This window comes from Emys orbicularis, chromosome 1 (assembly GCF_028017835.1).
Source record: "Emys orbicularis isolate rEmyOrb1 chromosome 1, rEmyOrb1.hap1, whole genome shotgun sequence".
NCBI lineage: Eukaryota > Metazoa > Chordata > Testudines > Emydidae > Emys > Emys orbicularis.
Window position 1 is genome coordinate 351,839,486 of NC_088683.1, and position 72,089 is coordinate 351,911,574.

The window sequence follows — 72,089 nt, forward strand, 5'->3', positions numbered from 1 at the left end:
TGATTCCTGTTACAGACCCAAATTTACTAATTTCCCACCCAAACCTGCTTTCTTTCATCTTCCTTTTATTAATGGAATATTTTAACCTCTGAAACTGTGAGAAGATAGTCAATGGTAAGAAAATTAATCTCACTACACTTTTTAAGCTTCCTTCGCTTCCCCCCCACCCCCACCTAGTACTCCCAGTTTCAGATCTTTTTCCCACATTTTAGTGTCAGGAGACTGAAGTACATTCACAGCTGATTACCTTCTGCACATAAAATGAGAAAGTGAATGGACAACTCGTGTTCTGTGACATGTTATAGGGCCTCAAGCTCCTTTAGACTCAATATTCTGTCATTCGACCTATTAAGATTTTGTCGTATTTTCTTATTCTTAATTTTCATTCACTGTAAACACTATGATGACTCCTTTTAACATGGAGACATTTGAGTGGTGATCAACATTTTGTGTTGCATGCATCCTGAATGCTGAAGCTAAGTAAGTTTGTAATGATGTCAGCAAAACTGATTACAATTTTCTCTTATTCTTTCTTATTCAAAATTAATTCATAATTTTAGTGTCAATTTGTGATTGGTTACATAAATCACATGATACTTTCTCTGTTCCTGATTGAATGATAGTAACTCTTAACACTTTTCTGGTGTGAATACTCACAGGAAGCTGATTTGAAATTAATTGAGTGAGCTTAAAACGCACTTTCCACAAGCAGTTGCACTAATGAAGCTCAGTTGCACAAATGTCCATGGACACCGAATATAAAATGAAGTGAATTCATTTAAAACTCTGAATGAATGTTTGTGGAAACCTCTTTGCAGTATTTGCCTAACTCGTGTGAAAATATTAGTTTCTGCACAGTAAAAATTCGTAATGGCAAATATGCTGTAAAATATCCCCCCAAAATCAGTTCTCATATGATGTAGATCCCAATGCAAACCTTAGCATCTTGGATCTATATACCTAGGTATCCACCCACATATTCACCTCCCAAAGGTACTCAGATAACAAGGTCTCATGATGCTAAAAGTGAGAGTGTGAGTGGTATTTTACTGACATCACATTTTTCACAAAACAATCTCTCTATAACATTAAAATCAGTGTAACAGGGATTGGAATTTGTACATTGCAAGGCACTGTAACAATATGGGATATTCATCATACTTGAAAATAATTGGAGTTTCACAATCTGAATTCAGTACAGACCAAATCCTGTGCCCTTTCAAGTCAATGAAACTTTTGCCAGTGACTTCAGTGGAATCATACTATGGCTCTGTACATAGATTCCAGCATATTTTAATTTCACAAATAATTAGTTTGTATCTAGTCACCTCCACATTTTATTCCAAAATATACTGCCTGTACAAGGGTTAACCGGGGCTCGACCCTCCCTGGGGCGGCGGGGAGCCACACCGCCTCACTACACTGCCTTAAAAACATATACACACATAAATCTTAAAAAGCAGCTTAAATATCTTGGGCATAATCCTGTTTTCACTTGCACCTGTTTTAAACCAGGATAATTGAAGAAAATAGGACTAATCATATGCTACATACTGAAAGTATCTTGCTAAATAAGGGCCTTACCATGGTATATGTGAGAGAAGAATCAGGCACAACATATTTTGCTCTTATTTGTTTTAATCTAAACCTTATGCTGTCTACCACAGTTGAACCGTGAACAGACATTGGAGGTAGAGATTCAAAAGCCCTCCCACTCCAAAATCAGTGTTTTCTGTTGGAAATGATGAAAAGCCTTGACTATGAAACCTCTCACCGTAACCAGAGAGAGAAGTATGTGCCTTTAAAGGATTTTCTTGCAGGAAACTGAAGGCGGGGAGGAAGGGGGTCTGGATGAGTGAATGGTAAACAGGAACATTAGTAATGCTCGAATACGTTGTATGTTCTGTGAAAAACAGATTTTCCATACTAACCCTACAAATTCTATCTGATATGCTTTCCTACGCATTTGCAAATCACAGTCAAATATACAGTCTAGCAAGGTCATTTAAGAGTTATAGGCAGAACCTTTCCATTTTGTTAATCACTTACAGCTCTAATTTCACACTACATCAGTCCTTTTTACTTTGGCTCAGGCAACCCGCTACAATCCTCTTCTAAAAATCTCATATTGCTAAACATCTGTTCCCTGTATACTGGAAACAATGGGGGGGGGGAAGTTTGCAAAAAGTCAGTTGCTTTATAGCAATCTCTAGTGATTAGCGATGATACCTTAGATAGTTGAGTGATTAAATAAATAAATACCCAGGTCTTTAATTCAGTTTCAGCCCATGGTACTATTTGGAGAAGCCCCAGGGCTTCTCTGAATTGTGCCTGGCTGTCTATGAGCCCTAAATGGCCATTCTGACACTGAGGATCACTGGAGTACAAGGACATTCCAGTCATGTGGCTGAGATCCGCTACACTGGCTTTGCATCCCTAGGGGTTCTCCCTTTTGCAATACAAGTCTTGTCCATGACTCAATGGACCGAAGAAGGGCTGAGAATCTGTCCCATATATAATAAACATGAATTTTCAAATTGGACTGTTCTCTCCAGGAGAGGGGGGAGCAGCTGCCCTTAGTGGAAGAGTTCAAGTATATATGGGTCTTGTTCACGAGTGACGGTAAGTGGGATCTGAGGTGGTGAAGCGGGAGCTGAGTTCTCAGATGAAGCTCTCGGTTTACAGGTTGATCTATGTCCCCATCCTCACCTATTGTCACGAACGTTGGGTAATGACCAAACGGACGAGATTGCAAGTAAGTAAGAGTAGCAATACCATGATCCCTAAAATAACCTTGTGACCCCCCTGCAACTCTCTTTTGTGTCAGAACCCCGAATTTGAGAAACGCTGGTCTCCCCCCATGAAATATTTTCAGTACAGGGTAAAAGCACACAAAAGACCAGATTTCACAGTTCGTGATGGGTTTTTCATGGCTGTGAATTTGGTAGAGCCCTAGCTCTTACCAAACAAATGGGCATTTGATTGCTCCCTCATTTAGCCTGAATGAAAAGCAGATATCACACCCACCATTCTGCAGTGAGGTTTGTGACTGCCTCTAGTTTAAAGATATATTCGCTGGGAGCCACCCAATCTTCAGCATAACAATAGCATCAGACTGTCACAACAGTTTATAGAATAAAAGAGGGGAGAGGTGAAAAAGACTTATCATTAGGTTATTGAGTACATTTCCCAGCCAGTGTCTGATTCTTTTTTGGAGGAGGATATTTCTTAGGCTATGTCTACACTGGCAATTGAATGACAAAACTGTTGTCGTTCAGAGGTGTTAAAAAAACAACAACCCTGAAAGACAAAAGTTTTGCCGGGGTAAGTGCCAGTGTGAACAGCGCATTGTCAGCGGGAGCGCTCTTCTGCCGACAACGCAATCGTGGCTCGTTGTTGGGTGGAAGTATTTTGTCAGCAAAAAAGCCGACAAACAGGGGCTACGCGGCCCGACTTTTAGCGACACAGCTTTGTCGACACGACCGTGTCACCAGAAGCTGCGTAGTGTAGACATGGCCTATGTGTTTAATTTAGAACGGGTTAAAAGGTCTCAATTGATGGGGCTCCAATCACTGCCTTTTGGCCACCATTCCATTGCTCAATACTTCTCATTCTCAGGAATTTGTTCTTGTTTTTTTGTGCAGTTTTTCATTCTTGTTTTCATCCCATATTTCCCAGTTATATCACTGTGCAGCCTCCAAAACAATGTCTGCACAATCCCTGGTGCAACATGTAAACTCTTTAACATTTTGTAGATGGTTATATCTCCCCGTGCTAATGCATTTAAGCACCTGCTGAAGCCCATCCCTATTCACCAAGATAAAGTTAAGTATGTGTTTAAATGTATTGCTGATTTAGGGCCTTAGTCACCTTTTTACTGGGCCATATATAGTTAGCTCGTTATATCTTTCCTCGTTCTATCTTTCCTCCAATAGCACTCTGGCAATTTTTGTTTCTCTTATCTGAATTTCTTGCAATGGACCAATGTTTTTCTGGCAATGTGGTGCCCTTGAAATCAATGCAATATTCCAGATAGGAAGGATGCACCAGAATTTCCTGCTTAATTGTTAATTATTTCCTTTATTAAATTTTAGATATGCTTAAAAAATCTGTAATGATTTACACTTCTTTGTAACTAGATGCAGGAGTTAGAATATCTTTTATATTACACTGACGTTTTTCTTTAGGGAATGAGTAATATTTTACACCCACTGGTTTCCAATATGTATCAGCATCCCCTATGTTTCCTTGAGGGTCTTTCTGCCTAGACTTCTCATCATCATAGCCATTTCACCTTTATCATTGTGGCAACTATCACATTTGGTTGGTCAAGGAACATTGCATGATTTGCTTCCTTTCCTTCCATCTCTCTAAGTATCTGTATGATTTGTCTGATGGATTATTTCAAAATGACCTTGTTAAATGTGAACGTATAAAGCAAGACATATTTATTATGTGTGGCTTTGACCAGTCAGTCCTTTCATAGAATGGATAGTGTGTCAGAGAATGCACAGCACAAACTCAAACTGCCAAGGATTTTAATCCAGAAAAAATCTGAATTTAAAAGGAGTGAACAACTCTTGTCAATGACATTCATAGTACAAAATTTCACCCTCCCTGCTCCCGGTCCTGTTGCTGAGAATGGGTTGTTTGTTGATTTCCTTGGGCATTGGCTACAGTTCTTTGAGCCATTGCTAAAAGAAAGAGTTGGATAAAGAGAATGGGCTAAATCTTCATCCCTAATGCAAGTGCCCATTAAACTTGCAGCATTCAATCAGGGGTGAATTTGGCCCACGTATTTAGAGAAGCCTAAGGGCTACTCTGACATATGCCTGCAGAACAGATGCTCTTTATTTTGGCATCTGGGGATTGCCAGAGCATAAGGACAATGTAGCCACCACCTCTGTGCCAGTGAGTGAGAAAGGAACGTCTTCAGCGGTTCTATATCACCCAATGATTCTCCAGTGCGGAGGGGAATCTCTAAGGGTTGAACACCCACCGCTGGCCCTGGTCAGCTGACTTGAGCTTGCAAGGCTCGAGTTGCGGGGCTGTAGACATTGCTGGGTAGACATTCGGGCTCGCACAGGATCCTGAGCTGTGGGACCCTGCAAGGCGGGGAGGGTCCCAGAGCCTGGAATCCAGCCTGAGCCTAAATGATTACAAAGCAATTTTTAGCCCTGCAGCCTGAGCCCTGTGAGCCCAAGTCAGCCGACCAGGGCCAGCTGAGGCGATGCCCGGGTCCTTTATTGCAGTGTAGATGTACCCTAAAGGGGCAGCTAAGGCAGCCTTAGAACACTAGAGGAGACGAAGCTGCCAGAGATCTGGCTCCAACAGTGTATTATGTAGAGATGGCAACCAGTCACAAAATTAGCGTCCACATTTAGAACACTCAGAGTCGTGGAGGGCTTTGGTTTGACCCATTATGAAGATGGGAAACATATGTAAAATTTCAGATTCAGATGTGGATTCCCAAACTCAATCCCCAAAGCTTTGAAGGGATGGGAACATCATCTGGTCCATTTCTTGTATTTATTCTTAACGTGGTTCAATTTGCCGTAATAGCATCAGATGACAAAATATTGCTGCTTCATCCTTAGCCCCATTTTCCTTTTGTCTCCAACTCTGTTTTTCATTTTATTCTTGGCATGTCTGTTAATTTCCTTGAGTCCTCCTCAGTTTAAGGATTACTGAGCATTTCTGAAATCATTTTTTTAAAAGTGATTTTTTTTTCTCGTTATAAAACAAACAAAATTATTTTTCCCCCTCAAGCAGAAGATGGAGGGTTATAATAACAGAACTTGGAACATTAAGCAATAAGACAAGAACTCCAAAGCTGAGCAGAAAGGGAAGTTGTGAGAGGATTAACAGACACTTGAGACGGAAACAAACCAGAGCACTGAAAAGAAATTTACGCGCATTAATAATACAGAGGGTAGCAAGGTTAAGACACCAGTCTGAAGTGAAATTCTGAGTTTCAGACAAATTTATCCTAAAAATAATAAGAGTAAGACACCAAAAATAATTCACTGCCCTTTGTCAGACGTTCCATTATGCTTTCTTTAAAAAAAATATTATTGTTTCACGTCAGGGTCATAAAATTTCTGAAATGATGGATGCTTTGGCGTTATAATTACAGTGAGAGGGCTAGGGCAGTGGCACTCTACATGGAAAGCAAACTTGCATTTTTCTCTCATTTGTCTCCAATCCCTTGATCCAAAGGTTGGGTTTAAATCAAGTTAATACAGAAATTAAAATGAAGGGATTTGTTAGGATGGAGAAAACCTGGGCTCTTTAAGGGTGGTCTCACTAATGTCTTGTTGTCTGCAAGAATGCTCAAGAATGCTCTGATTTGGTAGACAATAAGACTGGTTGTACATATAGTTTTTGTACTGATTTAACTATTTCAAGGTGTGATTTTTCACTGAAGTAGTTAAATCATACAACCCCTCATGTGGACACAGTTATATTGGTATAGATATGTCTTACATCAGTATAACTATCCCTGTAAATTTAGCAGAATAAATTTTACCACTACAAGGCATCTTTCTACCAGAATAACTGCATCCATTCTAATGGTTATACTTTTTTAACTATACCAGCTTATATCTGGTATACTGCTGTATAAATATCGTGTTTAGACAAGTCCTAATTCATTTTAGCCAAGACAGCAAATGCATAAATGGGATATTCCTTTGCGCTCGCTCTCTCTCTCTCTCTCTCTCTCTCTCTCTCTCTCTCTCTCTCATTCTTTATGACTTTTTTGTTTTATAAAGGTTTTGGGGCAAATATTGTAAAAGAGAAAGTGATTAGTACACTTCTCTAGCATATCATTGAGGAGCCAGTCCTGCAATGACTTATGCACATGAGAAATTTCAGTTTTCTGAACAGTTCCATTGATCATGCATTTTAAATCAGCAGGTCCAGATATCTTGCATCCAAGAGTTTTAAAAGAGCTGGCTGAGAAGCTCACTGGCCCATTAATGTTGATTCTCAGTAAGTCTTGGAGCACTGGGGAAGTTTCAGAAGACTGGAAGAAAGCTAAAATTGTGCCAATTTTTAAAATGGGCAGATAGGATGACTGGGCTAATTATAGACCTGTCAGCCCAACATTGAGCCCAGGCAATGGAGCAGCTGATACGGACTCGATTAATAAAGAACTAAAGGAGGGTAATGTAATTAATGCAAATCAACATGAGTTATGGAAAATAGATCCTGTCAAACTAATGTATTATCTTTTTTGATGAGATTACAAGTTTGATTGATAAAGGTAATAGTGTTGGCTTATGTAAGGCATTTAAGTTGGTACCACATGACATTTTGATTAAAAAACTAGAACGATATAATATTAACATGGCACATATTAAATTGATTAAATACCTGACAAACTGATATGTTTCAAAATGTAACTGTACATGGGGAATTGCCATTGAGTGGGTATGTTTTCAGTGAGGTCCCACAGGGATTGATTCTTGGCCTTACACTATTTAACATTTTCATCAACGACCTGAAAAATAACATAAAATCCTCACTGATAAAATTTGAAGATGACACAAATATTGGGGGAGTGGTAAATAATGAAGAGGACAGGTCACTGATTCAGTGTGATCTGGATCACTTGGTAAAGTGGGCACAAGCAAACAATATGTGTTTTAATACGGTTAAATGTGAATGTATGCCTCTAGGAACAAAGAAATATGTCATACTTACAGGATGTGAGATTCTATCCTGGGAATCAGTGACTCTGAAAAAGATTTGGGAGTTGTGGTGGATAATCAGCTGAACATGTACTCCCAGTGTGATGCTGTTGCCAAAAGATCTAATGCGATCCTTGGATGCATAAATGAATGGATCTTGAGTGGTAGAGAGTCTATTTTACCTCTTATTTAGCACTTGTGTGACTGCTGCTGGAATACTGTGTCTGGTTCTGGTGTCCACAATTTGAGAAGGATATTAATAAATTTGAGAAGGTTCATAGAAGAGCCATGAGAATGATTAAAGGAATGGAAAATCTGTCTTAAAGTGATAGACTCAAAGAGCTCAATATATTTAGCTTAAGAAAGAGAAGGTTAAGGGGTAACTTAATTACAGGCTATAAGTACCTACATGGGGAGCAGCTCCCAGAGGCGAACTGCGGCCACTGGGAGCTGTGGGCAGGGCCAGCTTCAGGCACCAGCCGACCAAGCACGTGCTTGGGGCGGCACCTTAGAAGGGGCGGCAAGTGTTGGGGTGGCGGGGGGCGCTCGCGGTGTTTCTTTTTTGTTTGTTTGTTTTTGTTCGGCGGGGCGGCGCTCGAGGGTTTTTTTTTTTGTTTCGGCCGGGCAGCACGGGGAGTGTTTCTTCGGTGGGGCGGGGCGGCGCTGGGGGGGGGCGGGGGTTTGGGCGGCCTGGGCCGGCGCGGCGCTCAGGGGCGGGGGTTTGGCTGGCTCAGCCCGGGCCGGCGTGGCGCGGTGCTTCAGGGGCGGCCCGGCCCGGCCCGGCCCGGCCCAGCCTGGCGCGGCTCTCAGGGGAGGAGCGGGGGTTTGGCTGGCCCAGCCCGGTGCGGTGCTCCGGGGGTTTGGGCGGCCCGGCGCTCAGGGGGGCGGGGGCTTCGGCGGCCCGGCATGGTGCTCGGGGGCGGGGGCTTCGGCGGCACAGCGCACCGGGGGTTTGGGCGGCGCGGCACTCGTGGGGGGGGTTGGCCGGCCGGGCCCGGCGTGGCACTCCGGGTGTTTGGGCGGCCTGGCGCTCGGGGGGGGGGGGGTTTCGGCGGCCCGGCGCAGCGCTGGGGGGGAGGGGGTTCGGCGGCGCTGCGCTCGGGGGGGGGGGGCGGCACTCGGAGCGGGGGGTTCGGCGGCCCAGTGGGGCACTGGGGGGGGGGGTGTCGGCGGCGCAGCGCTCCGGGGGGAGGGGGTTGGGTGTTACAGCGGGGCGGCGCTCTTCTTTTTTGCCTGGGGCAGCAAAAAAATTAGAGCCGGCCCTGGCTGTGGGCGGCCGTGCCTACGGACAGTCAATGTAAACAAACTGTCTCGCGGCTCACCAGCAGATTACCCACCACTGAGCTAGAGGGTTCCTGGCAGCTGCAGTTCCCAGCAAGGCCTGAGGGAAGGAGATGGCAGGGTGTAGGAAACTCCATGCAAGCCTAGGACAAAGCATCAGGCTGATTCTCCCTCTGGGGGAGAGAGGGATGGTTGTCTGGGCAAGGCTGGGCTCTGAGGAGGAGAGGCGGTGGGTGTTTTGGGCTCTAGGGGGCCCACGGCTGGGCTCTGGCGGGAGGAGTTATGGGTAGCTGGGTTTGGGGGGGGGGCGTGAGTGGGCTTTAGGGAGGAGGGGGTTTGGATGTATTAGCTGGGGGGGCACAACTGGTCTCTGGGGGGTAGGGGTTGTGGGTGTCTGGCCCCAGGCTGGGCTCTAGGGGTGGTGAAAGGGAGCAGAGAAATAGGAACTGGGTTGTCATAGGGGTTTATTTAACTCTCTGCTCCTGGGGGCATTTTTGTGTGTGTGCTGCGGGAAGCGGCATGGGACAAGGGATGTGCTGGCCGCCGTTTCCTGCAGCCCCCATTGGCCTGGAACGATGAACCATGGCCAGTGGGAGCTGCGATCGGCCAAACCTGTGGACGCTGCAGGTAAATAAACCGTCTCGGCCTCCCAGTGGATTTCCCTGATGGGCCACGTGCCAAAGGTTGCCGATCCCTGGTGTATTGTTACAGACATACTTGCTGACAGATGTTTTGAAATAAATTACCAAAATAATTGAAACTGGTGTGATTATGTAGTGTTATTTGCAGAATTTTAAAATATTGTGTTCAGAATTTATTTATTTATTTATTTATTTATTTATTTATTTTGGTGCAGAATTGAAAGAGGCCAGTGTGGAGAAACTGAGTGAGGACCATAGCTGGTCTGGATTATAAATGCAGGCAGAAGGAGGGCAATAGGATTCATGAGTTAAGAGGAACAGGGTTGGACTTGACAGATGAAGAAAAAGTTTGATTTACTAATCTTAGTTTAATGTAGTCTGGATGGCAAGTGAGATCTTACAATGGCCCACAGAGCGCTGAGGGCAGTGCACCAGTAGGACCATGGTGGGCCACAAGAAGGGGCCCTGAGATGGCCGTCTGGTACATATAGATTGGTTATCCTATCAGTTATGTGTGAGTAACTTCAATGAGGGTTGTATGTGTGCAACTGACTGCAACAATCAGGCCCTATATGTTGAAAGAAGATCTTGAAATGTTGATTCCTAGTTTAATTAACTTATCACAGTGGGGGTGAAATTTGAAGATTTTTTTCCCCATCCTGCCCAATCATAAGCATTTTCTGTCAGGTTTAAAAGTTTGAGCTCCTGTGATGGGTTTTGCAATTTAAGTTCATGTTCTTCAACTCTCAATTCATTAGTGTTTAGTCAGTGTGGAATATTTATTGAGGTGGTGAATACAGTGTATATTATCAATCAAATGCAGGAGGTGGAGAGGAAAGATTATAATGTAAGGAAGAAACTACTAGATAGTTTAAAGACTAGCTAAAATGGATATGCACTCAGGCTCTTTCAGGCACATCTGCTTTCTCATGAGATATGAATGAATGTAATGTCTTGTTCTGAGATGTTGTACTGATATATGGATCTGTTTAAAAAGACAGTATTCCTCATGAAACACTTGTGTGCTACATTCTTGGAAACGTACCAATCCTGTCTGGGCACTGGTACATATCCTGTGGGTTTTCCTACCTCATAAGCAGATCTTGTGACACTACAGGGGATTCACCCCGACCAGTAAGGGGCTGTGTCGCTGCCTGCCTAGGGTTGCCAGGTGTCTGGTTTTTGGGGGAAACGCCTGGTCGAAAAGGGACCCTAGCAGCTCCGGTCAGCACTGCCGACCAGGCCATTAAAAGTCCAGTTGGCAGTGCTGCAGGGCTAAGGCAGGCTAGTCCCTACCTGTCCTGGCACCGTGCTGCTCCCCGGAAGTGGCCAGCAGGTCTGGGTCCTAGGCAGGGGATGGGGGGGCACGGGCTCCTCATGTTGTCCCCACCCCAAGCACCGACACCACACTACCATTGGCTGGGAACCGCGGCCAATGGGAGCTGCGGGGACGGTGCCTGGGGGTGAGAGCAGTGCGTGGAGCCTTCTGGCTCCCGCGCCTAGGAGCCGGACCTCCTGGCTTCTGGGGCGCAGCGTGGAGCCTGCCTTAGCCCCGCCGCACCTCTGACCGGGAGCCACCCGAGGTAAGTCCATGCTCCAACCCCAAGCCCCAACCCCCTGCCCCAGCCCTGAGTCCCCCCAAACCCGGAGCCCCTGCTGTACCCCAAACCCCTCATCCCCAGCCCCACCCAGAGCCTGCACCCCCAGCCCAGAGCCCGTACCCCCTCCTTCACCCCAACCCCCTTCCTCAACCCGCAGCCCCCCCCACATTCCGAATCCCTCGGCCCAACCCCCCAGCCTGGATCCCCTTCCTGCACCCCCAACCCCACATCCCGCACCCCCAGCCGGAGCCCTCACCCCCTCCAGCACCCCAACTCCCTGCCCCAGCCTGGAGCTCCCTCCTGCACCTTGAACACCTCATTTCTGGCCCCACCCCAGAGCCTGCACCCCCAGTTAGAGCCCTCACCCATTCCTGCACCCCAACCCCCTGCCCCAACCCAGTGAAAGTGAGTAAGGGTGGGGGAGAGTGAGCCACCAAGGGAGGTGGAATGTAGTGAGTGGGAGAAGGGCCTTGGGGAAGGGAGGGGGCAGGGCAGGGCCTCGTGGGGGAAGGGGTGGGGCTAGTGTGTTCAGTTTTGTGCAATTAGAAAGTTGGCAACCCTATGCCTGCCCTGTAGCCCTGGGTGCTTCTGTGCTGTGCAGCTTTGGCTCAGAGCTAGGGTGACCAGATGTCCTAATTTTATAGGGACAATCCTGATATTCAGAGCTTTGTCTTATCTAGGCACCTATTACCGCCCACCCCCATCCTGATTTTTCTCACTTGCTCTCTGGTCACCCTGCTCAGAGCCCTGCCACCAGCAGTCTGCTCACAGCGCAACAGCCTCACCCTGGCTCCCACCAGCCTGGTTACTCCTTGAAAAGTGACACCAACAGCCTCTCCAGTCCAAAGTCTCCCCCCAAACCATCTCACCTGCAGTGTCCAGTTCCTCTCACTGGACCCTCACAGAAGTTACCAAGTTCGCTGCCTCCAAAGAGCGAGAGAACACACACCAGCCTGCTAGCTTGGCTGGGGATTTTACCCTTCAGTTTAATACACAGCCCTGATATGCTTTTGGGCAGGCAGTGACACAACCCCTTATTGGTCTGGGTGAAACCCAAGGCAACACAGATAGACTCCAGGCATGTCTTGGACTCCACAGTCGCCTGGAAAGTGGCAAGGTCATCTGGCAGGTTGAACATGAGAGTGGGAGTGTGTTTATTCTAATTTGGACACTGAGTTTCTATGCCAACTTAGGCAGGTCACTAAGAATGGGAGTTTTTAAAAGTGGTCAGTGGAGGCCTAGTTCTGCTCCCAGTGAAATCAAAGGAAGCAAAATTAGGCCAATGCCGAGTGCATTTGAAAATGTCATCTGTGCTTTAATTTCCCATCCAGTAAGATTAGAGAGGTGGGATGATTTCCAGGTGGAGTTCTTCAAGCTCCCTCCTTTTGGAGGAAAGTGTGGGGGGAAAGAGACAGAAAATTTAACTCTTCCCTTTAGACAAAGGGAACAGGCAGTGTCAGGCCTTATCTAGAGCAAGAACAGCGTTTTCCAAGATCCTGTTGTACTTTGGGAGGCAAGGGAGTGTGAGAATGTATAATATTTCTTTAAAACAATAGCAAGAAACTAGGCAGGACAGGGGCAGGGAAGGTGTTAGGCAGAAACTGCATAGATGCTAGAGAAATCATGTGGTTTTCCTTATTTTAATAAAGCCTTTTGTTCAGAGTTAGAAGAAATCAGCTCCTGTAAGTGTTTATAATAATTACATGACGGGCATCACTGAGATATTTATTCTAGCCCCATTTATTGAGGGTGAAAAGGAGGACAGGAGTGAATATGAGCAAAATATGAGCACTTATTATCACTGACATCTCATATCTATGTAACATTGCCCCAGTTGTGAATGAACCAGGAAACTCTGGACTTTAAAACAAGCCTCTACAGATTGAACGTCCAATCTGTAGAGGGCAACAAAGAGCCATACTGTCTTTGTGTGATAATAGCAGCAAGTGTGGGGGCGGAGGAGGGACAAATAAGTATGTAAGTTGCCTGGCTCATAGTTGGCTAATAACTCCATTCCCACATCCATTGTATGATGACCACAATGAACCATGACACTGTATATATTTCAAGGCCGTATGTCAGTTTTTATTATTTGTTCAGAACCAAGTGTGTGCAGTGTGCTGAACAAATATACGGGCCTGATTCTGCATTGCATTGCACCTTGTGGAGTCTATGGCACCCATGCAAGTGGGTAAAAAATACTGCCATTCTGATTTGGGCATTTTACACCCACTTTGCACTGGCATAAATTACTGCATAAGGGTCAAACCTACTGGGATGTGCCCAATGCCATTCTCTATTATATTAAATCATACTAATAATTCCATATGACAAATTTATCAAATATCACTTCCTACCCAAAATTATAACGTAACACCTCTGGTGGTTAAAAGGGCTTCGTTTTTTGTTTTTTAAAACGGTTTGTCTAGTCCTGAATACATTTCTTATTAGCTGCAGTTAACAGCAACCTTAAAAACGGCTGGTGCTCATGAGTATTCGCCTGAAGTCTTTCAGCGTGTTCAGAAAAGAAAAGTAATTTCAATCAGCAGAATGGCCATTTTGATACCCTGAAAGATTTTAAATTATCTACAACAGAATTTTGCACTTTCAGGATCATCACTTTTGTCCATTATATGCACTGAAATTAATATTTGCTGAGAGCAAATAAGAGTAAAATTAAATATTTTCTAATACAAATTATAATTGAGCACTTGTCTGATAAGATGGTTTTGTTTAAACAAAGTGCACTCATCTTACACCACATTTCTGATTCTCCAGTTCTGTCATTTTAAGGCTGCATTTGTTTTCCAAGCCATCATAATTAACAGCAGGTATTCAGTTCAGGCTGCCAGAAGATGGCTTAGAGGTGTAATCATTAGATGTAAAAGACATACTGGCCACATACAGAGGGGAGTCTAAATGAATCCAAGGGAGCCAAAGCTGATAGAAATTTTACTGTTGTTCCTTTGTTGAGTGGAAGTGGATTTTAGGACTGTGTGGAAGGACTGGCCAAAACAGCACACCCCCTTTCAACTTGCAGTGCACCCAGCTAAGACACTAGCTAAATCATTTTGATAAAAGCAAGGTGACAGAGACCAGGGTTAGTCCCCCGTCACTGACACCAGGTACAGCCCCAGCCCATCAGAACTGTGGAGATTAGGTACCGCAGGAAGTGAAGCAGCCCAGGGTGACAGCACCCTGTAGTCCTCTGATTGGTGACCCTTGGTCACTGTTTAACCCTGGAGGGTGCCCTAGGATGTTGTCTGGGCAACCACACAGAGTTTGGGCCTGCTGTGACTCCCAACCTCCCCTCGCTTTTTGATCTCCAGTCCCCGAGCCCAGCCTGACTCTGATCTCGACTCTTGCCTCCTGATTCCAGCCTGGTACTACCTGTGATCTCCAACCCAGGCCTGACTCTGAACCTGACTCTTGCTTATCAATCTGGTTCTTGTCATGACTCCGATCCCTGCTCACTGACTACTGGTGTGTGGCCGTCCTTGACCTGTGGACACCAGTTCAGCCATGACAGCCGGATCAGATGCCTATGCTCTGGTCTCTTACAAAAAGGTTTGTCCTTAACTTGGGTTATCTCACCTATGTTAGCTAAATTAGGTTAAAATAGCAGTGAAAACACAGCAATTTGGCTTTTAATTTGGGTTAGCAGCTTGAGTTCAACTCCAGGGCCTCCTATAGACATTAACTCCAGGTGCTAACCTGAGTTAAAAGACAAGTTCCTATGTCATCACTGTTATTTTAACCCAATTTAGCTAACCTGAGTTAAGATCATACCATTGTTGCAGTGTAGACACATCCAAAGTGACACACTGTTCTTAACCCTGATCTCTCTCTCTCTCTCTTTCTTTTTATCACATTATTCCTTTCTCTTGCCGGTGTGCTAAACTTCTCACTGGGGGAATCCCTTACCTCAAAGTCACTGGCCTTTAGCTGCATGGAGCACATACTAAGCATAGATTAATACAGGCAGCCCTGGGTGTTAACCTTCATTTTGTCCAGCTGTTCTGCAACACGCAGGAACCTGCAACAGATTTCATTATACCCCCAATAGATATAGGTTCTTCTGCTTGTCCCATCCCAGCCAAAAGGAGGGTGCTTTATATGCACACACTTCTCACCTACATCAATGCAGAGTGAGTGCAAAGTAGGTGAGACACTACCAAATCAGAAGAGTAGTATTGTAGACTCACTCTGTGTGTGTGAGTGACGAGATGAGGTGCATGCACATGGAGAGCTGGCCCCCACTGTCCCTGTCCTGAAGATTTCATAATTTCAAGCCCTAGTCCTGCAAGCAGTTACTTTTGGGTAACTACTATCGATTGTCCCACAACTTCAGTAGGACTATTCACACTACCAGATATAGTGCTTGTTATCATAGTAGAGCCTTTTAGTAGTTGCTAATTTGTGAAGCTTCAAAACTGATCTGTCCAATTGGGTTGAAATACCCCTATTTGAGGAGGAATACTTTTATTCACACCACTAGTGACTTGGGTGACCAAATTCAAAGGTCAGATACCAACAGCCAACATCAGAGTCTTTGTAAATAATCTGTAGACTGTCATCCTCTCCTAGTAAGGAGGAGAGGATGGAAGATGATAAAATACGGGTAGGATCTGAGGAGAAACACTCAAATGAAAAAGAGTCCTATTCAGTTACATCATATAATGGCAGACAGCTTAAAAGTGACAAGTTTTTAAAGTGCCTATATACAAATGCTAGAAATCTAAATAATAAGATGGGCGAACTAGAGTGCCTCATATTAAATGGGGATATTGATATAATAGGCATCACAGAAACTTGGTGGAATGAGGATAATTAAAGGGACACAGTAATACCTGGGTACAAAATATATCGGAAGGAGAAAACAGGTCATGCTGGTGGGGAAGTGGCATTATATGTGAAAGGAAGCATAGAATCAAATGAAGTAAAAACCGTAAATGAACCGAACTGTACCATAGAATCTCTATGGATAGTAATTCCATGCTCGAACAACAAGAATATAGCAGTAGGGATATATTACAGACCACCTGACCAAGATGGTGATAGTGACTACTAAATGCTCAGGGAGATTAGAGAGCCTATAAAAATAAAAAACTCAATAATAATGGGAGATTTCAACTATCCTCATATTGACTGGGTACATGTCACCTCAGGATGGGATGCAGAGATAAAGTTTCTTGACACCTTAAATGACAGCTTCTTGGAGCAGCTAGTCCTGGAACCCACAAGAGGAGAGGCAAGTCTTGATTTGGTCTTAAGTGGAGCACAGGATATGGTCCAGGAGGTGAATATACTGGACCACTTGGCAATAGTGACCATAATATAATTAAATTTAATATTCCTGTGGTGGGGAAAACACCACAGCAGCCCAACACTGTAGCATTTAATTTCAGAAAAGGGAACTACACAAAAATGAGGAAATTAGTTAAACAGAAATAAAAAGATACAGTGCCAAAAGTGAAATCTCTGCAAGCTGCATGGAAACTTTTTAAAGACACCATAATAGAGGCTCAACTTAAATGTATACCCCAAATTAAAAAAACATAGTAAGAGAACAAAAAAAAGTGCCATCGTGGCTAAACAAAGTAAAAGAAGCACTGAGAGGGAAAAAAGACATCCTTTAAAAAGTGGAAGTTAAATCCTAGTGAGGAAAATAGAAAGGAGCATAAACTCTGGCAAGTGAAGTGTAAAAATATAATTAGGACGGCCAAACAAGAATTCGAAGAACAACTAGCCAACGACTCAAAAAGTAATAGCAAAAAAATTTTAAGTACATCAGAAGCAGGAAGCTGCTAAACAACCAGTGGGGCCACCCAGTGATCGAAATGCTAAAGGAGCACTCAAGGACAAGAAGGCCATTGCGGATAAACTAAATGAATTATTTGCATTGGTCTTCACGGCTGAGGATGAGAGGGAGATTCCCAAACATGAGCCATTCCTTTTAGGTGACAAATCTGAGGAACTGTTCCAGATTGAGGTGTCATTAGAGGAGGTGTTGGAACAAATTTATAAAGTAACAGTAATAAGTCACCAGGACCAGATGGTATTCACCCAAGAGTTCTGAAGTAATTCAGATGTGAAATTGCAGAACTACTAACTGTGGTTTGTAACCTATCATTTAAATCAGCTTCTGTACCAAATGGCTGGAGGATAGCTAAAGTGACACCAATTTTTAAAAAGGGCTCCAGAGGTGATCCCGGCAGTTACGGGCCAATAAGCCTGACCAGTACCTGGCAAATTGGTTGAAACTATAATAAAGAACAGAATTGTCAGACACATAGATGAATATAATTTGTTGAGGAAGAGTCAACATGGTTTTCATAAAGGGAAATCATGCCTCCCCAATCTACTAGAATTCTTTGAGGGGGTCAATAAGCATGTGGACAAGGGGGATCCAGTGGATATAGTGTACTTAGATTTTCAGAAAGACCTTTGAGAAGGTCCCTCACGAAAGATTTTTAAGCAAAGTAAGCAGTCATGGGATAAGAGGGAAGGTCCTCTCATGGATTGGTAACTGGTTAAAAGATAGGAAACAAAGGGTAGGAATCAATGGTCAGTTTTCAGAATGGAGAGAGGTAAATTGTGGTTTCCCCCAGGGGTCTGTACCGGGCCCAGTCCTATTCAACATATTCATAAATGATCTGGAAAAAGGGGTAAACAGTGAGGTGGCAAAATTTGCACATGATACAAAACTACTCAAGATAATCAAGTCCAATCAGACTGTGAAGAGCTACAAAGAGGTCTCACAAAATTGGGTGACTGGGCAACAAAATGGTAAGTGAAATTCAGTGTTGATAAATGCAAAGTAATGCACATTGGAAAACATAATCCCAACTATACATATCAAATAATGGGGTCTAAATTAGCTGTTACCACTCAAGAAAGAGATCTAGGAGTCATTGTGGATAGTTCTCTGAAAACATCCACTCAATGTGCAACGGCAGTGAAAAAAACTAACAGAATATTGGGAATCATTAAGAAAGGGATAAATAATAAGATAGAAAATATCATCTTACCTCTAAATAAATCCAAGGTACGCCTACATCTTGAATACTGCGTGCAGATGTGGTCGCCCCATCTCAAAAAAGATATTTTGGAATTGGAAAAGGTTCAGAAAAGGGCAACAAAAATTATTAGGGGTATGGAACCACTGCCGTACGAGGAGAGATTAATAAAATCGTGACTTTTTGGCTTGGAAAAGAGACGACTAAGAGGGGATGTGCTAGAGGTCTATAAAATCATGACTGGTGTGGAGAAAGTAAAAAAGGAAGTGTTATTTACTCCTTCTCATAACACAAGAACTAGGGGTCACCAAATCAAATTAATAGGCAGCAGGTTTAAAACAAACACAAGGAAATATTTCTTCACACAACGCACATTCAACCTCTGGGAAAGAGTTCCATAGTATGTTGTGAAGGCCAAGACTATAACAGGGGGGTTCAAAAAAGAACTAGATAATTTCATGGAGGATAGGCCCATCAATAGCTATTAGCCAGGATGGGCAGGGATGGTGTCCCTAGCCTCTGTTTGACAGAAGCTGGGAATGGGCAATGGGATGGGTCACTTGCCACTGTCAGAAGACAGGATTCTCCTGTAAATGGGCCTTTGGTCTGACCCAGTATGGCCATTCTTATGTTTTTATTTATTCACATGTGACATCTGTCAAATATTTTCAAATACTGAATACACATTCATGTAATAGGATTGGTTCTGGAAATCTTTGTGTAGCCCAGAAATGGCAACATTTGACAAATTTTGTATTCAGCCAAATCAAACAGCTCTAGTTGCAACATCCCTACACTGGCAAATAAATAAATAAAACATCATGAGATTTTTAATGAATGTTTACATCTCTCTGTTACATAAACATCATTTCTGCTTGGCTGAACATTTTCAGCTATTACAAGGACAGTGATGATTTTTCTTTTCTTGCTGTTGCAAATTTATATTTCTTACTGTGCATATTCGCTACATAACATGTAAAATGGCTACATGATAAGTCATTAATGGTGGTTTTATTCTTTTTAGGAACTGAAATTGACTTTTCATGTTTGTTTGCTATTTTTTTTCCATTTCTGCTGCTGTCCTGATCGCCTGCAGCAAATCAACTTCCAAGAGGGTTATAATTAAAGCCAAAATAATTCTGTTAAGTGGAGATTGATACAAGGGGAAAGAAAGCAAAACAAATGTCACAGATTCATAGAATTTAAGGAACTGTTATGATCATCTAGTTTGACCTCCTCCATAATCCAGGCCATACAATTTCACCCAGTGATTCCCTCTTGAAGAATTCCACAACTGATTCCTGTTTCAAGAAAGCACACTAATCACCATTTCCACTGTCAGTCCCACTCTCCATTATAGTCATAATAATCAGGAGCTTCACACGTCCTATAAGACTGTCTCATCGTTCCTAGTAATCGAGAATGGAAATTATAGTCCTTAAAAGACAATATCAAGACAAATCTCATGTTGTTATTGAGTGAAATGATCCAAACCAATTCATGATGGCTTCCTCCATGCTGTCCAGTTTCAGCCAATATCAAGGGCTAGGTTGTAATATTACATGGTGTCCTGCACCAGCCCAGAGAATGAATTTGATTCAGTCACGATTCCTCCACAACTTCCCCCTTGCTCTGGGAAGTGTTAGTTGTTGTCCCTTTCTTTTTTATGTGGAGTTGTTTTCTCCTCACTGCATGTCCAGCTGATGACTCTGGCTTGTAAATGACAGGGTGGACCCAGCACTCAATCAACTGCCCTCTTCTCTCTGCTCCTCCCCACTCACTTCTTCTCACTGGGGAATAGCAGCCTCCTCACCATGATCAGAGTGACAATGTGTGCTGGGGCAGCGGTGCAGTAAGAAGGGTGGGCGGAGGAAATACTCCTCCCTTACTCCCTTGTCTGACCAAGTAAGGACTGTGACAATCTAACCCTAAGGATCAGTCATTGAATTTAAGGGGGGGGAGGGATCTTTTGTCATATCTTCAGGTTCATCTAAATGTTACTCAAGAGCATGACATTATTTAGTTTCTTCTATTTTGTTCAATTCACTCGGTTAAGCTAAAACATGGTCATTTCCCTTTATCTTTGATTATAGATCATGGGTTATTTCCTTTGATACTTGCTCTGGTTTCCTTTCTTTTCTCTCCTATTTGATGCTCCACCATTATGCCTTATGCCTTCCTCTCTGATTTGTTTCTGCTAACAATAGTCTCTTTTCTTGCCTGCTTCATTGACTTTGTGCTGCACTGAATGGCAAGACTTCCTGAAGTGGAAGAGATGGATACGTATATGTACTTTGCCTGTCGTTTTCTTTTCCTCGCTAGCAAGAGGCACTGAGTCTAACTGAGGGTGTATCTGCACTGCAATAACACACCCGCAGCTGGCCTGCATCAGACTGACTAAGACTCGCCGTGCTCAGGCTGGGGGGTTCTAAACTTGCAGTGTAGATGTTCAGGCTTGGGCTGGAGACTGGCCTCTGGGACCCTGCGAGGGGGCAACTTCAGGGGAATGTATCAGCACTAAGGCAAGATAGGAGTAGATAGACCAAGTATTGCTACAGAGTTAGGGCTTACACACACAACGGTGGGTAAATAGTAGGGAGAAGAGTGAATCGGGGTAGAAAAATATAAGAACCTGTGACTGTAACCAGACCTGAACCTTAGCTGGACAGTTCTGAATGTGTTCAACTTTCATTTTGTCAAGCATCCATGCTTTCCAGTTCAGGCCAGGACCAAATTACTAAATCAGAATCTGGTGTCATGGCATTTCTGTTGTAAACAGAAGCAAGAAGAACTGGGGGAAATGTCATGAGAGCATGTCTTCTGTAATCTCTAGCCAAATTTTGCAAGTTGAAGATCCCATTATATTTTGCAGAATACTCTTCCAACCAGGATATAGACTTTTGAGGTGTCTATCAGCTTGAACTTTCTGAGGTTCATTGATCACAACAAAAGAGAATCACATGTTGGAATTTTGCCTTCCATAATAATCATACAACCCTCACAAATTAAATGAAGTCAGTGGGTTCATATTGGAAGAGGAAATTGAAACCAATGAGGTTATCTGGTGCAATCTAGGAGGTTTTAATGGGGCTGGGTGTAATGAAAGGCAGAACTTGGTTTACATTGTTTTTAATTATAATATGCCTTAGTCACATTGTGCAGTCCTTACACTGGTGAGCACTTACCAATTCGACATTGGTGAGGCCTCATCTGGAGTACTGTGTCCAGTTTTGGGCCCCACACTACAAGAAGGATGTGGAAAAATTGGAAAGAGTCCAGCGGAGGGCAACAAAAATTATTAGGGGGCTGGATCACATGACTTATGAGGAGAGGCTGAGGGAACTGGGATTGTTTAGTCTGCAGAAGAGAAGAATGAGGGGGGATTTGATAGCTGCTTTCAACTACCTGAAAGGGGGTTCCAAAGAGGATGGATCTAGACTGTTCTCAGTGGTACCTGATGACAGAACAAGGAGTAATGGTCTCAAGTTGCAGTTGGGGAGGTTTAGCTTGGATATTAGGAAAAACTTTTTCACTAGGAGGGTGGTAAAGCACTGGAATGGGTTACCTAGGGAGGTGGTGGAATCTCCTTCCTTAGAGGTTTTTAAGGTCAGGCTTGACAAAGCCCTGGCTGGGATGATTTAGTTGGGAATTGGTCCTGCTTTGAGCAGGGGGTTGGACTAGATGACCTCCTGAAGTCCCTTCCAAACCTGATATTCTATGATTCTATGAGTTGCCCCATACATTTCAAAAAGGCTTCTTGTTTGAATAACTGGTCTCCAACATGAATGAAAGTTGTATTACCTGGCCCTATATTTATACGCCTGCATTTTATAAAGGCCTTGCTTCTGTAGGGCTTATGAGGCCATTTGAATGGAAAAACTCTCTTGTTCTCTTCAAATTCCTATTAGTAAGTTGTCATGGTGTTTGTCCGGGGTAATTGCTGGATGCATATTTCAATACTTGGCAAATGAGGGCCAGTAAAAAGATTAAAGAAAAACATAGATGTGTAATAATTCTCTAAATTAAACTGATATTTGTACCATAGCAAAATAAATGTTGAATACAGGCAGGTTCAATCTGCAGTAGCTTGCTCAGGTTTTCTTCATGGCTCAAATGTTTGATTCATTATCAGTTCTGACTGCCATATATAAGCACATTTCATCAAACAAGGAAGTGAGCAAGCTGAGTTTTCAGTGCTATTTATTTCTTAACCAAGCCTCTGAACTAAGAACCTCCTGATTAGACCAGAGTGTGACTTTTCTGCCAAGACTTTTTTTGTCAAAAAAAAAAATGCACGTTAGGGTCATCAACTGAAACATTTTGCAAATTTGTGTTGAATTTGCCTAATATTTTGAGCCAGACAAAAGGAAAAAACTACTCCAAAAATGCCTAAACATTTCATTTTGACACTTTTAAAATGAAATGTTTTGATTTTTGAATTTGAAATGACTTTTCATTTCAAAGTTTACTTCAATTAGATAGATAGAAAAACCAAATGAAACACATTTTATTGGACCCAAAACAAAATTCTGTTGACTTTTTTGTTTCACCAATAAAGTAAAAATAATTCATTTTGGGTAAGCCCAAACCAATGTTTTAAATTATTACTTTTTTTTGTTTGGCTACCAAACTCAAAAATCAGACCTATTTCTGATGTATGATGTTATATTAAGAACTTGATAAGCATCTTTATTCTGGTGTTAAAAACCAAAGTGTGTGATTTTTCTGTTGTTCAAAACATTCTCCAGAATTCCTCAATACTGGACTTAGACTATGTATTTTCCTTTTATGAAAATGCTATCAGAAATTTTTCAGATGGTCTCCTTTTCAGACTTTCTGTAAGCAGGTGCAGCATTAAGGAGCAGTAAGCATTTGTATCTAACATTTACGATTCTGTTACTAAAACTTAGAGGGGCTCCTGAAAACTCACTATGATACGTAAGAAAATTGGTGAAGTGGGCTAGCTAAGAATAAAAGCTTATGGAGACATTTCATTCAGCAGAGCACTAAGTTACTGTACATCTGTCTTCAAACACCTAATATTTAAGTAGAGCAAGGATGGTCTAGTGGTTAAGACATTAGCACGGAACTCAGAAAAAACAGATTGAATTCCTGGCTTTGTCCTCAACTTCCTGTTGGACTTTAGGCAAGCTGTTTAGCCTCTCTGACCCAGATGCACAAAGTTAATTGATTTCAGTGGAAAGTAGGAGCCTAAATACCCTTGTGGATCTGTGCCTCAGTTTCCTTATCTATCCAAAATGGGGATAGTAGCACGTCCCTACCTCATAGGAGTGTCGTGAGAGTAAATATCTTAAACATTGTGAGATGCTCAGATATCACACTGATGTGGGCCATATAAGAATCTAAGACAGACACCTTCCATTTTCACACCTAAGAGCCTCGTCCCCCTTTCATCAATGTACTCCAGTGTGCTGCACGTTCATCAGAAACAAACATCCTGGACAAATCCTTTTCTCATGAGCCAACGCTGTTTTAAGGGTTTGGAAATAACAGTCCCTACCTCACACTGCTTACAGTGTACTGTGCAAACTTATTTGACCCTTTGTGTTAACACTTTAAGCTCTGACTAGGGATGGACAGTTATGATGAACTACAGAATATCCAGTCTGATCATCATCTACTTAAACTGAAGTAGAGTCATATCTTCCAACAACAACATCCACTCTTTGTCTTGTCTTGGATTATCCAGACCTCAGTTTTTCATACCGTTGTTAGTGGTCTTCAAATCTCTACAGTCAAATGGATTTATATTCTATTCCCAGTTTAACACTGGGGTTAACTGACAAATAAAGTATGTAAGCATCTTGCCTGTCAGCACAAAGCAAATCAGTAACAATAGCAGAAACCGAATACAGGGTTGAAATCTTGGCTCCATTGAAGTCAATGGCAAAGCTCCCATTGACTTCCATAGGCCTATGTTTTCACTGCAGGAGTCCTATTTACAGCCCCATGCTTTAACAGTTAAACCACATTCCCTCCAAAAACTGTCTACATCTGGTGATAATATAATGCATGAGGCCAAAGGCTGATGTTAAGGGTCAGAGCCACACAACAATTCCACAGAAATACACTACCTGGGGTGTTCTCTTGATATTTATTATAACATGCTTGTGATGTGTTTTATTGAACCCTGAGTATGCAATCACTGAGAGCCAATAAGAAATCTTAATTGAATTATATAAATTCCCTTAATCCTATTTAAAGGAAATCCAACAGACAAAATTAGTGTCAAGAACTAACATTGATTTTAAAAGTGAGTTTATTTGACTCATTTAGCAGATGGATAATAACCAATTTTGATTTTTGGTATATTTTTTATTTCAGCATTAAAAATAAAAACAGTAACCAAATACAGTACAGGGAACTACCCAATGTAAACCATGTTAGAACCAGTGGAGTCTTGAGTTCTTCCTGCCATGTGCTCAGTGTCCTTGACTCCCAGTGTAGTAAATAGAAGCTAACAGTGTTTCGCAGTTGGCAGAACTGGACCCTCTACTATAACGTTGATGGGTCTAGTTGAAAGACCTGTTGATCTGTGAAAATGTGGGTGCCTTATTTATATCCTGTGTCTTAATCCTGTGGAGTTAAATGGGTGTAAAGTAGTGCATGGGCCTCCCTTTTCAGAGGGATTAATCCCACACGAAGAAAATAAATGGTGAATCAGAAACTACAGTAGTTGCTTTTTTTTAAAGGAAGAAAATATATATTTCACTATTGTGGAAGAAACATGAGGTTTAATAAGCTGATGATGGCATCAGTTTCCTTTGAGGGTTTCTAACTGATTATCCATTACTTAGACCTTTGTCCTGAAAAGAAATTAGAAGTCAGATTTTGGTACTTGAAGCAATTCAGAGTAATTACAGCTCCTGCCGTAATGATTTGCCAGTGCTTTCATTCTAGCATGGCACTTACTCATTAGATTTTTCAGTAAATATCTTCTGTATCACTGCTCTTTCTAAATCCTTGACAGACACAGTATAATAATTAGCATTGCTCCCTCTTGTAGCCTTACATTATTTTTCCTCTTGCAAAACTGCAGCCAAAAACTGTGACACTTCCCAGGTGCACCCAGAGTTGTGAGGCACCTCGCTACCACCTGCTCTTAGCATCAGGAAGCCTTGTCTGTGCCTGCCAGGAGTCAGCTCTCTGTCTCAGCCAGCAACAGAAGCACTCCCTTTTCAGCCTACACAGGCTCACCTGTCTCTCTGCGGGCTAGCAAGAGGCACGATCCAACCCCTGAGCCCTCAGGGCATCTCTTGGGAGGGCACAGCCCTGGTTCCATACTCAAAAGTATTTTTAGATACGCTATTTCCAAAGGAAGAGTACACACCACCTTAGCAGTGATCCTGAGTTGAAACCATTCCATTCAACTCACAGCCCTTAGATATGTTTATAGTGAAAACAATTAAAAGGTTATTTAACAAAGTACAGAGATTCTAGAAGTAGCAAGAGGTAGAAATATTGGAAACAATTGGTTACATGTAAAATAAAATCCCAACACACCTTCCATAGCCTAGACTTAACTACCAAGCCATTTTCCTGTGTAATGAAGGTTAACTTACGCAAAGTCTTTCCCCTAGCATTTAACAACCAGGTTGGCTGTGACCCTCCATTCATAAGACAAGCATGCTGGCAGCAGTAAAGCATGCAGGGTGTTTCTCTCTACCTTCAGTTATCAGGCCAACATACCATTCCCTTTGTTCATAAACATGGCACCCCCTGCTGTAAAGAATCTCCCCTGTTTTGCAATCTCTTGATTAGCATTTTGCTCAGACTCTAACTGGGCAGCCATTGGGAAGCACACAATACTCAGTTGACATATAGCCGGACAGATAGATTAATGTCTCCTGCTTGTCAGCAACTTATTTATCACCTTCTGGAGACCAGCCTCAACTCACAGGCCTTAAGATCATATATTCTCTGTACATACATTTCTCAATGATTAACATGACCATTGCGACCCAGGCTTTCAGCAGAGATCTCACAGGCCACCCTTTGGTGAACTATTATGTAGATACCAGACCCATGGGATCCCAGTAGCCATTATGCACCCCTGTACCCTCTGCCAGTTGGCACCAAGTGGTCCTAGGATCGCAAAGACAATGGGAGTTTTGTGCTGTTTAGCAAAAAATCCCTCCTTGCTGTAGCCTGCATTGCTAACTTTCAGGAGCCTTCTGGGATACGACATGTTGACTCCCAGTGAGGAGCCGCTATAGCAAGAGCAGGTTATCTTTACTCCTTCCTGGAAGCAGCTGCAGTAAAATTGGGAGCCAGACATATCTCCTTATACTACATCATGTAAGGGTGGTAGCAACTTCTCTTCTCTTTTTAGCCAATTTATAGCACCCCTAGCTGGTGGGTGTTATATTTCAAGACAGGCAATAGAACCTTCTTGTAGCAAAAGGCATTATTACCTTCCAAGAAGTATCATGTAACATACAAAACAAAATTTACCCTCTTGGCTACTGAAATACTATCGATTTGACATAAAACCAGCACAGATTTGGGATGGCAATCAATGCAGATTGTAACCATGTTCCCTCCATTCTCCTCCAGAAGAATTCCTTTAATCCCTGTGCTAACAGCATTTTTGTGACATCAAATCTGAGATTATTTGTTACACGTTTATTGTAAATTCAATGAAGGGTAAATTTTATCTAAAGTGCATCTTTTATTATCAATGCTCAGTAATCCTACAGAGGGCCGAGCCACCCTTTACTGTGCAGTTTTGCATTAGGTACGGCAAACTGCTGTTCTGTCTTTATGGCTTCATCTGTGCTGCACACCACTGGCAATGGCGTGTAGGGTATTGTAGCTACACGCAGAAGTGAAAATAAGCTGTGTCCGTGCCTCCGTGTGCAGCTACACGCATCAATGAAAGGTGCTGGCAGGGGAGAGGAAGCAGGAAAAGGCTTCAGCAGCTTCCTGCAGCAGGGAGCTGACAGAGCCTTTCCCCACTGCTGGAGTCTTTTCCTGCAGAGGGGAAAGGCTCCAGCAACAGGGAGCTTTTGGAGCCTTTCCCCACTGCCTCCTCCCTGCCAGAGCCTTTCCCCGCTCCAGGAGTCTTTTCCTTGGAGGGGAAAGGCTCCAGCACAGGGGAGGCAGCGGGACACTACATTGCTAAAAATAGCAGTGTAGACAGGGGAAGCACTGCTTGGGTGTGTAGAGAACCCCATAGGGTATATACCAGGGGTCAGCAACCTCTGGCACGCGGCTCGCCAGGGTAAGCACCCTGGCGGGCCGGGCCAGTTTGTTTACCTGCCGCGTCCGCAGGTTTGGCCGATGGCATCTCCCACTGGCCGCGGTTCGCCGCTCCAGGCCAATGGGGGCTGCAGGAAGGGTGGCCAGCACATCCCTCGGCCCGCGCCGCTTCCCGCAGCCCCCATTGGCCTGGAGCGGCGAACCACGGCCAGTGGGAGCCGCGATCGGCCGAACCTGCAGACACGGCAGGTAAACAAACTGGCCCGGCCCGCCAGGGTGCTTACCCTGGTGACCTGCGTGCCAGAGGTTGCCAACCCCTGGTATATACCTTGGAGTTCAGATATAGTTTTACTCGCCTAAGCAGTGCCTGACCATCTACACTGCTATTTATACCATGCTAGGAGGGAGTGCAGTGTCTGTACCCTACATACCATCCTACAGAGTGTGCAGTGTAGATGTAACTTAATAAAACAGGTTCATTATTTTTCATACATGCATACCCAGATCTCCATACTGGCACTCTCTCAGCAAATTTTCTGTCATATTTGCTCTTGGAGTTTTTGCTTCCTACTGACCTTCTGAAATGCTTCATGTGAGGAGTGATGAATCAGTCCACAAATAATCATTAGTCTGGTCTCTTGAGTGACTAGTTGTAGGCTGTGTTGTATTCTATAAACATAATTAAACAAAGGGGTAGAACAGTCTAGGGGTTGATACACTAGCTTGGGCATCAGGAGACCTGGATTCTATTCTTGGCTCTGCCAGTGAGTTGTGTGTGGCCTTAGTAAGTTGCTTAACCTCTCTAATATTACTTCCTTACCTCAAAAGGTGTTCTGAATCTCAATTCACTGATGTTTGTAAATCCGTCAATAACTCTTGCATGCTCCCGGTCACCCAAGTATGCTCTAGGCGTTATCTGGGGGAAGTTCTGTGTTTACAGAAGGTCAGACTAGATAATCATGATGGTCCTTTCTGGACTTGGGATCTATGGACTCTCTGGAAACCCGCCTCTGTCATTATTAACTCCTCCCTGTCTCTCTTGTCCCATAGATCCAGGTGGTGTCTGAATCTTGTCACTTTTATCTCCACAACATGGCATTTCTTTATTTATTGTAACAAAATATGTGGATGTTTATACAATTATATCAGTTTGACTGTATCTCTCTCCCCACTCTTTGTGCATCACTTATCCTCTGAGAGCTATTCAGGGCAGGGACCATGTCTTCTATCTTTGTGTACATAGCACCTACCGCAATGAGACCCCAGTCGCGACTGAGATCTCTGGACATTACTGCAATATAAGTATTTGTAAAATAGTAATGATAAATATAATATAATGTGCCTGGTCTTTTTCCATTGGGTTTGGAAGAATAAAGGAAGGATGTATGCTAAGAGATGTTTTCTACTATGTAACGGAGGACATCTGAGTTAATATTAGGCCCAGATCATCTCCTTCTGTTCCAGCCATTTTGCAGTGCTCACTTGATGCCAAGTGGAAGAACATGGCCCTGCCTGGCTAGCTGAGAATTCACCTGATTGTAGGGAGTGTGACGTTACACTCCATATTCTTTATGAAAATATGCTTATGATATGGATATGATGTAACTGAGATATACTTGATGCAAGATGGCTCATGTAAGATATCATTGGAAAGGTTATGATTTACTGAATGTGATTATCCAATTTGTATGAATGTATAATTTCTGCATTTAAAGTTAGGAATATGGACTATGTAACAATTACATCTGGGAGTCTATTTGGAAGACACCCACCAGACAACAGGCCATCAGATTTGATGGGCCATTAGGAAGAAACAACAAGACTGTGAAGATACTAATCTCACTCTCCTTTCTGCAAGGCATCCTGGGACATAGCTGTGACACTATTAGGTCAGGTGGTCTTGTCACCTAATACTGAACATTATCTTGGACTTGTAACTTTCCACTAAAAGCAGAGGGAGGTCAAGTTTGGGAAACAAAAGATTCCCACCTTATGTAAATCTTATTTAAAGGTGGGGAGGAGGGCAAACGGGACTCTCCTCCATTGCCTACTGAAGAAGAAAGACTGCTGAAAGAACCTGAAGGGACAAAGGGACTAACCTGAAGGGAAAGGCAGGGATGAGTCCAGACTGAGACAGGGGTCCAGTCTGTAAGAAGAAATAACTGGAACTCTGAGCTACAGAAACTCTGCATCCTGCCTAATTCAACATTTAGGATGAGAAATTATATTTTGTAGCCTGTTTCTTTAGTGAATCAAGCTTAGTTTGCGTGTTTTGTTTTATTTACTTAGTAATCTGCTTTGTTCTGTTTGTTATCCCTTCAACCACTTAAAATCAACCTTTTATAGTTAATAAAATTTGTTTTGTTTATTATTAAACCCAGTTTCTGCAATTTCTAACTGGGGGGGCAAGAAGGGATGCATATCTCTCTTCACATTCAGGAAGAGGGCGAATTTCTATGAGCCTGCGCTGTGCAGATTTTTCTATACAGTGCAAGACAGTATTATTTTGGGTTTATCTCCCAAAAGGCTTGTTTGTGAGTGCTGGGCAAGTCTTTCACACAGAGCTGACTTCAGGCTGTGACTGCAGCTGGGTGTGGCCCTACCTGTGTGTGTGTGTGTGTGCTGCAAGAGGCCGGAGAGCATAATTCAGCAAAACAGGGAGAGGGAATCCAGGCTGGTAGAGCAGGAGAGGCTCAGTGAAGCCCCAGTATCATCAGGTGGCATCCCGGACGTGGGGGGTCCAAGCCGTCACAGGATGCTCTCAAATGATGTATAGAGTTTTAGATAGATTCTACTCCAGTTGACCATCACATGGTGTAGTTGGCATGTTAAAGGTGTTTTGGGGGGAGGATTGTTTACACCAGCGCCACACCAATTCATAATTGGTCTGTAGGCCCATAGAGACCATAGCCAGTTGGCATAAGTTATGGCAGGGCCCAAACTGCTCTAACTTACACCGATGGGTCAGGCCCAGTGCACATGCACCTTGAGAATCAGGGAGGATAACTTGAGTACCTTGGTGCAGAAGAGAATCTGGAGCATTAATTGTATTTGTTCTCCTAACATAGTCTTTAAATGGGTTTATTTTTTAATTTAGCCTAGTGAAATTTATGCTGCACTGGACTGACCACGATAGAGTTGCATATGCAACGCAGATGATGATATAGTGGTGATAGTCCCTCTCTATACAGCACCGGTGGCAGAGCACGTCTGGAATATTGTATTCATTTGTCAATACCTTATTACAGTACTGGTAAAAAGGCTGCATATTGGAAGTCATTCAGAGAAGAGTAACAGACTTATTAGCATAGTAAAGGGAGTGATTTATGAGGCAAAAATAATACAACTAAATAATACAACTAGTTTGCCTCACCAAACACACCTTCTAATCACCTAAAAATATCTGAACAGTGCAAATAACAAGGACCAAATTGTGCAAATTGCACATGGCCCAGAGTAAGCATGGTACAGTCTTCACTACAGTGAAGGAAGTCTGGGAGGTACTGTGTCTCAGATACCTTCTACCCTATCTTTTTCCTTCTAAATTTGTATCTTAGCTAATGTAATTGCAGATGATATGCTTATTATTCATTAAAGTAGCGTGTGTGTTTGTATGTGTGTGTGTATATATATATATATATGTGTGTGTGTGTATAAAAATTTCTGAGATCTTTGCCTCAATAATACCTTCTAGCAGTGAGTTCCAGAGATCAGTTATGTATTGTGGAAAAATATATTTATTTTTATGAGTTTGAAAGTGTTGCCTTTTAAGTTTTGTGTGTCCCCTTCATTCTTGTATTATGAGAGGGTAAACAGGAACAGTCACTTGACTTCTATGGGGGAGGGATAGCTCAGTGGTTTGAGCAGTGGCCTGCTAAACCCAGGGCTGTGAGTTCAATCTCTGAGGGGGCCATCTGGGGCAAAATCAGTACTTGGTCCTGTTAGTGAAGGCAGGGGGCTGGACTTGATGACCTTTCAGGGTCCCTTCCAGCTCTATGAGATAGGTATATCTCCATATATTATATTATGGCATTTCTTAGTTAATATGCTTCTGTGACATCACCTCTTATTAACTCCAGCCCTGCCATTGTCACAACCTCTACACCAAGGCTTGCACGAGGAGCTAGAAAGGGCTTACTCTATTCCCGTGCTGGGAGAATTCTCCCCAGTCCCTTAAATTACCATTATGGCCTCTGTACGCTGCAAGAGCAGTTCACAGGGGCTGATCTTCTGGTTCCTGACTCAGCCAACTCTTGACTCCCATCCTGTGACTGTGGACCTTGGCTCTGATCACTAGGTCTGTCTGTCCATGACCCCGGCTGTGACGGTTTTCATGGACCACTTAGGCCAGAGGTGTGGGCCCGGTGTCAGTGGAATGGACCTGGCTAACCCTTCAGGAGTACTGGACATACTCAAGTGGGCCGCCTGCCTTCAGATGGACAACCAAGTTCTGCAGGCTCGGGTCATCCAGCTGTCCTCAGAGAACCATCTATTGTAGGAGTAAGTCATGCAGTTACGTGCTGAAAATGCCACACTCCAGACACGGTTGGTGCAGCCCTGTTCCCTGATACCGCTGCCGGAATGGTTTGATAGCAATGGCCAGCGATTCCGTGGGTTTATAAACCAGTGCTGCCTCCTGTTCATGATGCATCCTCAAACCTATACCACTGATTGTGCAAAAGTGAGCCTGGTCATCAACCTGCTGTCTGGGAAAGCATTAGACTGGGTCTCCCCCTTCTTGGAGTGTGACAGCCTGGTACTTTCGAGCTTGTAGGTCTTCCTCCAGCCATGTCAGTGCTATTCGATGATCAACACCGAACTCAGATGGCAGAGGATGCCCTAAGGAAGATCTGACAGGGGCAGAGTAGCCTCTTGTGCCACACAATTCCACCACCTCATGGCCAATACAAACTGGAATGAGAAAGAACAGATGTACCAGTTCCGGTGGGGCCTGCAAGAAGAGGTTAAATAAGAGTTAGCCTGGGTAGGGATGCCTGTGAGTCTGGATGCCCTCATGGATCTCGCCATCCATATAGACAATTGGTTACTGGAATGAAGGTAGGAAAAAACAGGGGATTTGCAGCATTCCAACCCACATACCGTGACCTTTTCACCACTGCCTCCCACTGAGCCAGTGCAGGTGGATGTGGGTCGTTGACAGCTCATCCCCACAGAAAAGGAACAATGATGCCAGCACCATCTCCACTTCTACTGTGGTGAGTCAAGTTACTCAACCTCTGCCTGCCGCATACAAATTCCATGGTGTCAGGAAAGAGAGCTCTCCCACACTTCAGTACTGATTGGAACACACCTGGAAACCTGCCTAATGGCTTCCCACTTGCAGGGGCCAGTTCTGTTGCACATACCTACGGCACTCATGCAAAATCCTGTCCTAGCAGCCCTCATCAACTCAGGTGCAACTATTCACCTTTATCTTCTGGTCCAGTGATGGAGGAAACAACTCCCCTGGAGGCTGTGTTGCAGGAGCAGTGAGAAGTGTTACAATTTGGTGTGATCCATTCTCCACACTTTCCCCTGATCCTCAGTATCTCCTGGCTGGCCCTCCACAACCTGCTCATTTGGTGGCAAGCACAGGAAATCTGTTTTCCATCAGAGTTTTGTCAGCAGCACTGCTGGAGATCAGTAAATCCTGTCCCAGAATCCAAACCCTCAGAGACTCAGGTGGGAGTGACCATCCAGGCAGAGCCTTGCATTGCAGCTACAGCCAGAGCTCCCCTCTAAATACCAAGACTTCACTGATGTATTTGAAAAGAAGAATGTGAAAACCCCACCTCCACACAGGGACTATGATTACCCAGCCAAAATGCCATTTGGACAAATTTATGCCATGATGAAACCTGAGCTGACAGCACTTTGAGAACACCTCCAGGAGAATCTGGTCCGAGGCTTTCTCTGCAAGTCAACCTCATCAGCTAGTGCACCAGTCCTGTTTGTCAATAAAAAAGACAGCAGTCTCTAACTCTGCGCAGACTACCACTCTTTGAATCGGATAACTTTCAGGAATCGTTACCCGCTACGCCTGGTTTCTGAGCTGCTAGACCATATGGTGGCTGAGTGATAGTCACCAAGCTTGACTTATGGGAGATGTACCACCTCGTGCAAATCAGAGAAGGGAACCAGTAGAAGATGGCCACTACGAATATCTGGCAATGCCTTTTGGGTTGATCAATGTCAACATTTTATAAATGATGTTTTCTGAGACATATTGGACCAGTACATAATAGTCTACCTAGAGAGCGTATTGATCTTCGGTGACTACCCTGAAAAGCATACTGCTCACGTCCGAACTGTCCTGGAAGGCTTGTGGCAGCATGGCCTTTACGCCAAGCTCGAGAAGTATGCCTTCGTTCAGGCCTCCTTGGAGTTCTTGGGATTTATATTATTGCCAGAAGGAATCCAGATGGACGCATGTAAGGTCCGAGCCATCCAAGAGTCTGCACATGTCTTTTCTCTGCTTACCATCCCCAATCCAACAGCCAGACAGAAAGGGCCAACCAGTTTCTCAAGCAATATCTTCGATGCTACATCAGTCATCACCAGGACAATTGGTCCTCATTTCTCCCTTATGCTGAGTTTGCCTACAACAATGCAGACCATGTATCTACAGGTCAGAGCCCTTTTAAGATCCTGAAAGAGGTTAATCCAGTCACTTTTGAACTCCAACTACCCTGCTCTCTAAAGATTCACCCCATGTTTCAAGTATCACTTTTGAAACCATACACAGAAATCCCTTTTCCTCACAGGACCCAGCCACTTCTTCCACCGCTACAAGCACAGGGTCATGAGGAATATGTGGTTCATGAGTTCTTGGACTCCAAACATAAACATGGCAGGCCCTGGTATCTCGTCAAATGGGAGAGGTGTGGGCCCAAGGAACACACCTGGGTGGCTGCGAAAACTGTAAGTGCTCCCACACTTGTGCAAGCATTCCATAAGAACTGGCTGGAGACTCCATGGACAGAGAGTAATTATTTGTTATTGATAGAGTTGAAGCAGATCTGGTCACCCCATAACTAGGTGTCACCAAATTAAATTAATAGGGAGCAGGTTTAAAACAAATAAAAGTAAGTATTTCTTCACACAACGCACAGTGAACTCTTTGCCAGAGGATGTTGTGAAGGCCAAGACTATAACAGGGTTCAAAAAATAACTAGATAAACTCATGGTGGATAGGTCCATTGGTGGCAAAACCAAAACCAGTAGGAACTTGGCAAAATTAAATGAGAACCTGTGTCAGAAGTTTAGATCCTGATGCTAATTATCCTCAGGCACAAAGTGGGGTGGAAATTGGGTGAGTGTTCTGATTCAGGTTCATCTCTAGTTAAAATATGATGATAAAAATAAACTTAACACCAGAAACAGGTAATTTGTACATAATAAAGACCTACACAGTCAGACAATTACAGAGTGAGCATCCTTGCTTAGCAGCACTTGCTTGTTAAAAATGAACCACCACTTGAGGCATGTTAGAACATCATAAATGTACACCAGATTTTGTTCAGATCTACCCATGCAAATACAGAGTAAGTTCACTGAGTTTAAAAAAAAAAAAAAGGTCCCGTCCCCTGTAACACATGTAAGTGAAAATGCAGGCATCTCCGGGCATAGTGTTACATCTTCTGTATTTAACACCATATCAGTCACTAGTTTATAAATATATCACATGAGTTGGTCTCGGAGCCCGTTCGAGCACAACAGCTTGCTGAAGCAGTGATATTGTCACCCTCAGACAGGTAGAGCAGTGACTGAAGTCTGTATCTGATGTAATTTAGTGATGGACAAACTAGTTCAAAACCACTTCACCTCTTCCTTTGAATCTTTGTGCACCTCTTGAACTGAGCCAAGCCCAAAGCTTTGTTGAGGTTAGAGGAAACGTTGAGTCTCAACATTCTGGCGGCAGACACCAGGCCTGCTTTTGCTATCTGGAGCTTCCCTAGTTGAGGTGACCCAGGTGATAGAGTGCTGCTGTGAAGTCCTTAGCCTTAGGTGCTGAGAGGTTTTCCTAACCAGGAGCAAAGTTGCTGTGTAGGCTTCTGGGCTTGGGTTGCAGCATGGGCTCTAGGACCCGGAGGGGTGGGAAGAGGATCCCAGGGCTCGGGCTCCAGCCCAAGCCCAGAAATCTACATAGCGATGAAACAGCCCCAGAGCCTGAGCCTCTCACGCCCCAGTCAGCTGGCATTGGCCAGCCGCAGGTTTTTCTTTGCTGTGTAGACATACCAATAATGCACTCTCTGTTCAAAGGAAGTATGTATCCCACTGGTCAGTTGCTATGTGTGCCCCTCGGTGCCCAGTCCAGTGAGGATGTAGGTTTGCTAGAGTTCCCAGCTACAGAACCTGGCTCTTAGCTCCAGCTGTAGAGGCTCATGCCTTAGCTCTGGAGGTGCCTGGTGGCAGCTACCACACTGTTAGCAGCCGGGAAAGCACCAGAAACTTCCTGAGAAGACAACTCAACATGCAGCAGCAAAAGTCTCAAATGCAAGTAGGAAAGAGGAGGAACACTTGAGCCCAAATAATTTCATATCGTGCCCCTTCCCATACCCAACAGACACAGCTAAGAAGGAGCCAGGGCTGGCTCCAGCATTTCTGCCGCCCCAAGCAAAAAAAAAAAAAAAAAAAAAGCCGCGATCGGCGGCAGCAATTGGGGGAAAAAAAAAAAAAAAAAAAGCCGTGATCGGCGGTGGCAGTTCAGCGGCAGGTCCTTCACTCCTAGAGGGAGTGAGGGACCTGCCGCCCCCGAATTGCCGCAGGTGCCGCCCCTCTCCCTTGGCCGCCCCAAGCACCTGCTTGTTAAGCTGGTGCCTAGAGCCGGCCCTGGAAGGAGCACCCTTATCTCTAATTATATCGGGCAGCTAGGAAGGAAGAGAGAGAATTTCCCTCTGAAATAAATAGAGAGCTGGAAAGAACAGAGGAAGCACTGCTGTCTGGAGCATAGGGGGCAGGCACAAGGAGCACTGTGACAGGATCTTGAGGCTAGCTGTCAAATAGTAAAGTCAGCCCTGTAAAGGAGAATTCCCTCTTTCTACCCTTGCAAAAAGACTCCACATGGCTCACAGCTGTGTGAATCATTTCATAGATCACCTAGTCTGACCTCCTATATAACAAATGCCATAAAATTTCACCCTGACTAGAAATTACAGAAATGTATACAGTCTTGATTTGAAGGCATCAAAAGATGGAGAATCCACCACTTTCCTTGGTACCCTGTTACAATGTTTAATCACCCTCACTGTTATTTTTTTTTAATGCCTTATTTCTAAATTGAGTTTGTCTGGCTTTGACTACCAGCCACTGGTTCTTATTTTACTTTTCCCTGCTAGATGAAACAGTCCATTAGTGCTCAGTATTTTCTCTTTGTAAAGGAAACAAAAATTATTCTACAAAACTGTCCATGAACAAATTGCCAGAAATTCCCAAACGTATTCTATATCGTACCTGTTTGTAAATTTCTCTGGCAAATAATTCTTGGTCTGCACATCATTTGCACGCAATTGAATGAGACTATTGCAGATTTGAAATGAGTGCTGTGGTTGCTTATGATATGTTATGATTTGTGTATTTATGTTACCTGATTGATTTAGCCAACTGTAGCTCATATTTCAATTTCAGGTTCACAGTTTGAAACCTGTCGTGTCATTTGTTATGAATGTCAGCATTCACTTTCAGGGAACATTTTGAGTTTAAGATTTACTTTTCATGAGTATTCATGCTAGTAAATTGAGTTGCCAGGATATCCATGGCAAGTAAATATAAATTCGGCACCAGCACAACTGGAGAGAATGTATTTAAAAATTCAAACAAATATGTATGGAAGATGTTTTGCAGCACGTGTACAGCTCTAGTGACCAAAATCCTGTTCTGAAAGGGACTGCTCCTGAAGGTAGTTTAGTTTCTAACCTCACTGTATTATTAGACAAGATTTGGAAAATCATAAAAACAAACAAAAACTGCAGATGGAGAAAACTCTATCATTCCCATCCCCCCAGCCCTCATCGTATTCATTTGCTGAATTAGATTTTTCTAGTACTGTATCCAGTCTAATTTTAAAAGTCCCAGGTTTTCTAGTTTATAGTACTTTCTTTGGAAAATTATTTCACAGTCTAATAAATGTTACTATCAGGATTTTTTTTAAAATCATTTGAAAATGTCCTTTGCTTTCTACCAGCTACAGCAGGGAACTCCACAGTCTTGTGCTCTTTTTCCTGTTCTGCCATTGAACCACTGTGTGTCTCTGGGCAAGTCATTTGATCTTTGTGCCTCAGTTTCCCTTGGACATATCCTTCACATGCCTTTCTTGCTACTATCCTTGTTGCATATTCTTCCATCTCCTTTATCCACAGCTATCTCACATATATTCTCAAAACTGGGGCTTCTGAGGCCTGGTCCACACTAACCCCCCACTTCGGACTAAGGTACGCAAATTCAGCTACGTTAATAACGTAGCTGAATTCGAAGTACCTTAGTCCAAACTTATCGCGGGTCCAGATGTGGCAGGCAGGCTCCCCCGTCGATGCCGCGTACTCCTCTCGCCGAGCTGGAGTACCGGCGTCGACGGCGAGCACTTCCGGGATCGATCCAGGATCGATTTATCGCGTCTAGACAAGACACGATAAATCAATCCCAGAAGATCGATTGCCTGCCGCCGGACCAGGAAGTAAGTGTAGACGTACCATGACTGTCTCTTTCCTCCATCCAGTTTGGTTTCCCCGGTTTATTTTAACAAGTTCCAACTGCTGATCCAGCTACTCCATATCTTATCATCCAGATAGGAAACTAGCTTGCACATCATAGGAATATGCATCTTATGTATCTATCTTGGCTTTTGTGAGAGCAGCCCTCACTGCAGTTTCTAAGATCCTTGACTTCATTAAAAAACGGGAACATCAATCGGTAGCCTTACTTTCTCCAAGCAGCTAATATAGCTCCTTTATCAAGTTACACATTTATAAAGCCTCTAATCACTAAGTTAGTTCCCAAGGAAAATGGAATGGCAGTCTTGTGGTTAAAGCACTGGCCAAGGCACGCAGGAGTTCTAGATTAAATCACTGGCCTGCTCATAAACTCACTCTATGATCTCAGGAAAGTCATTTCTGTCTGTACCCTTGGCAGATTCTTATCTATCTGTATGGTAAGATCTTGGGGGCAGGGGTTGTATCTTACTAGATGTTGTATACAGGGTCAAAAACAATGGATACCCGTTCTTGGTGAGGGTCTCTAGACACTACTGGAATACAAATAATAATAATATGCACATTTGGGATCACAATCAAAGTTTCCAGAGAGGATTTGGTTTACTACTGCATTGGTAGCTGATGTTTACTTTGTCCCCTCTTCCCTGTCTCTTCTCAGCCTGTTAGAGACTTTAAGGAACAATCTTCACTTTTTGGAATATCTTAACGTCAGATTTCTCCTCTCACTGCTCAGAGGGCTTTCTCTGCCACAGCTCTTATACCTGCTTAAGCTCTTCCCCTCCATTGCCAGCAATTATTCGTAACCCACATGACTTCATAAGAAAATTGCACGGTTCTAGAAAACAGTCCTCAAACTGAAGAAGTGAATGGTAGGATTCCCCAGCTTTTAGGTTCATCTGTCACCAGTTGCTGATAAATAATCCATGTCCAGGCCAGCTTTTTCCAGTCTTAGGATATGATTTTGAAGATTTCTTGTTCTTTGGAATTCACTGGATTGTGCCAAATGGCATGTAGTTCAATACAATTATCCATGATTTCTATCTGCAAAAGTTTTTAATATTTGTATTGTAGTAGCGCTGAGGACACCCAGCCATGGGCCAAGGACCACATTGTCTCTGGCCCAAAGTCAAGACAAGAGACAACAGGGGGATAAAGACAGAGACAGGGTAGCACAAAGAAAAATGAGGCAGTACTGGTCAGTATGATAGTGTTAATCTGCTGCCTATGCATTGTTAAATGTTTTATAGACATCACAGCAAAGGTCACTGCTCCAATACTGTTTGCAATACAAAACCATAGAAAGACCATTGGCTCTTATTTTCAGTCACTCAATGATACGCAGAATACGGTACCCGTAGTTGCTTGTTAAAGAGGACTCTCTCTCTGGAAAGTCCAGGTTTGCTACTCAAATGACAAATAAGGCCATCAATTAATGCCAGCTGTAATTGTATTTTGTGTGGTGTGTTCACTTATCTATAGGGAACTGGATAGCTGTCCTTTAGATGATGATATCCTTTAGCTACTGTTGACTTGGGCCAGCTTTGAATCAATGACTTGTAAGCGAAATGCTGCATTCACGGTGTTGTGTTGAAAATACCAGAGGGTTTCAAAGCAGTTGCTGCATTTGTATGTGCAGAAGAGCTCAGGGAATAAGGATGAGGATAGAATACCTATTGCCTGTGTGTTGTCCCACAGTTAAAATTCAGATATAGGTTGTTCAGAGCATGGTTTAGCAGGATGAATGCAGCAAATAAACACTAGAACTTTCAGTCTTCCCTTACAACTTGGATGACCTGCTACCTCTACCAAATGTGTTAATAATAATAAATGATACAACAGCATAATTGCAAGAGCTCCGATTATGCTAATTAGAAAGTATTCATGCTTCACTGATGCTACAATCGCACTGTTTTAACTACTGCAGCTTGGATACCACATGGTTCTTCTTTGAGAACTAAACCAGATCTAAGTTTGGATCAAAATCTGCTCTGAGTTAATAGTTTAAAATAAATAGAAGTTTGACTTTGGCCCAAATGTATATTTTAAAAATAGTGTGTTATGCTAATGTTGATGTCAAATTTTCTAAAGGTTTCAATGTAGTATTAAGTTAGAAATTGAGTGAGAGTAGCTTCCCTCGTGGAATTCATATGCTTGGTGTCAAATTCTGCTCTGTTACACCAGTATAATTGCAGAGTAACTCCACTAACATCAATAGTGTTACTCTACATTTACACTGGTATCGGTGAGAGCAATATTTGTTTACTCTGTATATTGTTTACTACATAATGGCACTGATAGCACTTAAACAGCCGTAAATCAGGAAATCACTAGAGTTACACTGGTTTAAAAATGGGGTATGTGAGATCAGAGCAGGGTCCAATGGGCACAATTCCCTTTCACTTATATAGTTCAAAGCAGGGCTTAGTTTTACCCCACTGAAATCAATGGAGTTAAGCTAGTGTAAGTAAGAAGGAGAATCTGAGCCTAAGAATGAGAATTTATTATTGTTATTAGGTGAAAATTAGACTAGAAATTCCTAAAAGTGTTGACACACAGTCATGCATTTAAATGGAAGGCTGCCAAGCGAGAGAACAACGGCAAGCTTTGTTCTCTATGTAAATAGCAATTACTTGCACAAAGAATTTTGTAAAGCAATATAACCTTCTGTCTCTGTCATAGTTTTCCCCCCTCCTAATAAACAAATATAAATGCCCTTTGGAGAAATATTTTTCTTTTCAAACTTTTAGTATAACTACATCTTTTAAAGATCAACTTCCCACGCACTAAGCAAAGATAGCTGGCATCTGCAGAGACCCTTCCAAATCGCCTTTGCAACTTCCCTGCAAAAGCGTGCTTCTCCAGCAGCTGGCCTGGGGTTCAGAGCATCTTCTCCATATGTATGAATAATTTTGAAAGTAATGCCTCATGAGTAATCAGACATCTAGGGAAATGGAGATGGATGAAAAAGATGGATCCAATTCTGACTTCACTTACAAGTGTGAAACTCCATTTCAAGTCAGTGGGAATTGGATTAGGGCTTGTAGTTCTACCACACTGTAATATCATGGGACTGATTCTGGTCCTACTCTACACTGGTTTTACACTGTATAACTACATTGTTTTCAATTGAGTTACTCCAGATTTCCTGTGGGACAAGTGTGACCAAAATCAGGTCCCTGTATCTCTATCCTGCTTTAAGATATACATATGGCAGAGTAGACACAGATGTTTGTAAACTGGATGGGACAATGTCAATGAGTTTCCATTGAGTTGGGATAAGCACCCACAAGTTGGAGTGCTTATACAAAGTTTGTCTCTTCAGTTTAGAAATCCAGTAAAACCAAGCTTTCCAAATACTTTCTGTTTCTAGTTAGCTTACAGTATTTTCGTATACTGTTTTTCTCCCTTTGTTTTAAACATTTTTAGTTCTTGTAGTGGTAATGCGAGTTGTCAGATTAGCATCTCTGGACAGTGATTATATACCTACACATACAGTAGCTACTCTGCAAGCTTCTTCGTAGTCAATGTGATCGGCCACTGATACTCAACTGTGACCAGTTCCAGAAGGACCCCTTCTAGAAATGAAGGAGTAGTTCAGGCTCCAGACCATTAACCTTTCATGGTACTTTTGTATTTCTTAGGGTACGTCTACCCAGAGCCCGCACCCCCAGCCAGAGCCTCACCCCCACACACACCCCAACCCCCTGCTCCATCCCGGAGCCCTCTCCTGCACTCAGAATCCCTCATTTCTGGCCTCATCCCAGAACTTTCATCCCCAGCCCAGAGTCCGAACTTCCTCCCACTCCCAAACCCCCTGCCTCAGCTCAGAGCCCCCTCCCATACTCCGAACCCCTCGGCTCCACTCTTCAGCCCAGAGCCCCCTCCTGCACCCCAAACTCCTCATCCCCAGCCCCACCCCAGAGCCCGCACCCCCAGCCGGAGCCCTCACCCCCCCCCAGCCCAACCCCCTGCTCCAGCCCGGTGAAAATGAGCAAGTGAATGAAGGTGTGGAGAGTGAGTGACAGAGGGGAGGGGGATGGAGTGAGCGGGGGTGGTGCCTCAGAGAAGGGGCAGATCATGGTTGGGGACTCGGAGGAGGGGCGGGGCAAGGGTGTTTGGTTTTGTGCGAGTAGAAAGTTGGCAACCCTGCCTTCGAGCAAGACCTGCCTTCGAGCAAGAACTGGAGGCAGGAGCTGTGGGTAACAGTGACAGGGTTGCAGGCACCCCATCTAGTGTAGGGCGAGTGCGCCCCATGTCCCTTAGGGTGTAAATCACCTGCATCTATGTCTCTGTAACCAGAGTCAATATACTCAACTCTGTTAGCGGGGCAATGAGGTCTAATGGCCAAAGTCAAAGTATTAGCCCTGCTCAGTGGGGCAGTATAGCCCAATGGCCAGAATCAATAGATCCTCCCTCTTGGCAGGGCAGTAAGGCCTAGCAACCAGTATCAGTGGATTTGCCCCAGTTTGCTGGGCCGCAAGGCCTGGGGACCAAAGTCACTGTATCCACCCCTGTTAGCATGGCAGGGTTGCACGGGGTCCAGAGTCAATAGGTTCACCCCTCTTGGCAGAGCAGTAGGGTTGAAGTCAATTAGAACCATCCCAGTTCGCAGGGCAGTAAGAGCTAGTGATCAAAGTCCATGGATTCATCCCTGTCCTCAGGGCAATCAGGCCTAGTGGCCACAGACAATAGATTCACCCCTGTTTGCAGGGCAGTACAGCCCAGTGACCCCAATCAATGGCTTCATCCCTGGTCACAGAGCAATAAGGCCTAGTGGCCGCAGTCTATGACTTCACCCCGTTCAGAGGGCAATAAGGCCTAATGGCCACAGTCAATGGATTCACCCCTGTTTGCAGGTCAATAAGGCCTAGTGGCCAGGTAGCCTCAATCAGGGTAGAGAGGCCCGGGCCCTCCCTCTCCACTGGACCCAAGGCCCTGGCAGGAGCATGTGCCACTGTGTCAGTGGTGAGGTCTGACCAAAACACGCTGATTCAATACTCCAGTTCACCAACCGGGTCACTATTTTTTCCCCTGGGCTGCTTCCTACTGTGTTTCTCGCCGCGACAGTCTGGGCATCTCAGCTGTCTCTGGGTTCCCCAGGTTGCACTGTCCCCAACAACTCTGGACTCTGCGGGGCCTCTGTGGCTAGCCTGGCATCTGCCTGGGTTGTGGTGTCTCTGGCTCCCACAACTTCTGGCTTTGGCTGATGCTTGGCTGTAGCCTGCAGCGTGCATCCTTCCTCTCCAGTGGTCAACCCCAACTGAGCTGAGCTGCTCCCTTTTAGACTGGTGAATTTGGAGCTTGCCCAGTAGAGTTGAGGGGGTGTGGCTTCCTTAGCCCACAATGTAGGGTTAACCCCACCCAGTCCAGTCACCCCATCACAGTAACACATACACTCTCAAATTAAAGTGTTAGTGTTTAAAGAGAAACACAAAGCTGTGTCTTTTACTGTCAAGATCCTATCTATAGTTTAGAATTTTACGTTGAAGATGTAATCACACATTAATTGAATTACTTAGAGTGTATAATTTGTCACATCTAGGAAAAATTTTAATTACTTAATAAATTGCTTTGGTGTCATATTTAAATCTCATTTTCAGTAATAAATTTCTTATAAATGATTGCATTGCTTAATGTTAAAATATAAGTACTCAAACCAAGTAATTATTTAAGTACTTAATTGCTTAATGTGAACTAGAAATAAGATTTTCATCCAAACACCAGCTGAATGAGATTAGAGCCTGACTCTGCAGTCCTTGCACAGTCAGAATTTCCACTGCAGACAATGAGATCAGCCCTGGAAGTCAATAGCAGTATTTAGTGTGCAAGGATAATGTACTGTCTAATCCAGAAGGTTCACTGTCTCATACAGTTACCTACCTATTTATGTGCCCTCCCTAAATTATATATTGGATCAGATCTTCTTCCATTTGAAGTCAATGGCAAAACCCCAATTTTCTTCTTTAGGAATACTAGTGAACTCCCAGTGGTATAATACTTGTTAAACAAACTAGGGGCATGTCTTCACTACAGGCTAAATCGGTGCTGCTGCGATCAGTGCATCGATTTTGCGGGTCTGGTGAAGATGCGATAAGTCAATGGGAGAGCACTCTCCCTTCGACTTCAGTACTCCACCTCCCCGAGAGATGGAAGCTATGTCCACAACAGAGCATCTCCTGTCAAAATAGTATGGTGTAGACACTGCTGTTAGTCGATCTAAGCTACGTCGACGTAAGTTATATATTTTACGTAACTTAACTAGTGTAACGTAGATTGACTTACCTTGTTAGTGTAGACCAGGCCTAGGCAAAAATCATTCTGTATGTATCATCACTCAAATTAATGGGTTTATATCAGGGATGCATTTGGCCCATAGTGAATTTCTAAGTGGTTGGGGAAAATAGACTCCAGACATGGGTTATTCCTTTCTCATAGATTCATATTCATAATCAGTTTTTTATTTAGGGCCAGAAAAGGACCATTAGGTCATCCAGTCTTGACCACCTATACAACACAGGCCATATAATTGCATCCAGTTACCCCTGATTTCGGCCCAATAGCTTGTATTTGAATTTGTTGAAGGAGAAATAAGTGGATGCAGACACAAAACACTGTAGGCTTGGTTTTCATCTCATTAACACCAGTATAATTACTGAAATTTATGGAGTTACAACCCAGTGTAAGAGAGAAGAGAGTCAGGATTACTCTTCCCAAAACTGCTATGTTCTGTATTCTTACTGTTTATATGCCCAATATCTACTTAATGTTACTTTGTTAAATTTCTCTTCACAGAAACTGTGCAAATTAAATGTACAGTGAAACCTGCCTTAAGCGACCACCCAAGAGAAGAAATTGATTGCCTAATGGAGATGATCTTTAGCGAAAAGTCAAACAAATTAGTACTGGGATCCTGGGGGATATTTAAATGGTCACATAGGAAAGGATGGGGTTGCTTATTTGAGAGAGAATCTTTAGGTCAGGTTTCACTGAATGTTCACTTTATGCAGTAAAATTTCTTCTAACTTTGCTAATTGTCTAACTAAATACTTTAGATTTCATGACATCAATCAACTATTGTTCAACCAATACAAAACAGTAAAACATATCAGTATGATACAAACAGTAGAAAGTAGGAGCCTCGTTCAGGCTACATAAATGTAAACAACTGATCAGATCCTTTAGTTCAGTGGTTTTCCAACTATGGTCCATGGGGCTAGATCTGTCAATATTCAAGAGGAAATGTTGTCTGCATGAAGAGTTGCTGTTGTACAGGCCAGGGTTTCTTTAAGTTTTCCTGTGATATTTCTAACCATTTGAATTCCTGTATGGCTACTTCATATCCTATCACTCTCTGAGTGCTCCTTTCACGTAAGTAGATAATACTAACCATGGAGAGAAAGTAAACATGCTGACAGAACCAAGCTTCAGAGAGACCTGGCAGCCTGAGAGCAGTAGGGGCGGCAGGCAGTAATGCGGAGATTCAGTACTAATAACTGTCTGGCTAGTTATTTATGTGACCCCCCATAACATCTGAATATCTAAGCATATAAAGCCCTATACTCGGGGGGGGGGGGGAGGGGAATAAAATGCACAGACACAACAGCTAGGCCAGTTGTGTCGGCTGGGCCTGGGTCGATGGCAAGAGGTGTGACTAGTTGCCAAGTCAGGAATGGGTACCAAGGTCAAGCCAGCCCAGGGTCAAAAGCAGGAGTTCGGTCTAGTTACCAAGCTGAGTCAGGAGATGGATACTAAGGTCAAGCCAGGCTGGAATTGAAGGCTGGAGTCGGGACTAGCTATCAAGCTGAGTCAGGAGACGGGTACGAAGTTCAAATTGGGCTGCGGTCGAAGGCAGGAGTCAGGAGCAATATGGGGCAAAAGATGAGCTCTCTACCAGTAGCAAGCCAGAGTCTGCATTGTTGATCAGACAGCTCCCTCGGGCAACTTCCTGGTTTAAATAGCTGGTGTGGACCAATCAGGCAGCCTCTTCAGGCGGTACATCCTGCCGTGCCTGACCTTCCAGTAATTGTTGGGTGGTGCTGCACCTGGCTCCTCAGTAGTGACATGGAGATGTTGGTTGCCCAGGACCCTGAAACTCAATTACACCACAGCCCTCTTCATGTGTACTCCCTTCTGGGCTGGAGCCAGGCCCAGTTTGTTAGGCTGTTCCCTGGGGAGCATTTTTACTAGGTTGGGGGCATGGATGTGGGCAGCGGGTTCCCAGGAATGTTCCTCAATGCCATAACCCCTCCCAGTATATGGGGTAGTAGTCAGCCGTGCTGCAGTTTGGAATCAAGAATAACGTGCACTATGCATTCCTCATATCCCTGATTTTGACTGGTGATGGCAGCTGGTTAGGGAATGGGCCCGTCGTATAAGGCTTCAAAAGAGTGAAACACTGGATGTATTTTGAGAAACTGGGGGACTTGCTGTTTGAAGGCAATGGGGCTGATTTACTGACAGAACCAGAAACGGCCAAGGAACTGTTGATCCAACTTGCAAGAAGGTCTATTCCTATTAAATGTTTCATGGTGAGCCAGGTCTTTTGGCCTACTCAAAAAAACTGGGCATTCCCAGTGTTGCTGGTCTGCGTACTGCTTTTTGTGTTTTCCATGTGGCCCCTGACTCCTCCTGGATGTGGTGTATCCATTGGACCTAGTTGATTGCTGCTTGATTTGATGAATTAAAAACGTATAAACTTGCACTGAGGCTGAGATGGAAATAGGAGACAGACTTGTTGAAAGTCTCTCTTTAAGGATAAAAGGGGTAAAAACAAGGGTGATGTTATGGTAGGAGTCTACTATAGACCACCTAACCTGGAAGAAAAAGTGGATGAGGCTTTATTAAACAAATGGAATTTCCCAGACACTTCAATTTAAACACAGTGGATTAGATAAAATGATAAAACAAGTTTATTAACTACAAAGAGAGATTTTAAGTGAATACAAGTAATGAGGCATAAAAGTCAGAAATGGTTACACAAAAAATAAAGTGAAAATGCAGCTGGTGCCTACCTTAACAAACTATGTTCAATTCAAAGCAAAGTTTTTCTCATCACGTGCTCTCAGCAGTCTTACTGACCAAGCTTCTTAGGTCAGGACCCCTTTTCCAATTCAATGGCTGCTTCCTTTGTCCCTTCTGGTGCAGTGAATTGATGGACAGAGACAGAAAGAGCAGTAATGCCTTGGGGTGTTTGTCCCCACTTTTTATGGTGTCATTCTCCCCCTTGGCAAATATTTTCAGTTGAGATTCAGGAGACAGAGAGTCTATAGGAAATGGTTTTCCCTGCTGCTTTTCCTCACCTGTTGGAGCTTGTTTTGATTCCCTTCCTGCCTGATGACTCTGTTTACTGCATAAATACAAATGAAGCAGAGCACACATTCCTTTCTTTGAGACACACCTGTTTGCCAGCCTCAGTTTGGAACATGTGCTAAGATCATCCTACAGTGGAATCTTATAACTTCGCATACTATGTTGCCACCTGTATTTTATCAGGACAATATTGATGAGCAAATTATGGGTTTTCAAATGATATCTCACAAAGCATACTTTGTACAAAGATTATTACAATAGTGTGTAGGGCGTGGAACACAGATACATTCTGTCACACATAAGAACATATAAGAATATAAGAACGGCCATACTGGGTCAGACCAAAGGTCCATCTAGCCCAGCATCCTGTCTTCCAACAGTGGCCAATACCAGGTGCCCCAGAGGGAATGAACGGAACAGGTAATCACCAAGCGATCCATCCCCTGTCGCCCATTCCCAGCTTCTGGCAAAATACCTCCATCATAGGGTACGTCAACATACTCCTGACTGCGGTGTTTCCCAGTTGGAGTAAACAGACACCCTAGTTCTGCTTGAGCTAGTGTGCTAAAAATAGTAGGGTAGCTGGGGGAAGCACAGGCAGCAGCTCAGGCTAGCCAATCAAGTACATACCCAGGAGTCCAGCAACCCATGGCCACACTGCTATTTTTAGCAGGCTAGATCAAGCAGAGCTAGTGTGTGTCTGTCTACTCAAGCTGGAAAGCACACTCCCAGCTGCAGTGTAGACCTACCCATAAAGAGGCTGTAAGGATAAGATTTATGAGGTGGTCAGATAGTGTGGATATAGGGGCTGTATTATCTAGGCGAATATTCCAAGGTAGGATATCCTGGTATGAGGGTTCCATGGAGCATACATAGATACATAGGAGCTGCCTTGAGGTTGGAGGAAGAGACTGCAAGGATCTAACCCCCTTGCCTCTTAACAACGTTTGGGCCAGAAGAGCAGGTTTTCTCCATCTTTCATATCCACAGGGGATGATTTGTGCCACTGTTTATGAAAGACATAATGGATATTGCTGCAGTTAACTGTGGTTTCGGTTTTCCTTTTTCTATATATAAATCAATAGGAGAGGAAGGATAATCCAGTGGTGAGGGCACCAGCCTGGGACTTGAGAGACCGAGATTCAGTTTTCTGCTCTGACACAAGTTTCCTTGGGAAAGTCACTTAACCTCTATGTACCTCAGTTTCCCATCTGTAAAATGTGAGCATTTAGCAACCTCACAGGATTGTCTGAGCATAAATATATTAAAGATGGTGAGGTGAGATAGTACAGTAATGAGGGCCATATAAATACTTTATCTATCTATCTATCTATCTATCTATCTATCTATCTATAGAGAGAGAGAGTGTGTCTTTGATTCACACACCAATTTTAAGTGCATTGTCTACAATGGCCAAGGCAACTATAGAAGAATATAACTTGGTATCTCACATAGCCAGGTTTCATCTAATACTCTCCAAAATAGATGTTCCATTTTTTTTAGTAAAATGTTACTAATTGCTCATTGGTAACAAAATTTATATGCAATCAGGTACTTGCCATTTTAGTAAAATAAATAAATTTACCTCTTCTTAAAATAAGTAATTAAGGCTCTAACCAGTTTTTCTTTCACAGTGTTGTTTTTTTCTTCTTCTTAAAATAAGCAGGATTATTAGTAAGCTTAGTAATTAGTAAATCATGGTGATGCCACAGTGATTGGCAGCTGTCTGTCTCTCTCTCTCAGCTTTTTAAATAACACCTATCATATTGAAATGCAGATTGATCATTTGGTTAACAGGCAGCTCTACTGGATAATTTAGCTTGCTATGTAGTCAGAATATATGTACCTTGAAGACTTCTGTTGATGTAGGCAAAACAGTACCTTGAGGTTTTCAAATGACTGAGCCATCAGATTCAAAATATAAATGAGAGTCCAAAATCATGCTAAAGAGCCTTGTTGCTGTTTTATTCTCCTGTTAACTGTAATTCATTGCTTGTGTATCTGCATAAAAGACCTTGAATGTGAACCTTGAAAGATAGTTTTGCTCAGCAAGTTTTCCATTTTCTCTCAATCTGAAGAATTACATTTAATTAAAGTTTAGTTTGCCTTGATGTGATTCCCGAGCACTACTGTACTTGCATTGTGGTGGGACTTTCAGTAGTGACCAGTATGACCTTACGTGGTGTAAACAAGGCCTTTGAAGAAGAAAAGCAATGTTTTCATGTTATTTCATAGCCAGATGCAATGTCTTTCATCTCTTTCCATCAAAGTGCCTTTTCAAAAGGAACCACAGTGGTGTTTCGTAATTAACGTTATGCCTTGACCTGCATCTCATTTTTGAATATTTAACTTAGCTGTGTGTCAGATGTAAGTAAACAACGGTGCACTAAATCAGAGGCAGCATAAAACTTTTTCACAAAGAATGGATGATAAAAATGCTTGATTACGGGGTGCCACTTAAATCAGAATATAAATAACAGTTTTAAAATGTCTTAGAGAAAAAGAAAATAAATAAATAAATAACATATTTTGTTGTACAAGTAACAATTCTTTTCATTAATGTGACATGTTTCATCTTAGCATCTCAAAGTGCCTCTCAAGCACCGGTTGATTAAACCTTAAAAAACTGTCAGTAATGCTACCACATATATTGTCATACCCATAGTATAGATGGTTAAATGGAGCTATTGAGAGGTTAAAACACCATAATCAATGGCAAGGCATCTAAAGAGCATCCTTGATTTTCAGAAGTATTATGTATCTTATGCACCTATGCTTTCCACTGGAACCAATGGAAGCAGGTCTTGGCTTAGTGCCTCTCAAAATCAGGGCAATGATCTAGGTGCCTGATTAGAGACTTGGGTGTATCAGGAAGCTTTGTCTCCTGATCCACCTACCACAGCACACTCCATCAGTATGAAAAAAACCCAGCCATTTGCTTATACTGAGTATATTACATCTGAGTTAAAGTTATTCGGGGTTAAGGAAATTAATATTAGCTATGGGCTTGGATCTGGATCCAAACATCTGCAATGTCCAAGGGTGTTTGGATTTGGGGTCCAGATTCAGGGGGTGGGGGTCATTTCTAATTCATATATTTGCACTGTGGTTAAGGCTGTGTGTTCTCTCTCCAGGTTTACATTACATGCCCATCACAGTGGTATATGAGCACTTCACTGTTAAGGATGTAATTATCTTATTAATAAGTCTCCCTATCATGTTGGTGGCCCTGTGTTATTTATTTGGGCAGGCGTGCTCTACAATTATCCCCCATGACGATTGTGTGGGGACTGTAGGGCAAAGCCGTTTATGATCTTTGTGACCACATTTTCACATTGTGACGCCAGCAGCACTTTTCTATGATCGGAAAGTCTCCTCTTGCGACATCCCATCCCTCCTGTGCAGACATGTGCCAGGAATAGGAATACTCCCTTCTGTGTCCTAAAGGTTGACGTTTCAGTGCTGTGCGTTTGGGAAAGCTCTTAGTATGTGTCTGTTAGTCATGTTATAGCAGAAAATAATAGCAGACAAGGTCAACAATGTGATATTTTTTTACTTCACCATTAAATAATGTATAATGCCTAAGATTTCAGGCCCTAAAAGCTCTTGAAGAAGGTGCCTTTGGCTCTTGAAAGAAGATATGTTTTGGTAAGTCATCCAATCCTCCCTTTAGTTTTTTTCCATTTCATTGTTTTTCAGGCCTGGGGTGCCACAGAGAGGGAACATTAATATAATACTGCATTCTGCTGGGGGGTTGGATTCGGGATTTAACTTACAGCTGCACAGTGTTGGCCAGTAACCCTTAGAGCGTTGATGTCATTTAACCATAATTCCTTTTAGAAACAGAAAAATAGCTCAACTTACCACAGGAAACAGGATGAAGGTTAATGTCACACAATGTTTGTTTTAGCATAGCGCCTGGTGAACTAGGCGTGTTCTCCCTTCCAATGGGGATTGCCAGCACTGCACATGTGAAAGCTGTTTAAATGGTGCATTGTTGACTTGGGAAGGGGAAACTTGTACCGCCACAGCCTCTCTTCCAAAGCCTTTAAGGGTAGCTCATTGCTAGGCTAGACGGCCTATTAAACTGACTATACAGGAACTGGAGCTCAGGTACTGCAATGAAGAGAGTTCCTTAGAATTACCCAATATAGAAGGAAAATAGACGTACAATTTAAAGCTAACCTCACGTCAAACATTTATAGTGGTGATATCTTTTAACCCTTGATGGTCATTCAGGCTCATGTGTTTGCTTCAATTCACCGATTGTGTAATGTACTAATAGGATGTATAACCCTTAGCCATACCTCAACTACTATTCAAATCTAAAAGACTTTCTTCAATATCATGTTGCTCCTGCATCAACAGCTTCTTTACAAGACTAATGCAAAGAACAATTAGCTCTTTTAAACTTTGTCCTCCAAGCTATCTGCTCATTGCTCATCCCTTATCATACAGTATGTCCTCCAGACATAGCTTCTACCCGCAAGAGCAGCTGTTTTCATATTTTTTACAAAATCTACATACTGTCTTGTTCATTTCAAGGGTAAGCCCTATCTTTAAATGAATGCACTTCAAGTACCATCCCATAGTCCGCAATTCAGTTATTACATTTCAGCACATCTGCAGTTTCACCAGAAGATGGGGGACCAGACCTTCCACTGGTGTAAATCGGAATAACTCCATAGATTTGTTGATTTATGCAGCTGAGGATTTATGCATACCAGAACATGGTATTCTTCATAAATTCCAGTGCTAAATTGTTGTATTCTGTTACTACGTTCTGTCAAACATTTGTTGTGTTCCACTCCAGAAATATCTGCATTTTAGCAGTCGTTGAAGTGATTCCTTCATCTAAAGTTTAAGGAGTGCTTTGAGATAAGGCAGGTATGTATGTCAGTTATTGTTAGACCTCCCTGTTTCCAAAACCTGTTTCAGCTGCTGTTTCCGAACAGCAGTTTTGCAAAAGACATACAACCTTGTCAGATCTCAATAACTAAGTAGCGTTGGACCTGGTTAGTGCTTGGAAAGGAGACCTGAAAAAAAAGCCTGGGTAGAGCAATAATTGATGCTGGTGACAGAGTAGGTGCCACGCTCTGACCAGAGACAGCAATGCCGAACAGTGTGGTGTTAGGAGGCACCGTGATGTCAGTAGTGCTATCTTCCGTGGTCGGACTTGTAATCCCCCACTCAATGTCTTCTACATGGGCTCTGTCCTGTACAATTCTGAGCATATCCAGGAGTTTCTCAGCACCTTGCAGGAACCAACTGGGAAATTACATTATCCTAATAAAAACAGATAAAAAAAAATTGCAGGAGACACTTTCAATCCTGTATTAGAACATGGTGGTGTTGTGCTGCCTCCTTCCATCCCAAAGACAAACACCTTTCAGCAGTGGGGGAAGCCCATTTATTTTACACATGTGCAATTAGAAAGTTCTGGGCACGACACAAAAATATTAAAATGATAAAATTTGATGCACTGAAAGACCACAAATGGACACATCACCAACAACCTCACACCTCCACAAATCATACTGCTCCCAGAACTTACTAGAATTACAGGGAAGAACAGATGTTCTGTGTGACATCAATACCCAAAGACATGTTCATCCCCTCAAACAGACTCGGGCCCTCCTCTGTTCCCAGAGAAAGCTTACTTCTTGCAGAATGTTCTGAAGGTCAACAAATTGGGTCTCTGGTTGACCAGGCAGGGTGGGAAGTGCAAAAGGCTGTATGTGTTCAATTTTTGATCTTTGAAGTAATTGTGTGGACCCATTGATTAATCTGGGGATGGAATCTGATCCATCATTTGTAAAATTTTGGAGCTCTTTGGATTTAAGGTCCTTCTTGTTAATGACCAAGGGTCTGATCGCTTCTCCTACATCTACACAAAGTGAGTCCACTGCCTATGTGGCTGTGGCAATTATCCACCTCCCTCATTGCCCCACACCTCACAAACTGTTCTGTATGGAGCTCCAGACTTCAAGTCGGGGAGAGGAAGAACATCAGCAAGAGGATGGCTGTGGTAAGGCAGTGGGGATATGCATTGTTCCCCACCAAGCCCAGAGTGAATCCTCCCATAAGTTAGTACTGAATTAGTACTAACTTCTGAATGGAAACCTGGCTTCACTGGAGCTGAACTGGCAGGTGGCTGGGAAGAGCCACAGAAGTAGAGATGCGGCCTTGGGGCTTTGTACCCTTGGCAGAACCCAATTATCTGCACAGGTCTCATCAATGACCAGTGAGTCAATGGTAGAACTAGGATTAGAGTCCAGGAATTTGTGACTATTAGCTGTATGCTCAGCCCGCTAGACCACACTGCCTCTATCACACTGAGCATGGCTATTGTGTCATTTTCATTCACTTTTAACTTTATTTGTGAACAAAATTTCTTCAGCTATTTCAAAAACACTCTTCATGGAGAGCTAAATTCATGGCAAAGATATAGTCTAAGGAGAACTAACTAATGCTATAATTATCCAAGCACAAGAAAGCATTATATTTGTTTTCTTTAAGAATATACCCTTTTTGTCCATGCAGAATATCTGAAATGATTCAGTGCCATTTAAAAATTCACCTCTGGTCTGAGACTAAACAATTCCTATAAAAGAATACTTTGAGTTTGAATCTAGACTCTCATCTCCTCCCATGTAAGAATTTAGTGGAAACAAAGTGAAACTTCACTGTTTTCCTCCCCTGTGCCCCCTCCTGTGAGTTGTACTATGAAGAGTCACAATCTAGACCTCTGCTCGCATAATAAGGTCTTTGACACATAGTTGAGCAGTTCTGATTCCATCCAGCTGAGGGCAGTGGTGGATATACATCCTAGTTAGCTTTCACACTATATTTAAAGGATGCAATGGAGTGGTTAAGTTTCCTGCAGCAAGCTAATTGCACTCCTCCACTGCACAAAACCTTTGTCCTCCCATAATTAATTATGAATAAGAAAAGTAGATATGTTCCTTTGTTGTTTTTAATGAATTAATCCTTCATGAAAATCTTTTCCATGACATAATAACAAAAGGACATTTGTTCACTATCCTCATTACTGCAAATTCCGAGGTGCATAAACAGCCTCTTATGGGAGGCTCTTTGTCTCTTTTGTCCAGGAATGTATTTTATTGCAAAGATGACACAGGAGTAGTAATACATTCAATTGCTGTACAGGAAGATAAGAGAGTCTAGATCATTATAACAAAAACTACAAAGGAAGGAGTCCAGTTCTTTAATGGTAATTCTTACTCTAAAATCAAAGTAACAGTCCTATTAAACAGCTTTTTCCACAGACTTAGAAAATAAGCATTACCCTACTTAATCTACTCATTTGAAACATGGCTTAGATAAATCTATTTGACTAAATGAAGAAAGTCAATCTCTGTTTGATTGCTCACCCAAGGTGTTGGAAAGGAATCCATTATGTCACAAGTCTGAGTTACTTAAGACTGTGCTCGTATGATTAATGGGCACCACATAAAATGTATATTTAATAGGGTTGTGCAGAACAGCCCAAATATAGCCCGAAATATTCAGCATTTCACAAAGCCTGGGTTGAGCTGACTCTCTGAATTTGAATCTGAATTTACATTTGTCATGAGCTTTTTAATCATTTCTGTGAACTGAGCTGATGGGCAGTGTTTAGTGAGCAATTGTCTGCATCAGCAAGAAAGACTCAGTCACGTCACATTTTCTTTTCTTTTGTGAGATTTCTCGTGACACTTTTTTAATCAGTATTTTATTGATATTTTAACCAAATTAATTATTGAAACTTGCATTTATGGAAAACCTGGTGTTCAGTAAGAAAATGTAGTCTTTAGTAAACTCAAAATGTGGATATGCATTTTGTAAAAAATATTCCAAAAATCATGCAAAATTGAAAACGGTTACATCTCAAATCCTGTGACATGTTTCAATCACTCATCACTGCCCTTCAAGATGATTGTCAAGCCATCCGGCATGGCTCACAGACGTGAGTACCAATCTCAGGGCAGACAGTTAAGAAGCAGGGCACAAACCCCAAACAGACTGTGAGTTCTATACTTAGATCACACCAAGCATCAAGTGTGATCTCCTCCAGTGCTATAACATAGAGTCACAGACAGTCCCCTTGGGAACTCCCATCTATCTTGCCACTCAGGCAAGCTTGCCTTTGAGGTAGATGGTCCCTTCCACCAAAAATCACAAAAATATTCAGGTTATTCCCAGTCCCAAAGGACCAGTCATTTACCCCAGATCAGTTGCAACTCAGATCTCAAACCAAAGACAACATTTGTAGCCAATCTTTTATAATAAAATAACTAAAAATGTATTTATGAAGGAAAAGAAATGAGCATTATTTACATAGTTAAAGCAGGTAAACATACACAAATGAGCAACAGAGAGTCCTGTGGCACCTTTAAGACTAACAGATGTATTGGAGCATAAGCTTTCGTGGGTGAATGCCCACTTCGTCAGATGACATGCATCCGACGAAGTGGGCATTCACCCACGAAAGCGTATGCTCTGTTAGTCTTAAAGGTGCCACAGGACTCTCTGTTGCTTTTTACAGATCCAGACTAACACGGCTACCCCTCTGATACTATACACAAATGAGTTACAGTCTTAGGTTTCAAAAGATAACCTATGCTGCTGTAATATGTAAGATCTATCTGGCCTTTAGGGCTAACCAAAGCTAAACAACTGGGGATCCCTTGCTTGTGCTTAGAAGTCTTTGCCCCTCATAGGTCAAGCAGAATAAAGATAACAATTTCGTCTTGGTAGCGATTTTTGTTCCCTTTCCCTAAAGTTCAAGCTGATGGGATGAGTACTTACGCACATCTCCTCTTCACGGGTGTGGGGGGAGCAATCAACAAAAGTCTTTTGTCCACTGATGTTCATCTGATGCCTATGAGCTTTCTTTTGCTCGGCAGGAGGTGACACCTCTTGTGGTAAGCTAGTATTTAACACTTGTTAATACTTCTCTCCTGATTGTGGGGTTTATAATTTCAGAGCAAACACTTCCATAGTCACGGAGCAAACCATTTGAATATTACCTTATAATATGGGATACAGATATTGTAAGTAAAATTAATGCACGCAGCAAGTTACAAACATCTCATAGAGTCAAAACAATAAACACATTTTTATAACTTTAATACCTATTTTAACAATATTAACTCAAAGGTGAGCTAGACTGGGTTCCAGCTATGCATTTGTCAGTGTTCGGTAAGGCTAAGGGGGCGCGGCATGAGCTGGCACCTGGTCTTCCAGCATCACAATGATCAGGTAGGCATGTGGCATATAGGTTGAGATAAGTTTCTAGCACCTTGTACCAGAACTAAAAGGAAGCAGAAGATGTACTCAGTTAAAACATATGGCAAGCTCCTCAAATTGCAAGAAATGAGGCATTGCCCATACCACAAAGAACTATGCAAAGTTTTATTGACATTCTGTGGAAAACCTGCAAACCTGTCAAAGGAGGTGTAGTCTTCACCTCTGGGGTCTAGGGGTGGGACTTTGCCACTTATTTGATTAGCAAGTACTGTAAATAATTACACAATAGACTTTACTGATCCAGAGCATTTTGCAGTTATGACCACATTTCTCCTTACTTATTCAGAATGTCCCAGTCCATGCTGACATTTACATTTAGGTTGAAGGGATATGTTCATTGCTGCTCTTAAATGCTCTTAATTATTGATCATTTCAAAGTACTTAATTGTACGGCAACCGGAAAGTCTTCTGTGAAGATGGTACATGTATAATCAGAGTCTGTCTACTGAAAATACCATGAAAATCTTGTTAAACTGCTCTTAAAGGCAAATATTAAAAAAGAAAAAAGCTCTATTCCAACAATACAAAAGGCCTGATGTACAATATAGTAACCAGGCAACAACAACAAAAAGATAGACAACTAAATCCCTATATAAGTTCTGCTTCCCATAATGCCTAGGTGTTGCTATAGGATTTATATTACAGTAGCACGTAGGTATCCCACCCAAGATGAGGGTGTCATTATAGTAGGTGCTGCATATATACATATTGAGAGACAGCCCTTTCCTGAAGAATTTACAGTCTAAATAGAAGAGACAGACCATAGGAATGGGGTGGTAAGGAACTGAGGCAAAAAGAAACTAGTGATTTATCCAAGGCTATATAGAGTCAGCAACTGACCCAGAGCTTCTAAGTCCCAGTCTTAACCACAAAACTATCCTTCCATTCCACTGTAATGTATAAAAGATACCTGTTTGTAAAGAGCAGTACTTGGTCTAGTTCCCCAAAGGTATTTCAGCTCCTAACGTCCACTGAAATCAGTGGACGTTAGAAGCTGAAATACCATTGTGGATCTAGGCCATGGAGACTAGCCACTAACATCTCACATACTTCCATTGACTTTCCTCTACTAAATACATCGATATTGACAGCTACGTTGCCTTTTAGACAGTTTTGTACTACTTCTGCATTGATGAAACTAATCTAGAGTGAATGAATGTAAAGTACTATGGATCGCTCATTCAACGATAGATCCACATGTCAAGATTCAATCTGGCAAAATGACGTTTGAGGCAGACGTTGAACACCCTGAGAGTATAATTTCACTTATCCTCATTCTCCAAGCTGGAGTCTTATGACTACTTTGAATTGTTAGGTATGCAGGTCTTTTTAAACACCCTAGCCACTTCTGGTGGGAGGGACATACTATCTACCAATATCCTCAATTTAGCTACAGATCAGGTGACAGTTACCACTTTATAACCAATTACTGCAGGTGTTGTAGCTTACAGCTTATAAATTTATCTGTCAACTTCTGTTGCAGGTCGGGCAGACTTGTTTCTGCTGCTGAGGCTGATACACTGGACATGACTGTAGTTTTTGATGGAGTTTTGGCACTTTGTGCCATTTTAATTTTCAAACAGCTGTTATTTATCCCTCGTGTTCAGTTAGTATGATAGGTATAGTTTCCCAATGTGCTGTATTACTATTATTATATTTCTCAAGCAAATGTTTTTAAAAAATTTTAAATTCCTCTGAGCTTGTGTTCTCTTTCCATCAGCCAGCTCATCAGAGATCAATTGCGTTGGTATTTATAGACCAGTCAATATTGATTGCATCCTCATCAGCAATACTGTTTTTGACTATTTTTTCTTCCTACGTTATGCCCATGTGTGATCTAAGGTGCCTCATCTGACCTTGATAGCAAGTCCATATCTCAGTTCCATATAATAGGGCGGAAAGAACGACTATGTGGTCTTTGTGCAAATACAAATGCCATTTTTCTTTCACACACTACTGCAAACATCAGCCAAACCTTCAAAAAAGGTTGTTTGGGGCTTTTTTTATATGTGACTTTCACATCTCTATAAGAGCCTTATTAATGAGGACACTTCCAAGGTAGGTAAGTTATATCGCTCTCTTTAGCATTGTACCATTGACCCCCAATGTTTGGTTCAATATACTGTTTATTTGGCATGATTGGTGAGTAATATTGGTCTTTGCAATGCTAATTGAGAAGCCAGAGTTCACATAGGCTGCTGCATAATGAGATGTAATTATCTACAGGTCTTGCTCTGAGTGGGCTACAAGTGCACAATGTGTACTTCTCTAACAAGGGCCTTTGACATCTTTGTTGATGCATGCAAATGGGATAAATTAACAAATTAGTCTGAGCAACATCTATTTTTTATTTCCAAGGGTAGCTCACAAGTTGCTTCATGTAACCTTGTAGCAAAGAAAAGTGATGATATCCCCTGCATGTGCAATGTCATTCTAACTGCACAGATGCATCCTGTCATGCCTCCACGGAGTCATCCAAAAATATTGTCCATCTTACTCGGGTATCCACATTTTGCCAGCAGCCTCCAAATACTGTGGTGTTTTTATTCTCCTCGCTCCTCTGTACCCCAAGTCAGCATTGTGCGTATGTGTGTGTGGAGGACGGGATCCAGTTCCTCTTCCCCTCTCTCTGTAGTTCCTATGTTATTTTCTTACACTCCCTATTTTTATCCTTATCCTTATGGTGAGCAGTCTGACACAGGGAGAGGATCTTGGCTGGCCAGTTTGGAAAAGCTGCAGAGTAAACTGGGAGCAAGGGAGTTTGGGGCCCAACTAAGAGACTAAATGGGTTGGTTTCCCTGTTGGAAGGAATGAAAGGGAGAGGAAACCCAGCCCAGCTCATAGGAGGAGCCTAGTTATTGCTAAGGGCTGGATCATTCCAGTAATAGCCACAGTCCTTTGTTTATGTAAGGGACAAGGGGCCCAGTCAGCCAATGATGACCATGTGACCCATTTGATCCTCCCCTGCCCAACCTGCTATGACTGGAAAGATGTTCCATTAATTCAGTGGCTCTCAAACTTTATTACTGGTGACCCCTTTCACATAGCAAGTCTCTGAGTGCAACCCCCCTTATAAATTAAAAACACGTTTTTATATATTTAACACCATTATAAATGCTGGCGGCAAAGCGAGGTTTGGGGTGGAGGTTGACAGCTCACGACCCCCCATGTAATAACCTCGCAACCTCCTGAGGGGTCCTGACCCCCAGTTTGAGAACCCCTGCATTAATTGGATGCAACAAGAAGGTATGCAGACAGGAGAAAGACAGTGAAGGGCCTGAGGGGACATGTTAGGAATTGGGAGCCAAGAGGTAAATCGTGAAGAAGCTGTGCAGAGTAGGACAATATATTTGAAGAAGAAGCGAGGACAAGGTATTTGAACTGGATATGTTGAGCAAGGGTGAGACAGACTAAGTATCTGAAGAGGAGAGTGATGTAGTTTGGTCTGTGGATGAAGAAGATAATTCTAACACTTGCTTTCGGGATCGGTTTGAAGGCAATGCTGTGGGTCTCAATGAGGCCAGAGAGGAGGAGATTTGTATGCACACAAAAGAAGAGTCACATTTTAAATACTCCTCAGATTATTGGGGATCCAGGAAGTGGCTAAAAGCAAGGAAGGGGAGGCAGGGCCATTTATGGCCTATAACATGAGGCATGATCTATGACTTTGCATAGGGTTAGAAGGTTCTGCTGTCATTGACCCAGACTCTTAATAGGAATTAAAACCTTCATGAAGTGACTGAGTAAGTTCATTATTACAGGTGGATCGTGTTAACTCTAGAAAGGTGTGTGACTCTGGTTGGAAGGAATTGAGTATAGCTAGGGAGGTCATGCAGGAAATCCTAAGAATATCCAGGCTGGGGAAGAAAGTTCTGGCTGAAATCTATGGTTCATTGTTATTATGTGAGTTACCAGTAAAGTCAAACACCAGGAAAGGTAGTATGTCTGACCATAGACAATTGGAGTAGACTTTATTTGGAGCAGTTTGAGAGCACCGGCTTCTTACAAGCTGTTGAAAGAACGTAGAGGTGAAAGGGAGATAAGACAGTAGTTGGGGACAAAAGTTGGAGTCAATGCTCAGTCTTTTAGGCATGAGGATAAAAAGCATGATTCAATGAAGGCAGCAGGATCTAGAGGCAAGGAGGAGAAGAGAGCAGTAGCAAAAATGGTCAGCACCTACGATAGAATGGGGTCAAGGGGACGAGTGGAGGGCAATTGGAAGTAAAAAGAAATAAGCAAGACACCTCAGTCAGAGACCGGATAGCGGAGGAAAGGGGCAGGTATTGTTGGAGGAAGCTCAGATGAATTCTTATCAATCATCTGCTTGAAAAAGTCAGCAAGAATTTGAGAGATGGAGGAGCAGATATAAAGAGAGAGAGAGAGGTTGAAGATGGCAGATATTCCTTAGGGTTAATTTTGGAGAAGCCACTAGCTTCTCCATAGTTATAGTTGCCACTAGCTTCCATTTAATAGCCGCATTTTAATCTTCTCCTTAGAGCTTTGGTTTGGAGAATTGGTTTAGACTCAGAATTGTGTCTAAATTCACCAGAAAGGTGAAAGAGAATGTTTTTGCAAAGTTTGAACCAATCCTGTTTACATGGATTCCAGTTGGAGATGTGGGCATAAATGTGCTGTTCTTGATGTCATTGGGATTGGTTTTTTTGCCATCAATTTACATAGGAACATGATTGTGGACAACATTCGCTATTTTCTAAAGTGGGCTCTAATGTCAAAATTTGGGTGCTCAGTTTGAGACACTTTTGGCCTAATTTTCAGAGATACTGAACACTCATAATTCCAGCTGAAGTTAACGGGAGGTGCAGATGCTCAGAATCGCTGAAAAAATCAACAGGAGTACTTGTGGCACCTTAGAGACTAACAAATTAGTCTCTAAGGTGCCACAAGTACTCCTGTTCTTTTTGCGGATACAGACTAACACGGCTGCTACTCTGAAACCTGAAAAAATCAAGTCCTAGATGTCTCAAGCTGGGCGCCCAAAAAATCAAGGATCCTGGAGTTAGCAGGCATTTCTTAAAATGTTACCCTAAATGTTTGTGAATATATTGCTCTCTATTGGCCGGTTGAGACTTAGAAAGAACATAAGGTTGTTTCCATAGCTGACAGCTAAGAGAGATTGGTCTTTAGCTTAATAGGTGCCCTGCCTTTCTTTATTCTTGAGAAGAAAAATATGTTTGTTCATTGTGTTAACAATGTAAGATATATGATACCTTTAACTATTCATTTCCTTGCTTTTAAGTGTATGGGTTTTGTAAATGATGTGAGAGTGACAACAGTGCAGTTTCCTTAGCAACCTTAACTGGGTTTTTGAAACAATGTTTTTGTGTTTGGAATAAGCATTGATTGGCAGAGTCTGGCAGAAAAAAAATGTCTTCAGGGAAACTTTGGCAGTGGTAAAGATTGCAATTCAACCCTCTACCACTTATTCATCTCAGTGTGGTATGAACTATAAAGATCACAAACCTGAAGCAAAATTCAGCTGAAACTGTCAACTTTTTAGTTAGTTTTGCTTGAGGTAATGCAAAAGCAACCTTTCCTCATCATTTCAGCCCTTAACATAAATTGGTCTAGGCCTCTTTGAAACTTGGCCCAAGTTAGCAGGAAGTTTTGAAATTGGCTTGAGTTTCAGAACTGACTGAAAGCCATAGTCAGACAAATTTTGCCAGGCTTTGATTTTTCAATATGAAAGTTTAGCACAGCTAATACCCTGACATCTCTTCAAAGGAAAGTTTAGTTGCTAATTAAGTTCTCTATCCTGTTCCCACTAAACTCAATTGACCGTAGCAGTGTGGGATCAGGCCATAAATTAATATTTTAACTTTCAGAAGATTTTAAAATGTTGCATAAAAAGAGTAGATGCAAAAGAATGGTAGGTATGTTACGCAAAATGGAACCTCAGAATTCATAGTAGACAGGATAGATGGATGTAATACCTCTTACTTAACTGGATTACAGTCAGATATTAACTCCTCAGCTATCTACTATATAATATGGAATAAAGGAAGTCATGACATGATGTTCATATAATTTCACTTGTCCATGGGGGTCACGTAAGCTGAAGTCATTCGGTTATCTCTCTTTCTCTTCACCACTAGTCCTGACCCTAGAAAAGATGACATTGTTATGTTAAGGAGGTGCCGTTTGTCATCTGATGAGCGGCATTAATTCCAATGCATTTAGCATCAGCCTTGAATACAATAAAACACAGCCTTTTTTACCAAAAAAAAACCCCAAAACAAAAACAAAAAACCCACAAAAGCTGTAAAGAGCTATAAGAGCTATAAATAATAGCAGAAGAAAAGAGAACTTTTGGTATTGGCAAAGAAGCCGAGATCTACAAGGAAATGGAGAATTTATGAAGTTGCTATATACAGGAAGGTGGCTGCAGATGTCATGATTTACCTGGTCAGTGCTTAGATATGGTGATGAGAACAATATGCTGTAGGATATGTGAAGGAGAAAGATCTCATCTGTAGAGTATCGAGGTGGTTTGAAGACAGAGAGAGAGGAGACTACTGAAGGGATGAGAAAGGAGGACTCACATCATTGATCAACCACTGTAAAGTTGACCAAAACTGCCAAGTACTGACTGTATGCTGTTGTTCAGGTTAGTGAGATTCTGCACTTGGAATCAAAACATAAGGTACATCTATACTTACCTCCGGGTTCAGCGGTAAGCAATCGATCTTCTGGGATCGATTTATCGCGTCTTGTCTAGACGCGATAAATCGATCCCGGAAGTGCTCGCCGTCGACACCGGTACTCCTGCTCTGCGAGAGGAGTATGCGGAGTCGATGGGGGAGCCTGCCTGCCGCGTGTGGACCCGCGGTAAGTACCTTGTAGTTCGAACTAAGGTACTTCGACTTCAGCTACGTTATTCACGTAGCTGAAGTTGCGTATCTTAGTTCGAACTGGGGGGTTAGTGTGGACCAGCCCATAGCTGCTGCTGAGGATTATTATTATTTGTATTACTGTAATACCTAGGAGCCCTAGTCATGGACCCATTATGTTAGGCACTGTACTAGCACAGAAGAAAAAGATGGTCCCTGCCTCTAAGACCTTACAAGCTGAGTACAAGACGGACTGACAGTGGAGTACAAGGAAATAATGTGACAGTATTGATCAGCATAATAGGCAGTGGTCTTAGCACATGGGCAGCCTAACAATTGTCAAGTTTTTGCTGGGCATCAAGACAAAGAAGAGCTTCACTGGGGAAGACGCTTAAAGAAATGGAGCCTCAGGTAATGTTTAATGGGATTCTACGTGTCCCGATAGGAGGAGAGCGAAGGCAAGATAAGATTACGACAATAGCAAGCTCAGGCAGTGGTGCTTTAAGGAGGACTTTGGGATGTTCAGTTATTGGGAGGCATTCACCGACTGTTCTCATGGGATGGACTCCACCTGAGTAGGGAGGAAAATAGATTTCTGGGGTGGAAGTTAACGCAACTGATTAAAAGAGCTTTAATCAGTTTAAGAGCTTTAAACTGGGAATTCAGGGGAGATGTCTAGGAGACGCTCATGTAATCTCGGTGCCTGATTCTAGTATTGAGCAAGAGGAAAATCAAGTAAAAGAGGATACAGCGATGGAGAAAGGTAGATGGAGAGAGGGTAGAAGAATGGTCAACAAGGGAAAAGATAGTGCTAATACCTGACAGTAACAGTCAGGTAGGTGATAATGGCAATAAAATGAGTGTACCTAATCGGTCAAGAAATCTGGGTGAAGCCAAGCAGAAACAATTAAGATGTCTATACACCAGTGCAGAAAGTGTAGGGGGAAAGTGAGAACTCCAAAAAACAAAGCAAAACTGGACCATGCAAAAGAAATTAAAACCAATAGTAAAAGGTTCATTCACAATATGAATAAAAAGAAAATAAGGAAAGAAGTTGGACCACTAAGCACTGATGATGGGAAGGAGAATAAAGTTAATCTAGGTACGGCCCAACACCTAAACTAACACTTTGCCTCCGTTTTTAATAAGAGTATTGAGGAACGTGGGGACAGTAGCAGGGTGGCTAATGAGAATGAGGATATGGAGGTAGAAATTACCACATCTGAGATGGAAGCCAAACTCAAACAGCTTATTGGGGCCAAATTGGGGGGCCTGGATAATCTCCATACAAGAATATTAAAGGAATTGGCACATGAAATTGCTAGCCCAATAGCAAGGAGTTGTACTGGACTGAAGAATTGCAAATATAATACCTATATTTAAGAAAGGAAAAAAAAGTGACCTGGCAAACTGCAGGCCCATTAGTTTGACCTCAGTTCTATGCAAGGTCTTAGAACAAACTTTGAAAGAGAGAATTGTTAAGGATATAGCGGTAAACAGCAAATGGGATAAAATACATCATGGTTTTACAAAAGATAGATTGTGAAAGACCAATTTGATTTTTTTCTTTGAAAAGATAACTCATTTTCTAGACAAAGGAAATGCAGTAGATCTAATTTACCTGGATTTCAGTGAACCATTTGGTACAGTTCCACATGGGAAATTATTAGATAAACTGAAGAAGATGGGGATTAATACAAGAACTGAAAGGTGGGTAAGGAAGTGGTTAACTGGGAGACTACAACCTGTCATGCTAAAAGGTGAACTGTCAGCGGGGGGAGGTTCTTCAGAGATCACATTGGTCTTGGGACCAGTCTTATTTCATTAATGATTCTGGCACAAAAGTGGGAGTGTGCTAATTTGCAGATAACACAAAGTTAGGAGGTATTGCCAAAACAGAGGAGGACTGAAATATCATACAAGAAGATCTGGACAACCTTGAAAACTGGAGTAGTAGAAATGGGATGACATTTAATAATGCTAATGCAAGGTCATGCACCTAGGGACTAACAACAATATTTTTTTCTATAACCTGGAGATTTATCAGTTGGAAGCAACAGAGGAGGAGAAAGACCTGGGAGTATTGGTTGATCACAGGGTGACTATGAGCCATGAATGTGATGCTGTTATGAAAAAAGGTTAATGCAATCCTAGGATGCAACGGGCAAGGTATTTCCAGTAGAGATAGGGAAGTATTATTGTAATTATACAAGGCACTGGTGTGACTTCATCTGGAATACTGTCTGCAGTTCTGGTCTTCCATGCTTAAGAAAGATGAATTCAAACTGTAACGGGTGCAGAGAAAGGCTACTAGGACAATCAGAGGAATGGAGAACCTACCTGACAAGAAGTGACTTAGATCTTAGCTTGTGTAGCGTAACAAAATGAAGGCTGAGGGGAGATATTATTGTTCTCTATCAATACATCAGAAGGATAAACACCAGGGAGGGGGAGGAGTTATTTAAGCTAAGGACAAATGTTGGCTCAAGAACAAATGGATATAAACTGTCCATGAACAAATTTAGACTTGAAATTAGATAAAAATTTCTAACCATTAGAGGAATGAAATTCTGGAACAGCCTTTCAGGAGGTGTGGGTGGGGGCAAAAAACCTAACTTATTTTAAGACTGAGCTTGATACGTTTGTGGCGGGGATAGTGTGATGAGGCTGCCTACAATGGTATATGGTCTATCCATGACTGCTATTAGAATCTCGGAGGGTAAGGGGGGCGTGGGTTCGCCTTCCTCTGGTGCATGGGGCATGGGTCACTTGCTGTTTTGAATTGGAGTAAATGGTGGACTTGAAATCTTTAAATCAAGATGTGAGGGCTTCAGTAACTCCGTCAGAGGTTATGTGCCTGTGACAGAAGTGGGTGGGTGAAATTGGGTGGTCTGTCATGTGCAGGAGGTCAGACTAGATTATCTTGATGGTCCCTTCACGCCTTAAAGTCTATGATTGAATCACTCTTCATGGACAGTATCTTACATACCACCTAGAGTCATCCTCAACTTCATAAATATGGGTACAATATTGTCTATGCGGTAAATGACATTTTGTAGGAAAATGTTAGGTTTCAGAGTAGCAGCCGTGTTAGTCTGTATCCTCAAAAATAACAGGAGTACTTGTGGCACCTTAGAGACTAACAAATTTATTAGAGCATAAGCTTTCGTGGGCTACAACCCACTTCTTCGGATGCATATAGAGTGAAACATATATTGAGGAGATATATATACACACATACAGAGAGCATGAACAGGTGGGAGTTGTCTTACCAAGTCTGAGAGGCCAATTAAGTAAGAGAGGAGGGGGGGGGAAAAAAAAAAAAAAACTTTTGAAGTGATAATCAAGATAGCCCAGTACAGACAGTTTGATAAGAAGCAAGTGTGAGAATACTTACAAGGGGAGATAGATTCAATGTTTGTAATGGCTCAGCCATTCCCAATCCCTATTTAGCCCTGAGTTGATTGTGTCTAGTTTGCATATCAATTCCAGCTCAGCAGTCTCTCGTTGGAGTCTGTTTTTGAAGTTTTTCTGTTTTAAGATAGCCACCCGCAGGTCTGTCAAAGAATGGCCAGACAGGTTAAAGTGTTCTCCCACTGGTTTTTGAGTATTATGGTTCCTGATGTCAGATTTGTGTCCATTAATTCTTTTGCGTAGAGACTGTCCGGTTTGGCCAATGTACATGGCAGAGGGGCATTGCTGGCACATGATGGCATATATCACATTGGTAGATGTGCAGGTGAACGAGCCCCTGATGGTATAGCTGATGTGATTAGGCCCTATGATGGTGTCACTTGAATAGATATGTGGACAGAGTTGGCATCGGGCTTTGTTACAAGGATAGGTTCCTGGGTCAGTGTTTTTGTTCAGTGATGTGTGGTTGCTGGTGAGTATTTGCTTTAGGTTGGGGGGTTGTCTGTAAGCGAGGACAGGTCTGTCTCCCAAGATCTGTGAGAGTAAAGGATCATCTTTCAGGATAGGTTGTAGATCTCTGATGATGCGCTGGAGAGGTTTTAGTTGGGGGCTGAAGGTGACAGCTAGTGGTGTTCTGTTATTTTCTTTGTTGGCCCTGTCTTGTAGGAGGTGACTTCTGGGTACTCGTCTGGCTCTGTCAATCTGTTTTTTCACTTCAGCAGGTGGGTATTGTAGTTTTAAGAATGCTTGATAGAGATCTTGTAGGTGCTTGTCTCTATCTGAGGGATTGGAGCAAATGCGGTTATATCTTAGAGCTTGGCTGTAGACAATGGATCGTGTGGTGTGTCCTGGATGGAAGCTGGAGGCATGTAGGTAAGTGTAGCGGTCAGTAGGTTTCCGGTACAGGGTGGTATTTATGTGACCATCGCTTATTAGCACAGTAGTGTCCAGGAAATGGACCGCTTGTGTGGATTGATCTAGGCTGAGGTTGATGGTGGGATGGAAATTATTGAAATCATGGTGGAATTCCTCAAGGGCTTCTTTTCCATGGGTCCAGATGATGAAGATGTCATCAATGTAGCGCAAGTAGAGTAGGGGCGTTAGGGGACGAGAGCTAAGGAAGCGTTGTTCTAAGTCAGCCATAAAAATGTTGGCATACTGTGGGGCCATGCGGGTACCCATAGCAGTGCCGCTGACTTGAAGGTATATATTGTCCCCAAATGTGAAATAGTTGTGGGTGAGGACAAAGTCACAGAGTTCAGCCACCAGGTTAGCTGTGACATTATCAGGGATACTGTTCCTGATAGCTTGTAGTCCATCTGTGTGTGGAATATTGGTGTAGAGGGCTTCTGCGTCCATAGTGGCCAGGATGGTGTTTTCTGGGAGATCACCGATGGATTCTAGTTTCCTCAGGAAGTCAGTAGTATCTCGAAGATAGCTAGGAGTGCTGGTAGCGTAGGGTCTGAGGAGAGAGTCCACATAACCAGACAAGCCTGATGTTAGGGTGCCAATGCCTGAGATGATGGGGCGTCCAGGATTTCCAGGTTTATGGATCTTGGGTAGCAAATAGAATGTCCCTGGTCGGGGTTCTAGGCATGTGTCTGTACAGATTTGTTCCTGTGCTTTGTCAGGGAGTTTTTTTAGCAGATGGTGTAGTTTCTTTAGGTAATCCTCAGTGGGATCAGAGGATAATGGCCTGTAGAATGTGGTGTTAGAGAGCTGTCTAGCAGCCTCTTGGTCATATTCCAATTTATTCATGATGACGACAGCACCTCCTTTGTCAGCCTTTTTGATAATGATGTCAGGGTTGTTTCTGAGGCTGTAGATGGCGTTGTGTTCAGCATGGCTGAGGTTATGGGGCAAGTGATGTTGCTTATCCACAATTTCAGCCTTTGCACGTTGACGGAAGCAATCTATGTAGAAATCCAGTCTGTTGTTTCGACCGTCCGGAGGAGTCCACGCAGAATCCTTTTGTTTGTAGTGCTGGTAGGGGGGATTCTGTGGGTTAGTATGCTGTTCAGAGGTATGTTGGAAATATTCTTTGAGTCGGAGACGTCAAAAGTAGGATTCTAGGTCACCGCAGAACTGTATCATGTTCGTGGGTCTGGAGGGACAAAAGGAGAGGCCCCGAGATAGGACAGACTCTTCTGCTGGGCTAAGAGTATAGCTGGAAAGGTTAACAATATTGCTGGGTGGGTTAAGGGAACTACTGTTGTGGCTCCTTGTGGCATGTAGCAGTTTAGATAGTTTAGTGTCCTTTTTCCTTTGTAGAGAGGCAAAGTTTGTCTTGTAAATGGCTTGTCTAGTTTTTGTAAAGTCTATCCATGAGGAAGTTTGTGTGGAAGGTTGGTTTCTTATGAGAGTATCCAGTTTTGAGAGCTCATTCTTAATCTTTCCCTGTTTGTTGTATAGGATGCTGATCAGGTGGTTTCGCAGTTTCTTTGAGAGTGTGTGACACAGTCTCTCAGCATAGTCTGTGTGATATGTAGATTGTAATGGATTTTTTACCTTTAGTCCTTTTGGTATGATGTCCATCTGCTTGCATTTGGAAAGGAAGATGATGTCTGTCTGTATCTGTACGAGTTTTTTCATAAAGTTGATGGATTTCCACTCCATACGGCTAAATGCAGTGCCTTGCATAATGACAGGTTTCAGAGTAGCAGCCGTGTTAGTCTGTATCCTCAAAAATAACAGGAGTACTTGTGGCACCTTAGAGACTAACAAATTTATTAGAGCATAAGCTTTCGTGGGCTACAACCCACTTCTCTACGCAAAAGAATTAATGGACACAAATCTGACATCAGGAACCATAATACTCAAAAACCAGTGGGAGAACACTTTAACCTGTCTGGCCATTCTTTGACAGACCTGCGGGTGGCTATCTTAAAACAGAAAAACTTCAAAAACAGACTCCAACGAGAGACTGCTGAGCTGGAATTGATATGCAAACTAGACACAATCAACTCAGGGCTAAATAGGGATTGGGAATGGCTGAGCCATTACAAACATTGAATCTATCTCCCCTTGTAAGTATTCTCATACTTGCTTCTTATCAAACTGTCTGTACTGGGCTATCTTGATTATCACTTCAAAAGTTTTTTTTTTTTTTTTTTTTCCCCTCCTCTCTTACTTAATTGGCCTCTCAGACTTGGTAAGACAACTCCCACCTGTTCATGCTCTCTGTATGTGTGTATATATATCTCCTCAATATATGTTTCACTCTATATGCATCCGAAGAAGTGGGTTGTAGCCCACGAAAGCTTATGCTCTAATAAATTTGTTAGTCTCTAAGGTGCCACAAGTACTCCTGTTATTTTTTAGGAAAATGTTGTCATAGTGTAACACTCATGAATTAGATAGTCAGTGTATTTTCATAAAAAATAACTTTTTTTGTATAAGTGGGTGCAATTCTAGGACTATATTTTACTGTGCACTGTCCCTTTAAGATATAGAACTATGCTGAAGTGGCTAAAGGGACATAGCTCTTGGTGACCAGGTAGGGTCAGAAGATTTTGGTGCTCCTCCAGCAGTGTGGCTTGTGCAAACTCTGTGTGTATTTGCCAGACTCTGACAATAGTTTTAATAAAACCCTCCAGTTTTAAAGAGCCCCCAGGCCTGGGAGTGTAACTCTACCTCCTTTTAAGAGTCTTTGGGGCCTCATTTGTTTCTACCATCGCAGCTATAAGACAACATGCTGACAAATGCAGCACTGGAGTCTGGACAGAGAATCTCCAACATCTGAGCAATGACTACCAGAAACAATTCGTTATCAACTGCAGGGCAAAATGGCCACAGCCTGAGAAGACGGAGACTACTATATTCATGTTGGTACCTCTTCTAGCACGAATGGAAAGGTGTCAGTATACTGGCAGGTATGTGGACACAGACTCGGCATGGACTCAGTAGAAGGTTGTACACTGGCCTTGTTTAGGAACGTCACCACTTGGATTTCTCATGTTTCTTCAGTGTCTGATAACTTGCTGTGCATTACTCTCTAAACACTCATCTGGTCTTGTTATCTGAACCTTGTCCTTCTTGCCCCTCCCCGTTTCTTTTGTATGCATTTATTACGTCTTTATTTAGGCCCCGATCATGCAATCTGACCCATGTAGGTGCACCCTTACCCCCATGTGGAGTCCCATTGCCGTTATCTGGGTCCTCTTCCAGCACAGGGTTCTATCCATGCAGATCCAATTGCAGGATGGAGGCCTTAGGGCCTGATTCTCATTTACACTAAGCTCCCTTTACATCACCCTGGCAGCGTAAAGTGGCCTTAAAGTGACGTAAATTACATTTATATTCACCTTAAGGCCCCACTATGATGCCACGTGTAAATGACTAATCAAGGTGCAAGGCCATGATGCGATGTTTGACAATTCTACAGCTGCATGTCTAATACCAGGGAAACTTCTATTTTACATGTGTTATGTCTATGAGCTGTTTAATGCCAGAATGGTGTAAAGTGGCCATACTGTACATGAGAATCAGGTCTTTACACTGTAAGAATTTCAGGGATTGGATCCTATGTTTTGTTCTCTCTGTTTGTAAACTTGCCTTCACATTTCTGAGTCCTGTAAAATAGATAACAGTAAATGATCTCAGAGTTCACTAGAAGTTTGTGCTGAATCCTACATTATCCTGAGTATTCCTGCATAATTCACTATTTTTTATGTGTGGTTGTGTTTTCTCTGACATGCTGGACTGATGAATTGTTTCTTACAAAATACAGTACCGTCATGTACATAGAAGAGAATATATTTGTACTGTTCCTTACCTGTTGTTACTATTCTTTTGCCACAATTTTTCTGCACGGGAAAATAATTTTTAGCTTGACAATAAAACCAGTGTTTCTTAGTTCTTTGGGAAAATCATAATCACTGCTGTAGAGAGAGAAACAAAGAAGGTCTAAGATGATTAAGAAAATTACAGCATTGACTCTGTATGTGCTCAGAAATTGAGGAGAGAGGTAATATATTTGTGTTGTCAAGGCTTTATAGCACTTCAAAGTCACTGTTGCATTCTCTAATCATATATAATAA